This window comes from Cibotium barometz, chromosome 31 (genome assembly GCF_041138505.1).
Source record: "Cibotium barometz isolate CiBa-2024 chromosome 31, ASM4113850v1, whole genome shotgun sequence".
In the NCBI taxonomy this organism is placed as follows: Eukaryota; Viridiplantae; Streptophyta; class Polypodiopsida; order Cyatheales; family Cibotiaceae; genus Cibotium; species Cibotium barometz.
In genome coordinates, this window is record NC_141076.1 from 21,816,590 (window position 1) to 21,888,678 (window position 72,089).

Consider the following 72,089-nt stretch of genomic DNA (forward strand, 5'->3'; position numbering starts at 1 on the left):
TACGCTACTGATCCACTAAGCTTGAAGAGTTTTGTGGGGTCCCTGCCCCCTCCGTGGTGCACGTGCCAGTGTGGGGGAAGCGGCGTCGGCCTCCCGCGCGGGGCAGGGATCCATACTCGGGGCCTCGCCCACGGATGTCCGGACGAGAGGCTAGCCCGGGCGGTCCCTCCGAGACCGGGCCCAAAAGACTCCCCTCACCCAGAAGGCACGAGCGATTCCGCCATGGGAAAATCTTCTAACCGAGAATTACTCTAACGAGTCAAAGTCTTAACTAGATAAACTGATCTGACCAAACCTGAAGTCACATAGTCAGATCAAGAAGAGGCTTGCACTTGGTCCATGGAATCGTCGCTTTTTTCCTCATTTAGGAGGCACAGCCGCCACTGATCCCCTCCCACAGAACAAGATCTTCTCTCAGGATTTAAACTAATTAACGTAACTAATCGTATCTAGTTGTTTCTCAGGAATCCTCTGATCCAGCCTAACCCCATCTAGCCCATGGGTTAATGAACCACCCGACCACTGTATTGGTGGGATTCCTTTATAAAGATTTGGTTGTGTTTTTGCTCAGGTACCGAGAAAAAGAGTTCCCAGGTCCTCTAGTCGACGATTCATGCAAAAATTAAGGTAGGCATACCACGTACACACCCAATATGAAGTTACCATTTATAACAGATTCGACTGACTTTAAAATGATCCTTCAATAAAAATCATAATATTTTTTATCATCATTTTCTGAAATTCCGAGTCCATTGTATTACAATAATATCCTTTGGACTCTCCGTTGAAGACTAGCTGGCCAACCAACGAGATCCAGTATCAAAATTTGGTTCCCAAAAATCTTTCCTTTTAGTCCATCCGAAATCTTCCTCGACGTACGCATGGGTGTCCTAGCAACCACGAGCCCGTGCATCGCCTGGTCAGAACCCTCTAGGATCCTCCTTAGGTGTCCTAGCACTTCACTCAGGGACCGCTTCCTCGATCCTCGCCCGTCGTATCGAAAGCGCACCATTTTAACCATACCGAGGCTGTGGTCAAGACCTCGGCAGGCTTTGCCATGAGCGACGTCCCTTAACGACTCCCCGCCAGCTATTCCAACGAACCTCCTCTTAGAAAAACATAAGCCAAATGCTTCCTCCATCATTCTGGCGTAAAACAGTCCTTTGAATTAAAAAAAACAGAGGTTCTAATGCAAGTAAAATTCCAATTTGAGATTGGTTCCAAAAACCTTTTTTTCATAATTCCGAGTTTCATAATGAGGATCCTTGATCTCTCATCAGGGTAATCTACCCATCGTTCCATCTGATTGTCCAACTAGATTCTTGGTGAGTTCGGTCAAGAAAAAATAGTTTAGTTCCGGTAGTCTATTCTTTGTGATTAGAACTGGAATTGGTCACGAAGTTTTTACTTGATTCAAATCGAGAGATGGACAAGTAGGTTTACTGTCCATCCCTCTCGTAGTCTAACCAACTTCATTCGGTTTAGTTCTACAAGGATTCCCTTCAGATAAACATCTAGATTTGGGTAGATATCCACTTAGTGATTTTACCAATTAAAATATCCAAAGATATTTCTTCTATCACATAATTTCTCAACCTTAATTCATTAGGTAGAATTATGGTGAAAATTCATCTTTTGACACTAAAATTTAATTCAAATCCATCTTTTCTTAATTATCATAAAATTCTTCTTTTTAACTAAATATCATACCTTTTTTTTAATAAACTTGAAATCCCTCTTTTTCTCATTTTAATGAGTGCAATCTAATTATCATGGGAATTCCTCTTTTATTTACCATAAATTAAATCTATTTAAAGTTCTTCTTAAAAATTACATAAAAATATCCATTAATTCCATTAAGCTAGAAATTCCACTTTTCTCATTTAAATATTTGAATTCCAATATGGTGGGAATTCCTTTTTCATCATTTAAACTTATCTATGCAAAAAGATAAATTTAACTAAATTTTCTCTTAAATTTTAAATAAAAATCTCCATTAATTCCTTTACACTAAGAATTATACTTTTCTCATTTAAATATTTGAATTCCAATATAGTGGGAATTCCTCTTTCATCATTTAAACTTATCTATGCAAAAAGATAAATTTAACTAAAACTCTTCTTTAATTTTTAAATAAAATATACATTATTTTAGCATCCCAAATTTTCTCTTACTTCATTGGAATGCATGGATTTCCATTGTCATGGGGATTACTCTTTTAACATAAAAATGGATTACTAAAAATTTCTCTTTTTTTTTAATTAACTATTTATGCATAAACATAAAAATTAATTTTTCCATGATTATAATGAGAATCATTCAATTAATCTAGGATGATTAATCCTAGAATATGGTAGGAAGTCCTCTTTTCATATTATGAATGAAAATGATTTATGTGTTAAATTTTCAGAAATTTTGCCATAGCTCCACTCCTATTACTGATAATTCTCAATAATTTTGAAAACATAAAGTTTAGTAATATCATATGATAGAATAACCATTAATTGGATCAATATCCAATTATGGACTTGTTTCCTAATTTTTCCATGAATTAAATAGCATAAAAGCATTAATAAAAAGTCACTTATTTGGCCTCAATTTGACAAGCATAGAAATTTCTTTTAGATTAGAGAATTGTTTCATGAGAAGCTTCATTTGAATATAGAATAGGTCATAGGAACAACCATTCTTTGGGGAAGAGAGAGAAATGCTTTAAAAAAACATTATAATTTAAGCATAAATGAAAATTTATGTGTTTTATCACTACAATTCATTAAAGAACTTCAATTGTTTTAAAAAGCCATTCAATTGAATGCTTCTCAAGCTTGAGTGAGAAGAGAGAAACATTTGGAGATTTTTTTTTAAAAAAAGACCATAAACCACACTTTATCTCCTAGGTTGCTTGATTCTTTAATCAAAGTAGAGGCCCCCAACCAATCAATTGGTTTGGTATGTTGATGAAGACTCCAAGGAAGATTGAAGAGAGAGAGAAGCTCCAATCTCTTCAATTTGTAGAGGATTTTTAGAGGATAATAGAAAATAAGCTTATCTTAGAGTAATACCGCATAGTTTAGTTCACAGATGAGAATACAAAAGAATGAGGGTCTATTTATAGGTGAGGGAGGCCACTAACTGAGTCCAACTGAGTTCTAGAATTTTCCAGCTTCAGTTTGGCTGAATTTGGACAAGATTTGGACCAGTTTGACTCCCTTTTTGATTGGGTTTGACTCCCTTTTTGATTGGGTTTGATCCAGGAGAGAGGAGAGATAAAAATATCCTATTATTTTTTAGGCTAAAACTCATCCACACATGTGAAATAGGCGCCTCCTTGAAGGGCCCCCTTCCCTTACCAATGTGTCAAAAATGAATAATTACTCCAAAATATCTCTTTTTTTATTAATACTTCATAATTTTTAACTAATAAATCTAGTACTTAGTCAACTTTTCATCTTATGTGGGCATTTACTCATTTTTGGGTATTTTCTTTTATTCTTTGGATTTATCTTATCCCAACACTTGGATTAATCTTATTGGTCCATAGGAACCTTAATCCAAAATTTTCAAAAAATCTTGACCCTTAGGCTAAGGTCTTCTGAATCATTTTTAATTAATTCTAATTGCACCTTGGAAAATCTGTTTTGATTTTCTATTTCAGGGAAATATTTTTTTGATATTTATAGAATTTATTTATCCAAAAATATCCCAATATTGATTTACCACTCTAGAAATTTTTATCTCACTAGGCCAAACAAGGAAAAATAATATTTTCTTGTATTCAGAAACAGAATGATTATAAGGGATTGAAGTAGAAGCTTATTTGTTACTCAGGCTGAGGAGGAATGATACAAGTTTTCCTTGCTTTTGACCTCTTCTGATAAGCTTGTAGTTGTGTTGAGGATCTCTGATTAGGCATTTCTAACCTTCAAATTCCACTCCATGGCTCCAACTAAGAGTAAGTTCTTGTGGGGTGAGTGAAGGCACCAAGAGGACATCTCCAAGCTACTTCCTTTTCCCTCTATTTAGCTCAAGGAAAACTTCTCCTTTACCTATGAGTGATAGAATTAGAAGTGATCTAAATCAAACCATCGTGAGTAGAATCCAATTTAGAAAAGTATTTAGCATGAGAAGTAATGTGGGAGCTTTTCCCACTATCAATCCACCATGGTTACTACTTGCTACCATGGTCTACATGATTGGCCTTTGTGATCTCTTCAATAGAGAAAAAAGTGTTGGCAATTGTGAGGCTTTGAGAGTTTCCATCTTTAGCATAGCTGATTGATTTCCCCTTCAGATCAACTTACTTTTTCCTACAATCTTTCTCAAAATGTCCATATTTTTTATAGTAATAACATTGAATGGAGTTAAGGGAAGTTATTCCTCTTCCTCTACCTCTAGAGGAATAGCCACCTCGACTATTAGAAGAATAAGTACCTTCATGAGTTTCTTGATCATTGTTGTTGTTTTTGGACTGGTAGATGTTATGTCTTCCTTGTCATCTTTTATTATTTGATCTTCCCCTACCTCTTATTATGAAGAGGGCTTTGTCATTGTTACTTTTGAAGTGTTGCTAATACCATGGATGTTATTCATAGCTGCTTGCCTTAAAACCTTGTCCCTAAGGATCTGCTCCATTTCGTCTAGTGAGGGCTTTTCCCTCATAATAATGAGACCTTGAACAAGACCTTTATAACTTACCTTCAGTCCATGGATGATTATTATAGCAAGCATGTTGTCAGACATCTTATCTCCCACATCTATCAGTCCTGATGCAGATGCAAGGGTTGAATCTAGTGATTTGCACTTGGCCAACCCTATTAGGGTTAACTCCTCGATGTGAGGCCGCTAGGGGCTCACTCTACACTCTCTTTGTGTCACCCAAAGAGAGATCCAAGCAAGCTAGGTATAGGAGCAGGAGGGAAGGAGCTATGGAGATCTCAACCTCTACCTCATGCCAGTCGTATGCAAACAAGATGAGGTGGAGAGCAATGAAAAGGGAGTGAAGGAGAGAAGGGAGAGCAACACCATTCCTATTCACATACACCAAACAATCATAAGCATGCCAGCATCACAAGCAAGCAAACTACCGGAAGCTCAAGAAAGAGTGAGACAGAGAAAGCAAAACTCAATTGAGACAAATGGGATTGTCTCTTTTCATATTCCATAAAATGTCTTATATACATGAGCTCACTTTTTACAATGGTCGGCCACCCAATTACAAATGGGGGCCTAAAATAGTCTTCCTACTTAAACTAGCTCTATGTACATCAATTTCTTTGACCGGCATTACACAAGTCATAAGCTCGGTCATCCCTTGTCTCATTTACAATTGGCGCTTAGCGCGGTTACAAAAAAGATGGACTACAAGGGTAATGTGGTAGCCATGTGAAAGGTCATGTTAACCAAAGTGGTTAACATACACCCCTCCCGATTGCAGGTCCACCGTCCCCGGAGCTAGTTTAAAAAAATCTATCTGTAGTAGATAGAGTATGTGCGGACAAAGTCCCATCTCAAAGTAGGGGCGGGAGGGTCTCGATGGAAGATGCAGTGTATCTCATCTAGTTCAATAATATAAACCATGTTAATTCAATTTTGAACTAGTTCATTCAATTGTCTATGCTGGTCATTGTGTCGCATTTCCTCCTATCCTCCTAATTTTGACATGGTATCAGAGCCTCGTTTACTCCATTATGTAGAGTCTAGTCGCCACCTAGCCTCTGAGATCAAGCACACCAGCATCTACATCAACTTTAGGCACACATTGCCTCAGATCTGTGTTGCCTTAGATTTGGTTGTTTTGCTCCACGTTGGTGCTGCACAAACTACTCAGTCAGTCTTCTACATCCTGGCATTCAGCATTCTACACTTGGTTGTAGATTCAACATCAACCACCTTCATCTCCAGGCTTAGATTTGTAAAATTTACGTCCTCTTCCGACGTGCTAAAGCCACATCATCGTTTGACCTATTGATGCCACATCATCGTTTGACCTATTGATGCCACATCATCTTGTGATATGCTAAAGCCATGTCATCATCTGACTTGCTAATGCCATGTCATCTTCTGATTTGCTAATTTCAACATGTTGAAGCCATGTCATCTTTTGACCTGTTGATGCCACATCCTCTTTCAATTGTCGGAGTTAGCTTTCTAAAATAGTTAACTGAATCCACTGTCTAGAAAATAGCTACTATCGGAGCTAGCTATCTAAACTAGCTACTATTAGAGCTAGTTGTCTTAATCAGTTGTGCCAGAATTAGCTTCCTAAATCGGCTGTGATGATGGAATCAGTTATCTACATTAACTGTCAGCCATGTGAGTTGACCTGCTAACTGACAAGCCATCAACTTGCTATTGACAAGCCGTTGACCTACTTACTGCTGTTAGAGATGTGGATCTGTTTTGGCTAACATAATTGACTTGTTGCTGTGCTGATAGTCACCACCTGTTGGCACATAACTTTCCACATTCCAGAGTTGGCATTTAACATTTGGCTAGGTTTACTCATTTGGCTAGGTTTACTCATTTGGCCACATTTACTATAGTCAGAAAAAGCTTTTGGAGTTAGCTCCAATTGTCAGAATCCGAAGGCAGAATCAGTTCTATTCTACTGACTCAATGGCACCTAGCCTGAGCATCCTACACTTGAAAGGACATGAAAACCTTAATAGTACAAACTATGCAACTTGGAAGCTGAAGATGGATTCACTATTATTCTTCCAAGACTGTTGGGAGATGGTTTCTATGGAGAGACCAACTAATCTAACTGTTGAAGCTCTAGCAAAATGGGACAAGAAGGCCATGTTTGTTGTCCCCATGATAAAGCTGAGTGTGAAGGATGAAATATTAGCCATTTGAGGGAGGTACTAACTCCCAAAGAAGCTAGGGACAACTTGAAGAAGGTGCATGAATCTAAAAGCACTTCAAGGCAAATTGCCTTAAGAGCTGAACTCACAAATGAGATAAGGAAGCCCAATGAGACTGCTACAGACGTCATCACAACAGGCGGCTGAAAGATTGTTAACCACTCTGGTTAACATGACCTTTCGCATGGCTACCACATTACCCTTGTAATTCATCTTTTTTGTAACCACGCTAAGCGCCAATTGTAAATGAGATAAGGGATGACCGAGCTTACGATTTGTGTATTGCGCCGGTCATAAGGAATTGATGTACATAGAGCTAGATAAAGTAGGAAGACTAGTTTTGGGCCCCCATTTGTAGTCGGCCATTGTAAAAAGTGAGCTCATGTATATAAGACATTTTATGGAATATGAAAAGAGACAATCCCATTTGTCTCAATTGAGTTTTGCTTTCTCTGTCTCACTCTCTCTTGACCTTATGGCAGTTTGCTTGCTTGTGATGCTGGCATGCTTAGGATTGTTGGTGTATGTGAATAGAAATGGTGTTGCTCTCCCTTCTCTCCTTCACTCCCTTCTCATTGCTCTCCACCTTGTCTTGTTTGCATATGACTGGCATGAGGTAGAGGTTGAGCTCTCCATAGCTCCTTCCCTCTTTCTCCTACCTAGATTGCTTGGATCTTGCTTTGGGTGACACAAAGAGAGTGTAGAGTGAGCCCCTAGTGGCCTCACATCGAGGAGTTAACCCTAATAGGGTTGACCAAGTGCAAATCACTAGATTTGACCTTTGTATGCACTCTCTTCTTCTTCTTTCTTATTCTTGTGAGGTAGCATGTTAAACTATTAACATCTTTGGTGCTGTTAACGGGGATTGGCATTTGGCTTAGGGTCCTCTACTTAATTCATTAGCTAGAGCTTAATTTTTCTCAGTTGGGATGCAAACCCATCGGTTGGTTGATTAACATTGTTCATTTTGTGTTTTGTCAGAGATTACGCAAAGGTTGGATCGTTGGTTGAGAATTGGAGCATTCAAGTCTTCACCGAGAGCGGTGAAGAAGCAAGTGCCTGCCCTTATTTGCCCTCAACATTCAAGCAATTTTTAATTTTTGTGTTTTTCATCATATTTGCACTTTTGTTTAATCATTCAATTAGTCTCAGTCCATTAGCTTAAACTATGCATTTTAGTTATCAATAAGTAGCTAGAGACTAGCTCTAGCTCCTTGTAAAAACAAAAACATCAAAAGACCCTGGGAAGGTGCCTGAATCAGTTGAATGGAGAGGTTTCCATGCAAAATTCCATTCTGTCGCCAAAAGCATCTTTGAGAGTCGATCGGTGTCAATCTTTCCAATTTTTGGGATCCCCACCCCAAAGGAGGATATGATTGCATAGCAGTAGCAGGTGTTCTCTTGGAAGCAGGAGCACATTCCTTCGTCTCCCTCTCCACAGGATCCTCTCCCCCACCCCCCCATCCTCCCTCCTCACCTCATTCCTCGATATATACCAAAACCCCCCTCCCCCCCCCCCCCCTCTTCCCCTTTCAATGCTACCCTCCTTTGATCCCCCTCTACCCTTGCCCTTAGCCTCTTCCCCATCCTACCCTTTGGAGCCTTCGTTGCCCCCCACCCAACCAGCTATGACATCTCCCAAGCACTCCCACCGACCATAAGCAACCCTTGACCCTGGGAGGAACGACCAGGCGGGCTCTATCCGTCGTTGATTGATTCATCACTTCTAGGAGCCTGTAGCGATGACAGTCGTTGCCTCCATGACAATCCTCACACCAGAGTCTATAGGTGGCCCTCCTCGAGTCATGGGACTGCCAAAGGATGAGAAATTCTTCAAATGTCCACCAATGATGCCGACACTTATGTAGTGGACTTTTGCTCCTCTCCGAGCATGTGTTATTTTTCACCGATCCCAGACCGGCCACTCTGGAGAGTGGCAAAGTGATCCTCTCCTTCCCCCTGAGGGTAGCAACAGAGCGCGAGTAGAGTCCGGAGTCTATCTACTCCACTATTCATGGATAAAAGAAACCTCAAAACTGTGTGTGCACGTAGAAACGAAAAATGAAACCTAAAGAGGAAGCTAAAATCCTTGCTAAAGAGGAAGCTAAAGAGGAAGCTAAAATCCTTGCTTTTCTTCTTCCTCCTCAAGCTTTTTAGGTGCTTTTTCAAGATTTTGTGTGCTTTTCGGATTCTAGAATCCAGGGTCTCCCCACAACTTGGATTTTGAAATCCAAATCACATAACACTAACACACTAGTAAACCAAAATAGGATTCCAGAATCCAAAAACTCCAAACATCTTCTCACAAATTTTGTTGCTTGAAGCCTAGTGACCTCTCGATGGGATTTTATAATCTTATTTATCTCTCAACCTACTTACTTAAATACGCAAATGGGATTCTGGAATCCCAAAACTCCAAACACTTCAAAACATAAGAGTCATTGATGTAAAATTTGAGTGAAAAAACTAGAATTTGGAAACTAGTAGACTAAAATTTGGAATCTAGAATCCCATATCTAGATTTTGGAATCCTAATCCTGGATTCCAGAATCCTAATCTTGGATTTTAAAGTTCCAAAATTACCCAACACACTCAATGACGTCAAAAACAAACTTTTTTGTAAAGCTTTTTAAAAATTTAAGTCTCTAACCTGGCAAATGGATTCTAGAATCCAAACTAAGAACTCACACCTCTATTTTTTTTAAAGCTCTATTTTATTTATTTATATATAAAATATTAAATCCATCTAATTTTAATAAGTATTTTCTACTTTAAAAACATCAAAATTTATAAAATGTACATTTTCTTCCTATTTTCAGTTGAAACTTTTTTGTGAGGAGATGAAAATATTTTAATTTAAGAAATAGTCAGTTTTTCAAATGCGTTACAACTGAAATCTAGTTGTGCCTATAACAACTTTAATAATCCTTACAAAAGATTAATTTTAACAAACTAAAGCAAACATTAAAATTTTTAAAATAATTAATTGTACCAATGCAGCCAATTGCTGAGAAAAGGAAATGTGTGTTGCCATATATATAGGCGGTGATGTGTGTGAACATACTTAGGACATTCGAGGCATTTTTTCCCTCTTTAGGAGGTTTTTTCCCCTGGCTTGTATATACGCCCATCATTCTAGGGCTAACTTATCTTTTGTACATTGACACAATCTAATACATTGTGTGTTGTGTGCATTCTTGCTTCTTCTTCTCCAAGCTTTGTGTGCTTTCCTGCAACCCTAATTCCAACGATATCAGAGCAGGCATCAGCTCCTAGGGCTACGCTGCTGGCACCCTCCGACTCATGTTCTCCGATTGAGGTGAGCTTTCACGAGCACTTGCAAGTCCCTATACTCTGCTAATAAGCCCATACGGCTTGGCATTCTCAGAAATCGCATTTGAGGTCGTTTCGGGCTCTGTTTTTGCATTGCAAGTTCTGCACAAGTGTTTTCGTCATTTTTTGTAGAAATTTTGACAATGCAGCTTTTTGCAAAACAAGCATACGTATTCTATTATGGACCATGCTACATAGCACGAGTTGTTCTCTGTTCAGTCTTTACAGGTAGCTTTTGCATCAGTTTCAGTCAGTGGCCATGGTTGATAACAGCAATGATGTATTTCGCATGTTGTCTGTGCTGATGACAAATTAGATGGAGATAGCAACTACCCACTTTGGGCATACATGATGCAGCATGTTTTGGTTACAAAAGGAGTGTGGAACATTGTGCAGGGTATGGATGTACGTCCAGGTTCTGTGGATGTAGGATCTGTTGAGGATGTTGCAGGTTCTAGCAGCTCTGCTGTTGCTGCTGTTTTACCCACTGCTGAACAAGCTCGTTGGGATGGTAAAGATGCGCAGGCTCATGCCTTGATTGCACTTTCTGTCAAACGTAACATCACCCCACATATTCGTTCAGCTAAAACAACAAAACCTGCTTGGGATATTCTAGCTAGTTTGTATGCAGGTCGTAAAACGAGGCAAAAATCTCTTACCTACGTAAAGAGCTAGAATCAAAGATTATGCAAGAAGATGATGACATGAATGTTTTTCTTGCTGAGATTAAGGATCTCAAGGAACAGTCGATTTCTGCAGGTGAGATTATTCCTAATCATTCTCTTGTGCAGACTGTTCTTGATGCTTTACCTGAGTTATATCAGACTTTTGCTTCCACGTGGAGACTTGTCACTGAGGAGAGACCTGATATTGTCAAGTATGATACTTTAGTCAACAAGATACTTTCATCCAGGCAAAACAGGGCTAGGCAGCATGCAGTTAATCAGGCATTTATTGCTGCCCAGCAGAGGAGGAGAAGTGGTAAGACAGCCCCTTCCACTGTTTCTTCTCCTATTAGTAGGTCTCCAACTTCTTGTTCTTCCACAGGTAGCAACAATAAGTCTGAGAAGGCTCTTGATAAAGGCAAGAAAAAGATCAGATGCAACTATTGTTGTAAGGCAACTGATCATGTCATTAAGAATTGCCCTAAGCTAAAGGCTAAAGAGGCAAAGAAGAAAGAGTCAAATGCAGCCACAATAGCGGATTCTTCTACAAATGCAGATTCTATAAATGTTGTGCAAGATACAAAATGGGTATTTAGCATGTATTGCCAGTAACCCATCTGTATATGATGCATGTTTGGCAGTTTCTGTTGACTCTAATGTTTGGTATTTTGACAGTGGTGCTACAAAGCACATTACCTCGCATCGTGATATGTTCACTTGTCTTGAGGCTGTCCCTAATGGGAATACTGTCACATGTGCCAATAATGCTTCTTACCCAGTGAAGGGCATTGGTAAAATTATGCTTACTGCTGCAAATGGAAGTGCTTTTACACTTTTAGATGCTTTGTATGTGCCAGGGATAAAGAATAATCTATTGTCTGTCTCTGCGCTTGCTAGACTTGGACTTGTAGTCAAATTTATGGATGACAAATGTACTGTTCATGATTTGACTTTTGGTGATACGATTATTGTATCTGGCACCTTGTTTCGTGGGCTGTATAGGCTCAATTATTATGACAAGTGTGTGGAAGATTCAGGAAATGCAGTTTCTGATGAAAAGGCAGTTTCAGATGCAAAATTATGGCATGCTCGTTTTGGTCCTCTGAACTTTGCTAGTTTGCTGCGTTTGCAGAAATTTGATATGGTTGCTTCATTGCCTCCTCTTGAGGCACCATACATTGAAACATGTTTGTGAAGGTTGTATTTTGGGCAAAATGCAGCATTCTGCATTTCCAAAGGATGGTCCTGTGCGGGCCACTCGCAAATTGCAACTTGTACATAGTGATGTATGTGGGCCTATGCAAACTCCGTCATTTGGTAAACAATTGTACTTCGTGACTTTCATTGATGATTACTCAAGGCATGCATGGGTATATCCATTGAAGGCAAAGTTCGAAGTGTTTTTGTGCTTCAAACAGTTTATGCTTATGGTTGAAAATGTATCCAATTGTACTATGGGCAACCTCCGTTCTGATCGAGGGGGGAAGTACATGTCTAAAGAGTTTGATGCATTGCTGGCTAGTCGTGGGGTGGGATAAAACACCAATGTACAGTGCCGTATACCCCTCAGCAAAATGGTGTTGCTGAGAGAAAAAACACGTCACTTATGGAGATGGCACGATGTATGGTCAAGAGCCAAGCTTTGACACATGCGTTTTGGCTTGAGGCTGTCATGTGTGCTGCATATGTACTCAACAGGTGTCCCACTAAGGCCTTGCAATCTATTACTCCATATGAAGCCTGGCATGGCAAGAAGCCTTCTATTGGTCACTTGCGTGTCTTTGGCTGCTTGGCCTATGCTTTAGTGCCTGTGCAACAACGTAGAAAATTAGATGATAAGGCTGTCAAATGCATTTTTATTGGTTACAGTGCTGAGAGCAAGGGTTACAGATTGTATCATCCGCAGTCAAAGCATATCTTAATTAGTCGAGATATTGTTTTTATGGAAGATGCTGTGCAGCCTTTGTTATCATGTACCAAAGAGATAGGTGTGAGCTCACGGGATGTATTTGATACATTGTTGCCTCTATTTACAGGTGGGAATTCAAATGTAAGTCCTAATGAGGCAAATATTCAGCCTATGCAGATTTCAAACGACATCATAGATCAGCCTATTTCTGATGCAGATTTACAGGATGTAATTTCTGAGGATAGGGCTGAAAATGAGCAGGCTAGAGGTATGCCTAAATGGCTGGTGCAAACCTTGCGTGATAGTAAAATTGATGCACCTATGTCTAGTCGTACTCGTTCACGTTTTCAGCATGCCTCTTATGCATTAGATTGTTATGCTTTGGCTGTGTCTAGTATGTGTGAAGAGGAAGAACCTCTTTCATTTGATGAGGCACAAAAATCAGAAAATTGGTTGTGCAAAGTGAATATGATGCTATAATGAAGAATGGTACATGGTCTTTGTGTGATTTGCCTATTGGTAAAAAGGCCATTGGATGTATGTGGGTTTTTAAGTTGAAACGAAAGCCAGATGGCAGTGTTGATCGCTATAAGGCTAGACTTGTTGCAAAGGGTTATGCTCAAGAAAAGGGCATTGATTTTGATGAGACCTTTGCTCCCACTTGTCGTATGACTACCATTCGTAGCATTTGTGCATTGGCAGTTTATAATGGTTGGAATGTACATCAGTTGGACATAAAGACTGCGTTCTTGAATGGAGATTTGTATGAGGAGGTGTATGTATTGCAGCCTCGTGGTTTTGTTTAAAGAGGGCAGGAAAACAAGGTGTGCACGTTGAAAAAGGCTTTATATGGTTTAAAGCAAGCTCCACGAGCTTGGTATGAAAAGATAAATGCATATTTGACTGCACATGGTTTTCAGAATAGTCCAACAGAAAGCACTTTGTATGTTAAACATGTGGATGATGTACATTTAATCATTGCTCTCTATGTCGATGACATGCTGCTCACAGGACTAAATGAGAGTCATATTGCTGATTTTAAGGGTGATTTGAATGCCTCTTTTGAGATGTCAGATTTGGGGCATTTGCATCATTATTTGGGAATACAATTTAAGCAGTGTGATGGAGGTATTGCTTTGTGCCAAACAAAGTATATTGAGACATTGTTGCGGAGATTTGGCCTTGAAGACTGCAAGCCTATTGCTACTCCAATGGAGACAGGTTTGAAGTTGAGTCTTCATGATGCTAGAGATCACTTTGATGTCACACTCTATCAGACAGCTGTTGGTTGCCTCATTTATGTATGCATTATGAGGCCGGACATTCAGTTTGCAGTCTCACAGGTGAGCAGGTTTATGCATAGCCCAGGGTCTCAGCATTGGAAGGCAGTTAAATGCATCTTTCACTACTTGAGTGACACCATACATCTTGGGTTGTTTTATCCCAAGGGGGGATCGTTGTCGCCAGATTTGCATGCTTTTTCAGACTCAGATTGGGCTGGTTGCTATGACACAAGAGTGTCCACAAGTGGTTTTTGTTTCATGCTCGGTAGCTCATGCATATCTTGGTTGAGCAAGAAGCAACCTACTGTAGCCACTTCTAGTTGTTGTGAAGCTGAGTACAGGGCAGCTTTCACAGTTACGGTTGAGTGTGTGTGGCTCAGACAGCTTATGGGCTGACTTGGGTGTGTTGGACAAGAGTCTGCCACCTCTATCTTCACCCACTGACAGTCAGAGCGCATTGGCAGTTGCGAGAAACCCAGTTTTTCATGCTCGCACAAAGCACATTGAGGTGCATTATCACTATGTCAGGGAGAGACTCTCAACAGGAGAGATCAAGCTTGGCCTATGTGCCAACACAGGACAACCTCGCTGATCTTTTCACAAACGCGCTTCCTCATGAGAAGTTCGAACTTTCCGCAAAGCCTTGGGCTTGCTCCCCTTTGTGGATTGATCTACTTCGGGCATGGCACTCCTCTATACATGAGTGCCAGCTCTCGTTCACACCATCACTCCCAGGGGAGATTTGTTGCCATATATATAGGCAGTGATGTGTGTGAACATACTTAGGACCGTCGGGGCACTTTTTCCCTCTTTAGGAGGTTTTTTCCCCCGACTTGTATATACGCCCATCATTCTAGGGCTAACTTATCTTTTGTACATTGACACAATCTAATACACTGTGTGTTGTGTGCATTCTTGCTTCTTCTTCTCCAAGATTTGTGTGCTTTCCTGCAACCCTAATTCCAACAATGTGAAGCTAACCTTAAAAGGGAAAATCTACACAAAATTGCCCGAAATATGGATGGTAGCACAAAACTAGCAAACGAGTGCTCAAGAGCTCCAAACTCCACTTGTGAGTGTGGATAATGGACCACCCCTCTCCCTTTTAAATCCCTCAATTTTATTTAAATTATTTTTTATAATTAATGTTTAAATTCTTTAAAATAATTTAAGAAGACATTTCTCAAAAAATGGGTTACCTCCCTTTTCACAAGGTCTAACCTTACCATTTTTTCTAAAACAATTTTGTAAAATGGAGATCCTAAGTAGTCCAAGCCAATCACAACCTTTTTCTTTTTCATTTTCTCAATCAACCTCCTTGGGTATGGATTTTGAAGCTGTTGACCAAATTCCAAGGTCTAGAAGGATTTCTTTTGATGTGCCTAATCAAGATCATACACAACCAAACAACACAATGTAATCATAATGAGCAGAGCCCTTAGCACTAGAGGAGCTAGAAATTTGTGAGGTGCAAGGAAAGAACGGTTATTATGAAGGATACCCATTCACACAACATGTTGGGAATATTGTTGTGCTAGGAATTGTTTGAGAAATTTGGTTTTCAAACAATTCAACAAGAGCGACAAAACTTCTTCAACATGAAGAGAAGGCAACAAAATATTTTCTTAAGGCCTTGTGTGAGAACCTCCACCTCTTCTACTCCAATTTATGTAGTTTTAGATTTTACAGTGTGTAGAGCAAGTTTTCTTAAAGTATTCTGCATTTACAATCAAAGAGTTCAAAGTGTCATCTCAACTACAATCAAAGAGTTAAAAGTGTCATCTCAACTACAATACTTGAGGGTTTTCCTTTGGCTTTCAATACTCATGAAACACCACAACTTTGTTTTCTAAGGCAATGGCTAGAAAACTTTGTATTGTTTAATGGGGGGAAGTGCTCCCAAGCTCTAGTTTCACTCATTTGCTAGATAATTTTACCAAAATAGAAGTGTATAATCTTTGTGTGGAGTCAATGAGGGATAGAGTGAACCGTACTCTTTCACTTCCCTCATTCCTCAAGATATGGAGACAATATTTTTGGCATGTGAAAATTCCCAAGAAGAGCAGGATGGGTATTTGTCAAATTTATGTAGATTTGAAAGCAAAGTGGGATACATAAAAGAGTGCATAAGAAAAGGTAAGTTTAAATAATTAAATTTGGAGCTTTATCTTGTGTTATAATGAATCATGGTTTTCAAGCTGATTAAACCTTCAAATATTTATTATAGTGCCCATTCTACAAGCTTTCAAGATTCATAGAGAACAACAAAGCATCAGAAATTCACAAAATATAGAAAAAAATGCTTAGAGAAAAAGGAGAAATACTTGGGCTTGGTCATTAATGAAATGGATCAAAAGAAAACCATGTTGTCTCACTTCATACGTTCACCTAAAAAATTGAAGGAGGAAAATTTTATCTAACTTCACGTGGTTGGAGCATTAGTCTTCAATGGCATCATGTCATCTAAAGTCTTCATAAATTTTCCTAACATTCACAATGATCCAAACTTGACAGTTACAATTATTCAAAAGATCATTGGAGAGTGGCCTAGTGATCTACCATCTATTCTCTACTTACAACTAGATAACACTAGTAAATAGAGTAAAAATCAAGTGTTGCTTGCATACTTGAACATGTTAGTGCATAAGAAGATTTTCAAAAAGATTAAGCTTAGGTTCTTGTGTTGAGAAATGTGGTGCCATGGAGCACAGGGAAGGTAGGGAGCAAGTCACATGAGCAAGAAAAGAAGCATGCACATTAAAAAGGGAAGAAGAAAAGACTAAGGGTCCTAGATCAAAGGTTGATTTGTATGGTCATTTGTAAAAGGTGAAGTCAAAGATAAAAAAGGTAGCACATGGGAAACACAAGGGGGCACATAACATGTGAGCACTTATGAACACATGGTTGGCACACTAGGGTGCACATATCTTGTGATTTGGGAGCTCCATAAGAGCTATATAATGATGTTTTTAGATCAAGCTAATGCAATGAGATTATGTGATTTTGAGAACTTTCTTTAAGTACTTATCTCTTTATTAGCATCCTTACTAGTGTTTTTACTCCTTGTTAATTATCTAGCCATGGAGATTATTAATTTTTACCCTTATTAGTGTTTTTACTCCTTGTTAATTATCTAGCCATGGAGATTATTAATCTATAGCCTTGGCACTAGATCCATGAATTTCATCATGGTATCAGAGCAATGGTCATGCTTAGGCATTAGGAGGTTATTAGTATCTTAATTAGGGAGTGAGTAGGGTTTGGAAATCATATCTTCATTCCTCCTTCTGTTTGAGTGATTTTTTTTTATTTTTTATTTTTTTTGTTAAGAAAGAAACTATTACCTCAGAAGCTATAACAAACAGGAAGAAGAGGTTCCCTTGTGCATAACAATTGATAGAATTCACCACAGCACGCAACAAGCAATAGTTTGGTTGCAAAGTAAAGAGAAGCCAAAAGGTGGCTAAAGAAAACGCAGCACAGAGAGAAGAAGTTGGTTGTAGTAGGCAGAGTAGTAGCTAATAACCCGCATGTAGCATATGTCAATAGCAAGAGAAGCATCGCATCAAGAGCATGAGAACCATCATAGAAGAGCAGTGGAAGAAGAAGCGGCGACCAGTGCGAGCAGAACAACTTTGGTCGACATCGTCAATCTCAGCCAGGGAGTAGTAAAATATATATATATATATATATATCTTTTGTATGGGCTAAAAATGCTTATTCTCTCTTAAGTGTGTGTTCACACCAAAGGTGTTTTTCAACCATAATTGGCCTATTCACATGGGTTTATAAAAAATCACCACCATGTGCTTCCACATTTGGATCTTCATTAACAACGAGATTGTTGACTGTCTAATAGAAGCTAGAGACTGGCCGGCGAACATACGCCGAGTAATGCACAGATGACAGTGCACATGCACGCTCATTGTAATCATATGTATGCTATTGTAACATAATGTTCTTGTAAATAGAAAGGCCAACAGTGGGATAAGAAAGAGGGTCCTTCCAAGATGGTAAAGTAGGAAGCAATTAGGGGTACGAGATAATATATAGTGATAGAGAGAATAGTAGCAGATATAGAGTTTTCAACAGAGTAGCATTGTACTAGTAAAAGGAGCATAGTAATACAAAGTGTCTAAACATTATTCATTGTGTATTGTCTAAGTGAGAGAGTGAGAGAGTGAACTCATGTGTTTCTATGTGTGCATTCTCTATTCAGTTTGTGAGCTTGTGAGTTCTAAACCCATTGGGCCTAGGCATTGACATATTTGCTTTCAACTAATAAGTGACTCTCTTGCCCATCAGATTGACCCCCTACGCGTTGGCGATCCTGCTGGCTTCACTCTCACCATTTTTCTCACTCAAACAACATTCTAGCGCAACACTCCACAAGGGGAGAGGAACTTCTTGTAGAAGTAATAGCAAGGTAGCTTATTGCCCACTCAATGTATAATTAACTACAGAGGAGCCTTGCTAGGCTTGGCGAGCACTCCCCATCTTCCCAAAATTAATTAGCACCAAATGGCTAACCAAGGAGGAAACAACAAGCACCCCACCTACAAGGGGAAGAAGGTTGAATACCCCGACACACATCATGAAATTCGAGGCTGTGAAAAGTGAATCACATGCACCAATGGTCCAGATGAAAGAAATTAGGAATAGTTCTAGGCCACATTCAGAGATATACCACCTAAATGGATATCCCAATATGACCTAGACCACTTCCACACCTTTCATGCATTGAAAGAGGCATTCCTCAGAAGATTTAGGACTACCAAAACTACCTCTGAACTACAAGACAAACTAAGAAGTCTAAAATAGAAGACACTGCTAGTGGAAGACTATGCAGCCAAGTTTTTTACTCTACATGCAAGGCTCTCTCTAGTAGATAGTCCATTAGGAGTCGTTCTTGTGAATTGGTTCCTGCATGGTCTCAACAAAAAACTGACACCGATGGTGGCAGCCACCAACATCGACCATGAAGGGTTTGACACAAGCTCGTGGAAGCAACTAAACAAGTAAAACAAAACATGGGCTTGGAAAAGAGATCCAACAAAAAGAAAAGCAAGAAGTATGACTCTTCAAATATAGTGACTCTTGAAGCAAGTCAGAATCTGAGTCAGACGCGCTGAGAGGAGACCAGGCACAACAAGAAGAGCAAACGCAAGGGCAAGAAGGACAAGATGGACTTCCTAGCCAAGAAGGTTGTGAAGAAGCTCGCTATGGGATATGGAAAGACCTCTATCTCATCTAACTACCAACAAGCAGGTGTCTTATGCCCGATCTGTAAGAATGAGGGACATCTGAAAGAGGAATGAAAGATGTAGCCAACCTGTGTGCTAAACCTTCACACACCTAACATCCAACTGTAGATATAGTATTAGGAACTAGGTAGGCATAACTGTCAATGTAGCAACAACAGCAGCACCCATGGCTGTTGCACCAGCACCTTACAAACTTTACTATGGCCAAGGGAAAGGTAGAGGAAGAGGTGGTGCTGGGCAGTCAAAAGGGTTCCAATGTTGTTACTGTCAGAAGCCTAGCCACAAGTGGAATGACTATTAGCTATTTCAGAAGCACCAATAAGAGCTGCATGAAAAATCAAGATGGGTGGATGCTACAGCACCATTCATCAATTTGATTGAAATCAAAGAGCTGGAAAATGTATAGCTCACCAAATCCCAAAAGGGGAAAGAGAAGCTAGCTGTGTTAAATGAACCATTCAGTCTCATAAGGAAACCAATATGAAATGGAAAAAGAAAAAACAAGTTAGACACTCTATGACAAAGGAAGTGCAAGAAGCACAAAAGAGAAGTTGGAAGAAAACCCTCCAGATTGAAAAGGGTCAAAGGGGAACATAGGAAATCCTAGAGGAGGCAAAAGAACAATAGCTACAAGAAGGTAAGCCTCGCACAAGAAGTCAGACAAAAAAGTGTCGCGAGAGGATAATCCCCACATGATGGCCATGATGGCAAAACAAGGGAAGCTATGGGAAGGTAAGCCTCGTAAGGTACAAGGATCTAACAAAGTGAAGGGGCAAGACAAGCCCAGTCAATCAGTAGAAGGAAGTGTGCTCAAAAATCCACAGAATGGCACGGGGATGGAAAAGTCCACAAAAAGAGTTAAATTAGCAACAAGAAGCAACAATGAGGTGAAATCCTCAAGCACCACATAAAAGAGACAGCAGCAAACAACAAAAGAAGTTCCTCAAAGCAACAATAGGCCACAGGAAAAGGTAGGACAATATGACATATGGGAGGATATGAAAGGTTTAAAACTAGAAATATCTCTTGATTAACTCCTATCCTTAGTACCCAACAACTAGGAGAAAATTACTGAGCAATCTGCTAGGTTCCAAGGAAGAGGATAGTTGCTTGTCTGATTTCTCTAGGAGTGAGTCGGAAGCCGACTGCAAGTCGAAACAATAGAAATACCAGTAATGGATACTGATGTAGCTCACATAACAATAATGTTAAAAGGGAAGCATATCCAAGGAGTAATACTAGATGGAGGCTCATGAGTCAATATATTGTTAGAATCCACTGCAATAGAGCTTGGCCTCACAAAATATGACCATGCCCCATTTGTTGTGAAGATGGTAGATCAATGTAGAGTCCGATCCCTAGGATTAGTCCGAGGGGAACAGATTCATATTGAATGAGGATCATATACAATGCTACTAGAAAGACCTTGGCTAAGGCAAGGTAAGATCAAGCATGTTTGTCTCACACGGATTAAACCACAATCAGAAAGGGGGAAAAGAAAGTAAAAATCTCCACAAACCCCAAGAGAAAACTAAACCCCTCTGTCAGACCACTGTATGTAGAAGGATTAAACATGCTGGACGGGATTGAAGAGGATGATGAGGAAAGAATCCTCAGAGAAAATCCAAATATCATATCCTTGTTCCAGCTAGATAGAAAAGATTGTATCCAAGTACTTAGTAGAGGTACTAAACGTGCAACCTATGGAGGAAACTTTGACGAAAGCCATAGCAGACACCGAAGGAATGTCAAAGGAGTGGACAAATGAAGATGAATCCTTAGAGAATGCAAAAGAAGACATGTTAGCCAAAGGGCTAAAAGAATGGATGGAGGCAATGCACTACAAAGACAGGCAGCAATAGCAACAATCATCAGAGTATAAGAGGAGGAGCTCATGGAGATCAATTTGGGGATAGAGGAGCAACCGAAGATGGTAAAAATCAGCGCAAAGCTGGAGGAAGAAACGAAAAATGAACTTCAAGAACTGCTGACCCAATATAAAGATGTCTTTGCCGAGAGCTATGCAAACATGCCTGGCATTGACCCAAGCTTCTACCAGTACAAGATAAACGTGAAGGAAGATGCAACTCCAATTAGGCAGCAAAGGTATGAATGAATCCCAACTACACCAAGCAAGTCAAGGAGGAGATTGACAAATTGTTGGTAGTGGGATTCATCCACCCAATTGAGAAAGCAACTTGGTTGAGCCCAATAGTGATCCTGCTAAAGAAGAATGGGTAGCTAAGAGTCTATGTAGATTACATGAAGCTAACTGCTACCATACCATATCCATTTCCATTGCCTTTCACAGAATCAATGGTGGATGTTGTAGCCGACCATAAGATGCATTCCTTCCTGGATGGATTTAATGGAGAATGGCACCTGAGGACATGGAGAAGATTGCATTCATTATGGAATGGGGAGCATTTGCGTCAAATGTCATGACCTTTGGACTTCGGAATGCACTGGGGAGTAAGAGGCATGGTACTTATGTATAATGTTAAGAACACCATACAAAAACTCAATTATAGAAACCAAGGTCCAGTCGAGCTACTAAAATTGCTTCTCAAGGTGCCATAAAGATAGAAACTCCAAATGGGGCTAAGACGATATTTCAATGGTAGTAAGCTTAGACACTATCGTGGAGACCTCTCACCCAGGACATGCTCTATCAAATTCAAAAGAAAAAGGAGGAGAAATGAGAGGTTAATAGCAAAAAATGGAGGGTGTTCCTTGAGGCAAATGATTAATAAAAAAAAGGACCAAAGAGGTCATATTCCCCCTAAGCATACCAATCTTTGTACATGCAACCGATCTTCACAAAGATGTAACTAAGATAGAAATAATAGTAGAACCTGCTCACCTTGAGCTAGATTTCCCCTAGAAAGACCACCTAATTGTGTGGCTAGACATGGTTGACACCGATGCTAGTCTCACAATATCTTGTCTTGGGAGACATGGACCTTGTTAGGCCATCCACTCCTTGGACCATCCATAGTAATTCTATGAGATCATCAGTTGTTTTTAAGTGGATTTTTTCATTCTAGACTTGCATCTTGTAAGTTTTATGTGACCCTAATAGGTACAATAAGGGAATGCATCAAGGGACAAATTACGGCTACCATTGATTGCGTATTTAGTTGGCGAAAAAGAACTAAGATGCTTGAGCTCCCCCACAAAATGGTTTCTGTACCCTTGGTATGAACAAGGACACATAATTGTGTACCCTTGGTGTGAATGAGGACATCATGAACCCTTCAGTATTCAAGCCTTGCCATCTAACCACACACCATCATTTTAGGTAACCCTTAACACACAACACTCTTCTTGCCTTGATGCGTTAACCAACCCCTCCAATCCTAGTGGAGATCCAAAACCTCACTGATAGGGATGAAGAGCATTCCCCATGCATCAACCTCAAAAGTCCCTCAGGGAGGTCACTAAGAAGGAGTGGGTACCCAAGAGTACCTTGGCTAGGCAAGGCAAGCTCGATGCCAAAGCCAAGTCCCAAGCAGTTCACCATTTAGTTTGAAGTCTACCTACTATGAGTAAAGGTATTGAACTCTCAACACCATTGGATTCTAGTCAAGATACTAGGCTCAAGGCTTCTATAAGGGAAACGCTTTTGTTTGGGTCCCTTGTAGAAGATTAAGGCTTTATGAGCCAAACACTTCTGTTTGGGTCCCAAAAACCTTGTTGGCAAGCCAACCGCACCACAACCCCCAAGTTAAAAAAATCTAAGTGACAAACCTAGTGCCCCCCACTAATACCACACTAGCATGCAACACTTCAATGGATCACAACAAAGCTTTTGGAAGCTCAAGGCTTCTACGAAGGGAACTCCTACATTTGGGTTTCAAGCTCAAATAAAACCATGCCCTAGGTCTCTACAAACACACCCTCAAACGTCAAATCTAAGTGAATGTGTAGACTCAAAGCCATACTCGTAATGCTAATCCCAAAGTAGTGTGGCTACACCCTTGACTCACGTGCCGACACAACCAACGAAGTAGTTGGAAGAACTCGTGGATATTTCACCCAGTCCATGTGTGGTTGCACCCTCATTAATCCAAAATAAGGAGGAGCCACCCATGGTGCCAAACCCTCGAGAGAGCCACACACACACACTTGCTTGGCACCCCCAAGCATTCCCTAGGCTCAAAAGGATCAGCATGGTACCACAACACCCCCATGTGCCACACCATAACATCGATTCACTAGCTAGAAGGCCAAAGTTTAAATGAGCTAATAACATAGAGTCCAAGCTTTTTGTCATGGATGGACAAGCGGTTCACTACCCTTAGTTTTCTCACTAAGGCCAACAATGGAGGAACCTTCAACTACCCATGTTGCCTCTTTCATAACCATAACAACGAAAATCGCTACCTTAAGTGGCCCCAATCCTCATTTCCTAATCCCTTCAGGAGGAAAGATCCTATCGGCTCTACAAGTGATATATTTGAGCCATAGGACTTATTTGCACATGACTCACATTAGGGAGAGGTAATTGGAGCCTGAGTAAAAGATGCCCACTAAGAATGTCACCAAGTGACCCATGAGCAAGCTCCCCCCACCCTCCACAAATCCATCAGCTATTCCTACATCATCCTAACCTCTACCACACCCACTTTGGTTGGCCTTCCCCACCACCAAGACTGTCCCATGTCCACGTGGCTCCACAAAACTCTTAAGGATGCCATAGATTAGTCTCTTGTAGAGACCATCTTATCCCACACAACCTAACCCTTAATGAACTTCTAGCTCTCCCAAGAACTTCAAAAATCGACACTCACCAGTATGTTGATGGATCTCTTATTGCCTCCATCAAGGGGCATAAAGAGCTCTCCCTTCATCATCCCTTTGGTGTGGTAAGGAGATTTCTAGTGTGACAACAGAGTGAGGATGCGACGGATGAGTTAGCACACCCACAATGGAAAGTTGCATTTACTACTCGAAGGCTAGACCCAATGAAACATGCTTTAGCAAGGCTAAGGTAAGCTCTTGACTTGAACATAAATGGCGTCGATGTTGGGGACTAGTCTAGGGGGTGTAGTTTTGTTTATTCGTCCATTCCAAGCTATTGGGATCACCCAATAATATTTCCCGATGTTGATTAGAATTTAGGGGGTCACACTCTTAAAAACATACAATTTTAGAGCCATTAGATGTATTTGTTTGTTATGCTTGATTTTAATTTGGAGTTTATTTAAGGCATTCTATGTTTATCTATTGGTAGGGCAAAATCCTTTTTTTTTGGTGATTTGCATGAAATTGGAGCCCAAGAGGCTTAGGTTTCATTGCTTTGAGCCAAGAATTAGCTTAGAAATTATGATTAGAATCCCAAAACATGAGCATTGCTCCATTAGGTTGATTTAGAGTAGGATTATTAATTTTTGCTCATGCATTTCATAATTTTATTCATATATTGTTGGAAGAATTGGTAAATTAGAAGCATGCTAAACCACTTAATTTGTTGTATCACAACTATCAACTAGGATTAGAATCATTAATCATACCTCATCAAGTTAAATAAATCGCAAAAACCACATAACCAACCAACTCTCGGGTAGGGAACCTGAGCTCACAATCTCACATAAAACGACGCGAGTCTAGACATGTGGGCCTATAGATGTGAGCTTGGACTTGTGAGCTTGGACATGTGAGCTTAGACATGTGAGTCTAGAGGTAGGTATGCCTAATGTAGTATGGACCAAATAGTCCTGTCATAAAGACTCATATGGACACACCTTTGGAAGGTTTTCTTGTCATACAATTTGTACTACTAGCTATACAAATTCTAAGGAAAATTCTTATCCTTTGTAATTATCAAGGAATTAAGTAAACTTATTATCCTAATAATTACATACCAACCTTGTCATATGTCATTTATAATTATTAAGGAATTAAGTACACTTATTAACCCAATAATTGCACCAACCTTATCATATTCCCAATTTCTATATTTATGTGCCCTAGCTCAATTCATTTCATAAGGGAAGCACGCGAGTTAAGTTCATACAAAAAAAGACACGAGCCTATAGATGTGAGTCTAGAGACATGAACCTACATATGTTAATAACTTGGACACGTGAGCTTGCATATGTAAACCTAGATACCTCAACCTAGACATGCAAACTTGTAGATGTAAGCCTAGAGATATGAGCCTAGAGATGTGAACATGGACACGTGAGCTTATAAATATGAGCCTAGACTCGTGAACCTACATACAACATCGAGTCATGAAAAATATTCACTAAATTGCGCAAATGTGCACTCAAGCCTGTTAATGGCTTGCTTTTTTTTTAATGAGAGAAAAAAGCATAAATTGGTCTAGAAAAATTTATTGAAGCACTAAATTTTTTATTTTTTTGAGCATATTTCATCACAGTAAATCAACAAAACTATAAAAAATGACCAACTTTATGCAAGAAAAACAACTTTCTATTCCATGTTAATAAAAATACAAGAAAAGCTTTAGTACACGAACAAATCATATTCTCTTCCTTAGAACTAAAAGAGATCTTTTACCTTTGCTTTAAAATCTCAATGGTTTTTTGACACAAGTGACCAATTTTTTTCAAATCAAATCCATACACAAGGATTTCTACATCTTATAGATTGAATGTGTCCACACGTCGATGACTACCACTTTTCATTCCCTTGTTTCTTTTTTTTCAACATCTGTGGATCATACTTTCCTTTGAGTGGATCTTCTCCTGTTGTTCAGTACCAATGCACTTCCACAGCACCCAAAACATTGCACTCCTGATGATGAAAAACTTTTGTGACTTTTGCTTCATAGAGTAGTCACCCCCCTCTGTCTTTCGTGGAGGAGTAGCCACTCTCTCTCCCTCTCTCTCTCTCTCTCTCTCTCTCTCTCTCTCTCTCTCTCTCGTAATAGAAGATATATTACCAAAATCACTTTACAAATGGCCGCATGGCCGTCATGTGATGTACTAGCTTTCTCTCACTAATTACTCCGAACCACAGGTGTAGCTCATGTTGAAAGAACGGTAGAGGGGGAGGAGACACACACACAGGAGCAAACCCTGATGTATATTGCAAACCCTAACCATAGAGGGAAGCCATCTCCCTTCTCACACAATGCATAATGCCATAATCCACAATACACACAACACACTATGAGTTGTGTACACACACACTACTAACCCTAGCTAATGTCCACACACTATGACCAGCTGGACACGCGGTCATTTATGTCTCACACATGTTCCTACCTAACATGCCATCACATAGCATAGCTGGCTCACACTGACATCGAGCTTGAATCTCAACAGCCCCTCTCAAGCTCATGATGTACTGCCGATGAAGATGTAGATGAGCGTGGGATATCAAGACTCTCAACACTCCCCCTCAAGCTCATCCCATGTACTCCCAACATAGTACGGAAGTACTCAAACTTCTCCCTGCTAAGGGGCTTTGTAAAGATGTCCATCAGTCTTCACATACTGTAGATCAACTGTTCCATCCAGCACCTTCTCTCTGACAAAGTGATAATGGACCTCTATGTGTTTGGTCCTCGCATGAAATACTGGATTCTTTGCCAACTATATACTACTCATGTTGTCACAATGAATGACAACTTTGCCATCAATAGGCTCACACAAATCTGTCAAGAGATTCTTTAACCAAACTGCCTCACAAGTAGCAATGGCTGCACCTCTGTATTCAGCCTCTGTACTAGATAAAGCAACTGTAGGTTGCTTCTTGCTTCTCCAACTCACCACAGCACTTCCAAGTGTAAAAGCATATCCACTAGTAGACCTCCTGTCATATGAGCTACCTGCCCAATCAGCATCTGTGTAGCCATGTATATCCAAGCTTTTACCACTCTCATAAAGTAGACCATAATGTGCAGTGGTCTTCACATATCTCATAATGCGTCTCATTGCATCCAAATGAGGCTTTCTGGGGCTCTGCATAAACTGGCTTACTAGCCCCACAGCATAACTCAAATCCGGGCGTGTGATAGTCATGTATATGAGACTACCAACCATCTTTCTGTACATAGATGGATCATCCAACTCATCACCATAATCAGCCCGCAACTTCACATTCTGCTCCAAATGCATCAAATCTTCACCTCCTTTTCTCTGTTTTGTGAGAGCTCAAAAACCAGAGTTTTTCACTCAATCAAATGCATGTAAATTGCTCCAAAATCACAGTAGGGCTTGCATAGGAGTTGCCAATACATCTCTCCTTGTCAGATACATGTTTGTTTTGTCAAATTTACATGTATTTCCACCATACATCAGTGCTTCCAAGCTTTAATGGAAAGCTTCCAAAAACCAGAAATTTGCTTTGCTTTGAGTTGCTCTAAATTGCTTTGTTTTTGCCTGTATCACCTGCAATCCGCTCAAGGATGTTTAGAAGACCTTACCCGGTAGGCCAAGCTCTCAGATCTGATAGTAGTTGGTGTGCTCCAAGCTTCACAGCTCCAATGGCAAGCTTCACAGCTTCTCTTCACAGCTTCTTCTCCCTCTTCTCTCACTCACTCATAAACCCTAATAAACAGCACAAGGCTCTGATACCATGTTGAAAGAACGGTAGAGGGGAAGGAGACACACACACAAGAGAAAACCCTAATGTATATTGCAAACCCTAACCATAGAGGGAAGCCATCTCCCTTCTCACACAATGCATAATGCCATAATCCATAATACACACGACACACTATGAGTTGTGTACACACACACTACTAACCCTAGCTAATGTCCACACACTATGACCAGCTGGACACGTGGTCATTTATGTCTCACACATTTTCCTACCTAACATGCCAGCACATAGCATAGCTGGCTCACACTGACATCGAGCTTAAATCTCAACAGCTCGGAGTACCCTCATCCAATATATAGCCGTGTCATTCTCCACCAAATGAGCTGACCGCAAAGGAAGAGACTTGCCCACAATAGTAGCCCTTTTATACGACCTATGTGAGCTATAATACCAACTTTTGCATTAAAAATGAAGGCATTCCTAGTTAACCAGATCTGCCACCACAAACCTGTCCACCTAAAAAAATGAGATAAAACTGAATGTTTTGGGTTATCTGGCCCATTTGGAATCTTTCAAAAAATCCAGTCTTTAACCTTTACGGGCCTATCTGTCAATGGAGTCCATATGTGAGAAATGAAATCCCACATCTTCTTTGCCACCACCAGACATGAAATGAAAAGATGCAAGCATGTTTCCAAGCACGTAGTACAAAACACACAATTACCAGAAGCAATCCTTCGCTTTCACAAACTGGTCCCCCAATGGTAGGTCTCCAACTGGCATGCGCCATAGGAACACCTTCCCTTGATATGGAATCTTAGACCACTAGCCCTGTAAGATTACTTCCTTCCACTAGGCCCTACTCTTCCTGATGTTGCATACCCTATTAGCCTTCTCAGTGATCCAGTGCTTATCTTCTACCATCATATGGTACACTTGATTTGTTGTATGCTGGTGGACAATGTCCTAAGGCTTTCTAAATGCCCAATCTAACCAAGGTTGCTGATCCTCCAACTGAGGAATATCACCAAATGGTGTAAGTGCTGCCCTCACCTTCTCCCATAACTGTACATATCCACGTGGAACTCGAAAAGATTGATAGATTTAGACAATAAGCGGCCTCTACATGGTGACAAAACAAAGTATCCAAAATTCTCACTAGTCCCAATCGAGCCATTCTATTGAATTTTGGTTGCTCAACAAGTTTGTCAGGCCACTTAAGAAGTCGTGAAGTAGGCAACACCTCACCTGCATAGAATTCAACTGCAATCGCTAATCTGAAGGCTTCCATTTAGTGTGCGCCAACAACTCCTTCCATGAGATCATCAAATGAGAAAGGAGAGGTGAAGCCACCACTCAAACAACCAGTTGGGAACCATTCACTACATCCCACCATGTACCATCAATCTTGGTATTACCATGCACAAGTGCAACCTCCTTCTGTGAACCTTAGCCATTACTACCCATGGCTCTTGAGATACACACATATATTGCAATAAAGGCCATCTCCTAGCGACCATATGTAATCTGACATCTAGTAGGGCTGCCCCTCCACTCCTCTTCGGAGTAGTAGCATGTTCCCAAGAAATCCATATCTGCCCTGGCTTATTTATTGGTCTTTATCGAATTGGTGGTTGTATCTGATGCAAAGCTTTGCCCGTCCATGGCAATAAAGGCAAGAAAAAAGATATCATGCTAATCATAATGGATTGTGCCACCCTGAGCCAAACATGCATAGGCCAACCCTGAGATTTCCAATACACAAACTTATCATTTATCCTTGTAGAAATCCATGCCAACAAAGCTTGTGAATCAACATCAACTTCAATTGGATAACCTAAGTGGTGTGTAATGCCTCCCCTTTGTATGACCTGCCCCATACCATCCCAAACCAAGCAAATCGCTCTTGGTATAGCTTATTAGAGCAGATTTTTGCATATTAATGCATAACCTTGAAGTAAGACCAAAAGTATCCCAAACAGCCATAGCCTTCTGAACATTATCTCTTTGAGCCTTAAGGAACATGAACGAATCATTTGCCAATGCCTGGCCGACCATCTGCTCTCCACTTGGAAGTGTAAGCCCTACAATTTCATCGTCCTCCACTAGCTTATCCAGTCAAGATAAGATTGGATGTGTAACAATTGCAAACAAGAGAGGGCTAAGAGGGCATCCTTGCCTGACCAATCTTGTCAAATGAATGGGCTAAATCACCACACCATTAATCATGAGCCTAGCTATTGCATGTTGGCTAATAGTATAAATCAAAGAAGACATGCAAGGGCCAAATCCCATAGCCTACATAAGTTGTGAAAGAAAAGACCAACTAACGTGATTATAAGCCTTTTCAATATATCCAGTTGAATCATAACCACCTCTTGCCTCAAAGCCCTTGCATAATCAATTCCAATTTGTACATTTAGTATATTATGCAAAATATTCTGACTTTAATAAATCCATATTCCCTTGGATGAATCAAAGTAGGAAGAAAACACTCCAACCTGTTGGCATGCTTGGCACAACATATCTCTATACTCTGCCATAGAGCGCCAGGGTACAATATGTACCAAGTGTCCATCTAGAAATAACGGGACTTTCTACATAACCAAATCTTTGAGCTTCTTTGGATGAGAATAGGACCTCATAGAATCCTCTGGGACCGTTAAAGATCTTCTCCACAAAATTACCATCTAATAAATCATGTAACCTATCTGTAATCATGTTGAAGAATGGAATTCATCCAGTAAAAAAGAAAATTGCAGCTTGTTATGAAAGGATTCCACTTGTGCCACAACCCGCCATGTTTCCACTCAGGCATCCACCACTTCCTCTATTGGAACCTTGGTAGCCCTAACATGATTTGCCATCACATATGGCTGCAAAATCTGATTAGCTTGTGCAACTTGAAAGTCAAAAGCCACCTTATGGTTCTCTTCTTGAGGTGCATCAACAAGCAAGGTATCCTGAAGCATCCGACCAGCCTCCTTCTCTCCATATTCACTGCCGATCAATCTCTGCCTTTTAGCCTGATCTTCAGACTGCGGCTCTGGCCCTCCACCCTCAAACTTCTCTGCATCTTCTGTTGAGACATGTGCCTCTACAAAATCCATATCTATGGTTCCTTGATTCATTTCAATTGCTCAACATCGAAAATTAATTCTTCCACTAGAAGAAGGAGAAGAGTTACGTTTCAGCCCTGCAAACAAAGAGGAGAAGATCCATTGTCGAGATGGAAAATTTGTCTGCACGAGTGGCTCTGAAAGGGGAATAAAACCTAGCACAGCTCATGGAACTGCTTCAAGCTCACCCACAGAGAAATTAGGGCTAACACAAACACTGTGCAGGCTGAAAATCTGTGCGCGACTGCGATTGCCACTGGCTGGATGGAAAATCTGTCTGCACGAATGGCTCCGAAAGGAGGCTAAAATCTCAACACGGCTAGTAGAACCGCTTCAAGCTCACCCACAGAGAAATTAGGGCAAACACAAACACTGAGCAGATTGAAAATTTGCGCGTGACCGCGAACGCCTCTCTCTCTCTCTCTCTATTGCTCTCTCTCTCTCTCATATGGGTCACATGCTCCATAGTGCTCTCTCCCATATGTGTCACATGCTCCATAACGCTCTCTGCCCCCATGCATGCCCATGCAAGAGAAGTTGCTGCCATCATGTGCACTTTCGATAATGCTATGCACTAGCCCTCTCTCAATTACGCTACACACTCACTATCATACTGTGATCCTTTGTCGCATCACACGTGTCGAGTGTGTGTACATCTCTGTATTAAAGATAAATAAAAGAAAAGAAACCTCCACACTCGTCCGTGTTATTGTAGGGAGGTTTACGTTAGCTTCCGCATGTCTGTTGATGGCTTTGGACATTCTTAGCCTGCCGGACGATGCCGTCATGTGCGTGCTCTCCCGGCTTCATCACCGGGACCTCCTCAACGTGGGGTCTACGTGCGCTTCGCTCCGGCGATCCGCCCTCTCCGATTGCCTGTGGATGCTCTTCTGCCGTCCATGGGAAAATCAGCTGGATCTGAAGCGTTGGCGCGCCGGCGTGGATTCTGGACTGGCCCTGTTTCGGCTCCTCTGCTCCCTCGGTAAGCTCGTTGGACATTGGACTGCTCCAGAGCTGGCACCCAGAGGTGGCCTCCTTTACGTGACTTGGGTACACATCTATCTCTCCGCTCTGAAGTGTCATGCTTTATGCAATTTCATATATCATTTCGTCCCACACGCTAGTTTTGATCACCAATGCTCATCAAATCCACTGTGAGATAAATTTTCTTCAGGTACATGGGCATAGTTGCTCAGGACTTGGTATTAACATTAGCTCTGTCAGAGAAATGGTGTTTTTTTATTCTATAGTTTGTATAAGTAAGGAAGATGTTGCAAGAGCCAAGGATGCATTAGCGTACGGACATTAGGAAAATGATTATCCAAGTTAGTACATTGTTCCAAGGGCCTGGCTTGGGCCGAACCATATGCAATTAAGGCATCATTTCCGGGTTAGTAAGCGTACCAGTTTGCTTGAGAGATTATTGGTGTTCTGAGTTTTTTAGACTCAGAGTTCTTTCCAGTTGGTCGCTAAGAGCACTGAAAGCCAAGGTACGGCCATTGTCAACAAGTTAAACATTGAAGCACGATGATCCTAGCCTTCAATCGGTAATGTGTGTCCACTTTTTGACCCTTGTAGACTTGGGACTTGCAGCAAGATTTGTATGCAGTGCTTCCTTGCGAATGGTTACCTCTACTTCATCCCTGAGGCCCATGCACACTCTTAGTGTAGTTGATTATGGTGGTTGCATCCAGAGTTTCGTGAAGAAGGATTTATGCTAATCAATAGCACAAACCTCTGCTTAATTGCTGATTTTTTTTTGTGAAGCTTCAATCATGCCTTTTTGCCTTTGTGGGGTTCCATAGATTGGGCCATGTAGCTAGGACCGGGAGTTCTTTCCGAGAAGGATAATGTGGGCCAGGTGCTAAGACTTGCACCTCTGGGTCATGGCTGTCACTGCCACAAAGGTTTCTATGTCCTCTTGGACTCCATAGATCCCCAAAGACAGTAGCGGGAGCTTGTACCAGCTTAGCACCTTGGCATATGCTGCAGCAAGTCTATAGAGAGGGAACGATTACTCCGCTGGCGGAGACCATTCGTTTCATCTTGACAGACTTTCTCCACACCCCTTGGAGCTGGTGGGAGCATCTACAAGGTGACTCAGAGACTTTGCAGCAGCGTTCAGCAGCCTTCCTGCGCACTTGGAGCTTGATGATGCCAATGGGAGTTATGGGCGCCTCTGTGTTGCCTTCTGTATGTAATTTCAGTATATAAACATATCAATCTCTCGTTTTCTTTTCTTTTGTGTCTTGGGATGGGCGGATTGAAGAGATGTGCACAATCAAAATGCGACCATTGAGAGACAATTCGAAGCACATTCTGTATGGCTAAGATGGTGATTGCATTAAGAATACAGCTCTTTGAAATTTGAATGCCAGTCCATTTATTCTTGTATCCATTCTGTGTGACACTGGCAGGGGCATTTGTCAGTGGTTGCGTATCGAATCTCGGTGCTGCAAACAGGTAGTTTTCTTGTGTTTCTTACCAATATATTATGATATATGTTAGTGGAAAGATTGCTGACGAACTTTTTCAGAGGAGCTGAAGATGCAGCACTTGTTTGATGTGATTGGTTTGCGGGATGGGTCTACAAAGGCCAAGATCTTTACATCAGTTTCAAAACCGACTGGTTCAATTGAATTATGTCTTCCGGGGGCTCTAGTTTGGTCATCTCAAGACGAGTTTGAGCTCTATTTGGAGCTAGCAGAATACTTTGAAGCTCCAATGTTACATGACGTGGTAAGATGGAAATTATCATGGGTCATGTTTTTGTCAAGAAATTCATTTCCATCTCGATCTGCATTACTTCTCTCTGAGAGCCTTTGTCTGTTTTGACAGGAAAAGTCAGAGGCTTCTTCTCATGCAACAAAGAATGATAGAAGTATGGCATTATTGCAATACCAAGTGAGAAGTATACAAGATGCTTTCAACCATGTAGAAAATTGTGTCACTAGAAGTCAAGAGCGTGATGATGCAGGCCTAATACCATCAGAAGCACAAAGAAGAACAATGATAACACTCGTAGAAAGCTTTCTCAATGCCAGTTTTGCACTTGATTGCGAATACCAGTTGGGTGAGGAGGTATGCAGTACTTGGACCTTTTTACAATGAGCCTTGCAGGTGAAAATATGTCTTAAATGTTCTCGCTGCTGTCTGCTCAATTAGTTTTCAGCTTTCATCACAGAGATGACCCCCTTCAAGTTTTTACACATGAGGAAGACAGAAAGGGGATCCATCTGAGCCCTTGACAAGAAGGGTTCAGAGATCCAAGCATGCAAGAAAGCTGCCCTCCAGATGTGCAAGAAAGCTGTCCTCTGTTCATGCATGGCCCTGGAGCTGCCATAGAGGTATTTCCATTGGCCATAGAGGCATGGTGCCTGTCAAACCTGCTAGGCCCCAGGGTTATGTGTACATACATACATACATACATACATACATCCATAATACATACATACATACAAAATACATACATACACATTCAAAGAAGGTGTGGCTCCTTGAGTAGCCTCTTCTTTCACTAGTTGAGGACATTCTTGCTTCATGTGGTCTTTGTGAGGGCAAAAAGATGAAAAGACCAGATGTGCGAGAGATCAAAGCAAATCAACACAACATGAAATGGATGAATGAGTGTATGTACAATGGTGAAGTAATCCTGTACAAGAGGTCCTCTGATGTGAGGTGACTCTGAGTAGTAGACCGGCGAGGAAGCAACGATGAGGTCGGAACTAAAGCATGGTCGGTGACGAAGGCTTCCGTGGAGGACAGTGGTGGTACTCTGTGAAGATGTCGATGTTAAAGGAAGGGGCTCGGACGGTGATGAAGGCTCACGTTGGAGAGAGTGGTGGCACTCTGTGAGGTGAGGCTCGAGTTGGTGGATGTGGTGGCACTCCGAGGTAGTAGATGTCTGTAGTGGGCAGTAGAAACGTAGTGGTGCAGGCTCTGGTGACAAGGGTGCTGCTGTACTTGATGGATGCAGACTCTGATGACGAGGGTGTTGTTGTACCTGAGGGGTGTAGGGCTGGGTGACTGCCAGAGAATGTTGTTTGTGTTGTGTGAATGTTGAATTATGAAACGATTGCTTATATACGTGGTTGGGCTGCTGGTCGGCCCAGAGAAGGCTGTCGGCTAGCAGTAGGACAAAAAAAACCAAAATAAAAACCCCTTTTTGGGCTGGGTAAAATACCATTTTCATACACCCCCCCTCATGTCAAAAGGGGACCATGAGAGAAGATGAGATGAAGACAAAGGATACCAGGGTTCCGCACTGGCACATTGGCAGCAGAAGGCATGTATCCCCCTCTGGAAGCAAAGTTTGATAAGTTTCGAGAGGAAGGGCGTGATGTCCAAGGTGTAGAGGGTGAGTAGGTGTAGACAGGCTGACCGTCTCCCAATGTAAGACCTCGAACGGGGCTCTCCAATGAGTAAGAAGTCCCATCCTCTGTGTGGTCCAGATCTGAGTAAGGAGAATCAATTTTTGGTGAGAAAGGTTGGTCCTCCGGAACCGCGGGTAGACGATCCATGTTGTGTTCTCTCGAGGTCTTCAATCCCTTTGCTCACGATAGCTCTAATACCATGTGAGGGCAAAAAGACGAAAAGACCAGATGTGCAAGAGATTAGAGCAAATCAACACAGCATGAAATGGATGAATGAATGTATGTATAATGGTGAAGTAATCCTGTACAAGAGGCCCTTTGATGACTCTAAGTAGTAGACCGGCAAGGAAGCAACAATGAGGTCGGAGTTGAAGGATGGTCGATGATGAAGGCTCGCGTCGAGGACAGTGGTGGCACTCCGTGAAGATGTCGATGTTAAAGGAAGGGGCTCGGTTGGTGACGAAGGCTCGTGCTGGGGACAACGGTGGCACTCCGTGAGGTGGTCGGTGTCGAAGGCTCACGTCAGTGGATGCGGTGGCACTCCGAGGTAGTAGATGTCTGTAGTGGGCAGCAGAAACGTAGTGGTGTAGGCTCTGGTGACAAGGGTGCTATTGTACCTGATGGATGCAGACTCTGATGACGAGGGTGCTATTGTACCTGAGGGGTGCAGGGCTGGGCAGCGGCCAGAGGACTGCACAGGAGCAGAAAACGCAAAAGTTGAAGATGATGAAACGTAGGAGGTTTCCGGGCTGCTGATGCTGTGTGCAGAGCCGACAACAACAGACTGATGTGTGGGCAGAAACGCTACTGCTTGCAGAATGCTGGAGCCGACGGCAGCACAGCTGCAGAGGAACGATGATCATCCAGGCTGCTGCAGAGGTAGCACCGGCAGCAGCGATTGATTTATGTTGTTTATGTGTTGTGTGTATGTTGAATTATGAAACGATTGCTTATATACGTGGTTGAGCTGTTGGTCGGCCCAGAGAAAACTGTTGGCCAGCAGCAAAACAAAAAATACCAAAATAAAAACCCCTTTTTGGGCTGGGTAAATACCATTTTCACACAATCTTTGCTGCCACAATGGAAGCATTTACCTTGCTCCCAATATTCTTTAAGTTGGATTTTTTTTTTCAACTAGCCTTTGGCCCAAGATCCTCCCATAGTTACCAAATTTCACAGTCCGTAGACAGCCGCGCGTAGGCGCTTATTTATCCACCCGTAGGCAATGCCGCTGAGGAAGCACCAAGGGGGTTTTGAACCTAGGACCTCTTTGTCCTAGGCAAACACCTTCACCACTTGAGCTATTACCTCATTGGCTTCTTTAAGTTGTTTTTGACTCATTATTCTTACCCCACAGCTTCTTTGGTTCTTTCTCTCCTCCTTTAGTTGGCTGTCCAGCCTTGGACTGCTCTTGTCAAACACTTGCTTCTTTGGTTCTTTCTCTCCTCCTTTAGCTGGCTGTCCACTCTTGCTTTCTAGGGGTGCCCTTAGTATGAAAATTTTCAGCTATCATAGCTGACTCCATCATATGCCGCAAAGTACTATTAGGATAGAGTTTAAGGCTCATCCTAACAATGGGTTGTAAACTGGACTAAAACTTCCACATCTTTTCTTCATTAGAGATCTTCATAAAAGGACTTACCTTAAGCAAAACAGCCCAGAATTCTACTGAATTCTTGGCTTGGGTATTTATACCCCCTTCTGGTCTTGGTCGGCCAGCAGATTTTTCCTCCATGACTTGGTAAAATAGCATTTAGGTTGGTCGTTTTTACACTGTGATGGCTGGCCTGTTTGTGCTGCTGTCCAGCCACTTGCGTGGGGCTGTCTTAGCTTGCGCAGGCTGGTTGGCTGCCCATGGGTTAGCCCACAGTTTGGTCTAGCGTTGAGGTTGTTCGACTGGGCTGCCCAGGACTGCAATGCTTGCCGACAGGCTGGCTGCCTTGCTGTCTAGGCCAACCTGGGGCTGGCGGACAGCATGCTGGCCCAAACTTGGGCCTCTTTGCCCTCTTTAGGGTGGCCTAAAAGACCTACCCCATGCAGAGTACAAGGAGTTTTCCCTCCTTTTCTGGGGGAGCCAAAAGGGCTGCCTCCTCTTCTATATTCAACCTAAATGCATCTACAGACGTCCGGTACCCGGTCACAAATCAGATACATAGATCATTTGACATCTTTCCAGAGGGAGACTCATGGTACAGACTGGCACTGCTTCTTGTGCAGGACAATACCTTGGATGCGTAGAGTGGAATCTTGGCTGACTCGTCCCGGACTGGGCTCACATGGGACCAGTTTCCACTCCAAGTCCCTCACCTTATTGTTCAGATATGTTTACGTGGCATCCAAGTGCAAGATGCATGTGACATCCCCTTCTGCTTAACTTGATGGAAGCTACATAGCCTCCAAAAAGTCCGTCAAAAAAGCTGGATAGTCTTCAAAGAACTCTTTGTCAAGCCATACTGCTTCGTGGGTCCCTCGGTCGTGAAACTTCGTGAGGAACTGTCTTTGTGTGCGGCTTAAGGATCTGTTCTAGAACCATTACTTTAGCCTCATTAACTATATGTGGTTCTGCTTTGTCTCACACTTTTGAAGGGATTGGACCTGCATATGGTTTTAGCCAACTGACATGGAACACATCATGCATAGTTAAACTCGGAGGTAGCTTCAACTTCATTGAAACCTTGTTAATCTTTCTCTGGATGGGAAAAGGTCCGAAAAGCTCCAACTTTGGGCATTGCTTGCCCACCTGTTTCAGTCTTTGCTTCGTGATCCGAAGATAAACCCAATCTCCTTCCGAGAACTTCACATCCCTTCAGTCTTTGTTGGCTTGTCGAGTGTAGGGCTCTTGCGCTTTAGCCAACCTGTCTTTCACGAACTCCAAAATGAGCGGAAAGTTCGGGATTCTTGGCTCACACTTAATAGTCACTGGGGCTTTGGACACATTTCGGCTAATCTTGAAAGTGTGCATGTTCCAATCGATATCTGGTTGGAACTTGTGAAACCATTGAATTCCCAGAATTATTTCTGCTCCTTCAAGAGGGGCAACCATAAAATCGCGCATAAACTCTATGCCTTGAATGACTAACTTAGCACTCTGAGCTTCAAACTTGATGCTCGTCGTCATGCATGTGCTAAAACCCTGTACTTTCTTGTCCACCAAAGTCAAGACAAAACGGGCTCGCCGAGCGGCTTGTTCCGTGACCACATCTTCCATGTTGTCGTTGTCAAACAAGACAACGACACTCATGTCACCTGTGTAGCCAAAGGTCTTGAGCAATTCGTTGCGCTTGTACTCCTGGTCATGGGTGTCCTGTTGCTTATCTTTGAGCTCTCGACTAACGATTACATCAACCGAATCACTGGGATCCGAAGAACTAGGGAAAACTACTGGGGTCTGTGTGGGAGCTAGGCTCACCACGGAAGCCGTGGAGGTTGGGGTGGTTGTCTATGGATTGGTAGTCTTCTTAGGGCACTCCCTAGAAGTGTGACCTTTTGTATGACAAAAGAAACACCTACCCTCCTTGTACTGAGCTGTCTCCTTAGCACTCAATTTGCCACCGGTCTTGCTTGCCCGAGCTTTCAGGTTTGGAGTAAGCTTGGGTGCATTGGTCGAGTTTTTGGAGCTAGAGGCTTCCGTGCTTTGCCCCAGGGAAAACCCCTTCGGGTTTTGGCCTTTTTCCCTCGAGGCAGTTGCCTTGGGAGTGGCAGGCTGGGAAGTCTTGGGCTTTCTGCCATTGTGCTTCATTTCAGCACTATGCGTAAGTGAGAGTGCATCCTCGAAGGTGGATGGCCTAAACATATGCACCTCCCACTAGATTTGTGTGTCAAGGCCATAAAGGAACTGCCCTTTCTTGTCCTTGTCAGATAAGCCCAACTGCAAACATAAGTTTGAAATTTTATTGGCAAACTGAAGGACCGGTTGTGCGTTTTGATGCGCTCCCCTAAACTCATATTCGAGTCGCTCAAGGTAATGAGGTGGTAGAAACCGCCGCTTAATGTTGAGGACAAACTCGTCCCAAACATAAGCCGCCATACCTAATTTGGTGTGGGCATGAGCCCATTGGGTCTACCAAGAAATGACCTCACCTTCCAAGTACCAACTATCCAAGATTACTATGTTAGTATCACTTTTTCTAATTGTGGCAAAATAAGCTTCAAACTGATGCAACCGGGAATAGAGAGTTGTGGGATCGAGTTTACTATTATACTTACTAAAGTTCATTTTCTCGGGAAAATGACCGGAGGAAGCCACTGGTGTCATTCTTGCGTCCAAAGCCACAAGGTATCTTTCATGTTCCATGCGTCGCTTGGCGTCTTCTTGTGGTGCAGCATGGGATGCTGCCGCACTGTCTTCCATGTGTCGACGAATCTCTAGTGCTCGCATTTGCAACTCGAGCGTCGAACTCGGCTGCGGTCGTAACCCTTCAAAAGGGCCATTTTGTAGAGGATCTGGGATCTAGGAAACGGAAGGAGAGAGAGGGGAGATGGAAAAAGAGGGATTGCAGAATGGGTGCGCTCTTCCAGGGCCAAGATCTGCACCTTCTGCTCTTCCAATTTGGTACCGTGTTTTGTGATTGCTCGCATCATCTACTGGAACATCTCTTGTACACTTATGTTTGCCGCCCTCAAAGGAGTGCTTAGTGGATGGTTAGATTGCGCTCCAGAAAGGAAGTGCATTTTCCTGCTATGGCGAGCCACGACAACCTCGGGAACAAAGTGCACCATACGTGTGGGAGACTTCTGGAGGTTGAAAACAAACCGTCCTTCTAGTCACACCGAAAGGGGTGGTCCACCGGAGTCTAGAAACCAACCACACAACTACAAGCGATCAATTTTTTTTTTCTGTTTTTTCTGGCTGAATCTTCACACTTGAAGAATGCTGTGATACCAGTGTAACATGCGGAAGCTTTGTGGTCGAATCGGTAACTTCAATGCTCAGAATTCAGCAATCATTCACGACAAATATAATGCACAAAACTGTAGAAGATGTGCAGAATATATATATGTGTGTGTGTGTGTGTGTAGAGAGAGAGAGAGAGAGAGAGAGAGAGAGAGAGAGAGAGAGAGAGAGAGGAAGAAGAGGACACAATATTGGGTCCCAAATACCCTCTGTAGGGCCCCCATCACGAATGGTGTATTTGCTTTATTAGAATGATGCAAATGAGAAAATAAAGACTGAATCTTGACCTGCAATGTTCACCTTGGGTGGAGGACTCCCCTTGGCTGTCCTAGCCCTTGGAACACAGCAACCCTTCGTGAACAGTGAGATGTACTGAATTCTTGGCTTGGGTATTTATACCCCCTTCTAGTCCTAACAGATATTTCCTCCATGACTTGGTAAAATAGCATTTATTGCCCTTTAGCTTGGTCGTTTTCACAGTGTGATGGCTGGCCGATTTGCGCTGCTGTCCAGCCACCTGTGTGGGGCTGTCTCAACCTGCGCAGGCTGCCCAGCCAGGCTGGCTGGCTGCCCATGGGCTAGCCCACAGTCTGGCCTAGCCTTTGAGGTTGGCTGACTGGGCTGCCCAGGCTTGCAATGCTGGCCGACAGGCTGGCCAAGCCCTAAGGCTAGCCGCCTTGTTGTGTCCGGGCCGCCACCCTGGGGCTGGCCGACAGCAGGCTGGCCCAAACTTGGCCCTCTTTAGGGTGGCCTAAAAGACCTACCCCATGCAAAGTACAAGGAGTTTTCCCTCCTTTTGTGGGGGAGCGAAAAGGGCTGCCCCCTCTTCTATATGCAACCTAAATGCATCTATAGACATGTGGCACCTGGTCGCAAACCAGATCCACAGATCATTTGACATCATTCCAGAGGGAGACTCAGAGTACGGATTGGCACTGTTTCATGTGTAGGACAATGCACACCTGACCTTGGATGCGTAGAGTGGAACCCTCGCTAACTCGTCCTGGCCTGGGTTCACATGGGACCAGTTTGCACTCCAAGTCCTGCACTTTCTTGTTCAGATATGTCTACGTGGCATCCAAGTTCGGAATGCACGTGACATCCAAGTGCGGGATGCACGTGACACTCATAAAACTGGGATTTGAAATATTCCCAAGTCTTAGCATCTCTCCTCTCAAGTACCTTAGCCAGACACCAATTGCTAGTTGTATCTTTTAAATACACACCCACATGACGAAGCTCAGATTTTTCTGTAAAACTCTCATTCACAAATGCAATTTCAAACTTTCTAATAAAAGATAAAGCTTTATTGATATCCCGTTTACCATTATATGATTCAAACTTGATATCCTTATCCCCAACCTTGAAAGTCTTCAATTTCTTTGAGGTTTTTCCAAGGCACGGTTGCATAGAAACGCGTTTCGTACAGGTTCGAAACGTACGAAACGTTTTGTCTTGTACGAAACACGTTTTTTTCATCATGCATATTTTAAAAACCTAAAAAACAAATCGTTTCGTATGGCGCACTTTCGTTCACGTTTCCCAGTGGTGGCCGACTGTGACTTTTCGCCGATTTGTGTGCCAACCTGCCATCGCTGTGTCAGCCCGCCTGCTCCTTGGTGTCCTTGGGACTTGTGGAGGTCTTCCAAAGGGGTAATGTCATGTTTTGCTTTATGTTGGTTTTCTCTGCACAACTCACAAAGCAGCACACTTTTTTCTCTTCCATGAATATTTATGGCATATCTTCCACGGTCCACCCTTGCTCTATTGAGGCCTAACTTCTAAGGTTATCTACCTTCTCTTCCCCTTGCTCTATTGTTGGCCAAGATGACAGTTAAAATCATGAATCATATAATGAGATTAGTTTATGTTCTGTGTCGCACTTGCAGGGCCAACAATCTGCATTTATCCCCGCCTTGTAGGATGCCTCGAACAGGTGATTCTCTCTGGAACAATGTCACCTTCGAGTCTAAAAGTGGCTCGGGCTCCGAAAAGTGGAAATGCAACTTTTGTGCTGATAAGCACCATGGTAGTGTCACCAGGCTGAAGGCACATTTGTCACAAACAAAGGGTTTTGGCATTGGGCCATGTAAGCATGTGCCACAAGAAATCTATGATAGCCTCAAGGCCATGCAGCTAGGTATTCCCCTTGAGGATATCCCCAATCTGGGAGAGCTTGAAGCACGTCAAAGTGTCTCCAAGAGGACTTGTAGTATCAGAGAGGAAGATACCAGTGGTGAGGTTGCAGGTGGTTCTAGCTCGGCACCTCGAGCCAAAAGAACTAGTCTTCCAGTGTTCAAGAAAGGACATGTACAGGCAGGGATGCAAAAGATGCAATAGACTCTCCTTAGCACAATTGGAGAGGCTTGTCTTTTGTCATTGCAATCTCCAATTGCTAGAACAAAAGGGTCATCCCATTGAGCCTCGCCAAGTGAATCCAGATAAGATTGATATCATGAAGTGCAAGGAGATTCCCGACATTCCTCAAGAGGAGAGAGACATCTATTCTATGCTCTATGAGGAGATCATGGCTCCGGCTCGCACTACACGATCTTCTCGAGAGGCTAGTACTAGTGGTGCACTTGCACCTCTAGAGGATGATGCATTTGAGGACTCGGCTACCGGCAGTGACCTTGAGAGTGAGGCTGCAGAGGCAGAAGATGCAGATGAGGATGAGCATGAGGATGCAGATGGGGATGCAGATAGTAGCTAGCAGCTGCCATTATCATTTTATTTGGACATGTTATTTAGTTTGAACTTTGGACATGTTATTTATTTTGATCTTGGATTTTGAGTCATGACTCATCACCCACGTGGTGATCCTTTTGATTTCTGTTTAGTCTTCAGTGATCACCCACGTGATTTGTGATATCATCATATCTTACATGTTCTTTGTTTTTATTGAAATGAATTCAATGTGGTCTCTTATAAGTTATGTCAACAGTTTTTTATTTTGTATATTTCAAGTTAAAAATATACATGCTTTTTCTATTTTGTATGAAACCTTTTTGTACCCGTTTCTTACCTTTTATGAAACGTTTCAAAACGTATGAAACCCGTTTCATACCTGCCGTTTCAGAAACGCCTGGCAACACTGTTCCAAGGGGAGAAGGAGAACGGGCTTTGGCTTTAACATGGCTTTTAGAATGGTGATGTGAATGGCTTCTATGAGTAGAAGAATTGTGAGTGGGTGAGGGAATGATTTTGAGTACGGGTGTGAGCATGAGAATGAGAATGGTTGTGAGTGGAAGAATTGCGACTTGATGAGGAAGAATGATTTCGGGTACGGGTATGGGCATGAGACCGAGAAGAACCTTCCTTAGATGCATGAGGAGTTCGCTCGTTGAGCCTCTTTTTGAAAGATTCTAGAGCATGCTGAATTTTGCAATGGCCAAGATAGACTTCAATTCAGCCACTTCCTCCTTTAGTAGCTGAATTTCAGCTCCACTTTGGGATGGGGGAGTGCCCATTTTGACTGTTCCATCAATATCCAACTGCTTCAAATTGCTTTGGGTTTGCCCTTCTCACAGCAGAGCAAGGTAACACAACCCAAAATAATGCCAAAATGCTGTCCGTGGGCTCTCCAGAATCGTGAGAAAGAGAAAGAAGCCTTGCTTTGATACCACTGTCACAAGACGGAAGTGTGCTTACACTAATTAAAGACTGAATTCTTCATCAGCATGGTTAAGGTACCATATACATAGCCATGAATCAAGAAACACATCTCTGATATAACATAGCATGGCATCCACATGAAAACTCTTCACAAAACTGCAATGATGACACAACATTAGGGACGAGAGGATGGGCTGAACGGGTAGTGGTCCAGCCATGCACCACCGTTTCTTCCAAAAACTTTTAATGAAAACAAATCAATCAATCAGCTAGCTTGCAAGTAGCCTAGCTACCACAAGCAACAAGGTGCCCAGCACCGCTCAAAGATTGCCCAGCAATCCCAAGATCCAACTATCCAATAGTTGATTACCACCTTAGGCAAGTGCCCAGCACTTCCCAAGAGTTTCCCTGCTTGATTCTTCACAGAAAACACCAGCAGCAGGTACAAGACTTGTTTTTCTTCATCTCCGGGCTTCGATAGTACCCTTCTCTTGTGGTTTAATGCCAAAAAGAGGCACAAATCAGGTTCAGCAGCAGTTTGGCAACAATAGAGAGCTCCGAGGCATAGCAAATGTGTAGAGAAATGGCTGGAACTGCTGTTCGTACAGCTCTAATGCAGCTTTGGGCTGTGGAGAAGGGCTGAAAACAAATCGTACAGCAGCAGCTATGCCAGGAGGGGGTTGAAAACAAGTTGCAGTAGCTATGCCAGGAGGGGGCTGAAAACACCTCGCCTAGCTGAGAGAAGTGCCAAGAGAGGGTTGAAGTGGGGTGCCCAGCTCTAGGCATCCAGTAGGCGTGAGGAAAGATGGAATGAATGAGTTTCTCTTGGCTGGTAGGTGCCCTTTTATAGACTTGGGTGGGGTAGATAGCTTTACATGCTAGTGGATGAGAACATGCAAAAAGGTGAGGTTGCATGAGATTGCATTGCTTGCATGGTTGCATGGGCTTGCATGTAGCATGCATGCAGGTAGGTAGGCTTGCATGTGACATGCATGCATGAAGGTAGCTTTGCATGTTGCATGCATGTAGGTAGCTTTGCATGTAGCATGCATGCATGTAGATAACTTTGCATGTAGCATGCATGCACGTCATGTGCGAGACATGTGCAGGGCTGATCTCTGAGCTAGTCCTAAAGGGAAATAGATAAAAAGAACCAGATAAGAACTAGATTTTGGAGCATGTGGTGCTTGAGTGGGCAGGGGAAGGACTTGTGGAGGACACTAGAGGACTGTCAGCTGAGCGCTGGAAGGAGACACTTGTCGGCTACAGTATCTTTGAGGAATTTGTGTCCAAGACTTGGCTGACCAGCAGTCGACGAGTCCACTAGGACTTCCCAAAGCCTATAAAAGGCACTAGTTGCTCATCGTTTAGACTATTCAGCATGTATTGGGCTTGGTCATTAGACTAGGTTTTACATTAGGTTACACACCTTTTCATGAAGGCAGCCTATGGCTGCAAGATTTGTATGTACCTTTTTGTACTATAGAATATACTGAACACTCAACTCTCTCTCTCTCTTCTTTATCTTCTGTATGCGTTTTGCATCAGCATGTTCCAAGATGGTGTTTAGGGTTGAAAGAAGACTCCTAGAGCTTCCGCATATAACGCTGGTATCAAAGCATCAGGCTTAGCAAGACTAAACACTGATTCAGTCTCAGATGAAGGTGCACAGGTATGAGGCCCAAGGCAAGGAACACAAGACATGGAAGAATTCCCAAGAGGTTGGTTGGTGGTGTTCCACAAAACCCAAAGGAATGGCAGTCCTATGAGTCGGGTGTCACTTGGGACACACCACGAAAGGCTTTCAGGCAACGGTTCCAGAGGAGGTTGATCCTCCAAGGGGTGGAGTGAGAGTGCCAGACTCAATACTTAGGAAAGACAACCAGAGACAGTGTTCAGGGATAGGGAAAGAATGGAGAGAGGACAGGATGGAACAAATGCATAGATCTTAATCAGAGTTAAGAGTGGATTTGGGGACCGGGCCGGGTTTTCAGTGAAAAGGTTGCTAGAGAGGAAGGATGACAAGGTGACTCCGATGGGATGATGACAGTCATCCAAGAACAGAAGTTGGAGTCCCGTCATCAAGTTTAGTAGAGGGGGGATGTCATGTGCAAGACATGTGCATGGCTGATCTCAGAGCTAGTCCTGAAGGGCAACAGATAAAAGAACCAGATAAGAATCGGATTTTGGAGCATGTGGTGCTTGAGTGGGCAGGTAAGGACTCGTGGAGGACACCAGAGGATTGTTGGCCAGCATTGGACGGAGAGACTTGTCGGCCCCAATATATTTGGGGAATTTGTGTCCAGGACTTGGCCGACCAGCAGTCGGCCAGTCTACTAGGACTTCCTGAAGCCTATAAAAGGCACTAGTTGCTCATCGTTTAGACTATTCAGTCTAGCATTGGGCTGGATCATTAGACTAGGTTTTAGATTAGGTTACACGCCTTTTCATGAAGGCAGTGTATGGTTGCAAGATTTGTATGTACCTTTTTGTACTATAGATAGAATATACTGAATACTCAGCTCTCTCTCTCTCTCTCTCTCTCTCTTCTCTCTCTTCTCTATGCATTTTGCATCAGTATGTTCTAGGATGGTATTTAGGGCTGAAAGAAGACTCCCAAAGCTTCCGCATGTAACAATGCATGTAGGTAGCTTTGTATGTTGCATGCAAGCATGTAGATAAGCATGCACATGCATGAGCAAAGAGTGGACAGCCGTGAAAGTAGAGAGTGGATAGTCCCTCCTCTAATCTCCACGAGTTCTTTTGATGGCTCATATGCTTTAGTGAAAGAAGGCAACCAGCTCCATGAAAGGTGCCCGGCCTCATTTTAATGAGTGTGAATGCCTAGACTCATTATTAATGAATGTGAACATCTTTGGTTATAATTCTTCATTGGCTTTCAAATACCTATTTCTTTTGCACAAGTACACACACTATAGATGAAGAGAAGAGAGTTTGTGCAGCACATTGGCCCACAGGTGCAATCCAAGCGTTTGTCTAGGCATAGAAAACAATATACACAAATTAAAATAAACCATGCACACAATGTATGCATCTTAATACATATTTTGGAAGAAACCCCATGTATTCACATGTACTTGATATCCTTACAAACTATGGCATTTGGCTCTCCAAGATCCATCAAATGCCCATAGCCGCTTTCACATGCACCTTTGTGGCCACGGTCTCCAACATGCAACTGGCACTCACTCATGTGGCCATGTTCACATGCTCCTTCATGACCAGGGTCTTTAAGATGCAACTCGCAATCACTAGGGAAGCATATGGCCAAGACATGCCATGGTTGCATGCGGTGTTGTACACCCATGTCCATGCATGTAAAAAGATTAGTGATATAATCCCGAAAAACTAGGAGGCAGTTACAGACTAGGCTAAGTGGCTAGGCTGAATAGTTTCGTCTCCTTGGTGATGGCGTGGAGTCGGGGTTGACTAGTTTTCCTTGGGGCTAAAATCATCCTTGGAGAGCTACTATGTGCATCTTTGTGCTGGGAACAGGCTGCCCACCTTCTTGGTGCTGAATTGCTCATCATTTGAGTTCTTGGAGCGCGTGGAAGCTGTACAGATTGAACCTGTACTGCTGCAGCTACTCCTCTTGGTGTAGAAGACAAGGGAAACTTGATTCCCTTGGGTGCATCCTTGCTGCTGAACGTGAGACTGGGCTTGACGTAAAAGATCCATGTAGGAGTCTACGGGAGAGTGGGTCTTGCTTGAGATCCACATGGGCTCGTTGTGAAGCTAGACTCTCCCCTTGCAGAGTGGCTTGGGTGCTGGATGCTTTTTGCCCTAGCCTTGGGCTAAGGTTTGGAACTTTTGTTTGATTTGTTTTCATGGTCCCTTCTAGCCCTAGTGTGCATGTCTCTTTCCATTTCATATGGTATGTTAAGTTTTCTACTGTCTATAAGATTTGTTAATGTGAACATAGTAAGCCGAGTTAATTTGTCCCGGGCTCGTTACAAGTTCCATTACTCCAAGTCAACCTGTAATCATGCTTGGGAATGGCTCCCTCGATCCACAATCACCAAGAGGGGTCTGCAGCTATTACTAGGAGATAAGGGTCGGTGTATCAAGTGAGGCTGTGAAAGCCAATCCTAGAGGTACGCTATATAGGGGTTTTAAGGTCCTTCTTGTTGGCCTCCTCTCTTGAGAGAGTCAGGTGGTGATCGTGATGTGTCAAGGTCACTAGGAAAGACCCCAACGGGGTTGTGGCTGGGATGGCTAAGTTGTCAGTGATGATAAGTTCTCAGCTGCCCTGCAAATGCGTGGCATGCTGATGCTGCAAGCTGGAAGTGCTACTCCCTGTCTGCCTGTCATCCGTGACTGTCACGTTTTTTGGCTTCAGCCTTCATTCGGCATCGGAGTGTCGCCCCTGGTTCCTTGCCTGCTGGAGCAGCCGCTTCACCTACCCCGCCCAAGGCCGCCCTGAAATGCCCATATTCAAATGCAGACCTCCAGCTCTTGTTATCTTCGTACAGGCCATCATGTTGGTCTGCAAGCTCGTTGTTGAGGCCAGATTTAGAATCTCTTGCAAGTTGCTCTCACTGGGTACATGCCAGCAGATTTCCAATAACTGGTTCTTGGAAAACTGGTACATCTGGAATGAGTTTGACATGGTGGTTTTGACGGAGTGAGTCCTGTGGTCAAGCTCCATCAGAGTATGCAACAGACCCGTACTTGGCTTGATGGGGACATGGGTTCTCACCAGATTTCGACCCGTTGGCTGTTTACGATCGGTTTCCCGGTGACAGTTTTTTTTCTAGGCCTTCCCAAGGAGCCCCACGGGCTTCTCCAAAGATTGGACACCCGTTGGGTTAGGTTCTTGAGACCCGCTGATTCATGCAAGATGATGGTTAGCTGAGAAGTGAATGTAGGGAGTGGAACATAGGGATCAAGTTTACAAAGTTGGCGGTAGATGTTAACCTGTTATATGTCATTTATGTTGTGATGAAATTGAACCTGTGTGTAGTGGGAGGTGGTTAACTGGGAGGCAGAGTGGGGAAAGTGCGAGAGAGAGTGAAAAAGAGGTAAGTGTCATTGGCACCAAGTTGGGTGGGTAGGAGAGTGAAGTCATGGATATGAGATGCCAAGGCCAAGGATCCGATTAGGTAATTAGCTGTGCTAGACCGTCCGCCATGTGGGGGTCTCTGGAGTGGGTGTGACATGCGGAAGCCTTGACTAACTTGATCCAGACCTAAGCCTACTGATTAAGAACACTAATGCAAAAGCAACGATTAGACAGAGGAGAGAGAGATGAACTGTCTTCAGTCTATTGGTATGATACAAAAAGATGTCTTTGACTGTGACCTTTGGCCTTCCAAAATGGACTGATTTCTGACCTGCCTATTGAAGTGCCCCCAGCTGGGGATCAGATGCTCTATGAATGAACTTGGATTTTCTATTTATAGGATCTTAGGCTGCCCCTGCCCCTACCCGATTGCTGTTGGCCAGCAGAGGACAAGCTTATTTAATGCTGCCGACTTTGTCTGCATGGTGTAGTATGTCCTGACTGACTGGGGACACAGAGCATGGGCCTGCCAGTGACCTGAATCTAACTTAAACTTACTGCCAAAGCATAGACTGGCCATGTCCACGTGACAGGAGGGCCTATCTGGTCATATGATGAGCCCATGGGTTAATTCCGTCTCTAGGAGGCTTTTGCCAGAAGTGATACTCTGCCCCAGATCCTATGATACTCAATCCTCCTATAACTATAGGTTCTACCTCTTGTAGAAAGTCTCCAAGTAGAGGAGGTGCACCTGATAACTCTCCGTCCAAGCATTAAAATCTCCTAGCAAGAGAATGTCCCCTAGCCTAGAGTACTCCCGTGAGATCATAAAGGGGCAGGTATGCCAATTGCCCACTGGGCTGTGCATATCTGGATGTCTCTGTCTTGTGGGCTATAGCAAGCTGCAATATGCACTAATTATCCCTTGGCAGGCCCTCCTCATCCGCATGTAATGGCCCTCCTCATTTCTCTTGACCACTGTGTAGGAATCTTGCAAAGGTGGCCTGAACAGAGCAGCAATTCCACCTAACTGTGGCACTCCTCCACATGCTCTAGTTTCTCCTTTGTGTACTGACTTCCACTCGTATTCAGATACCTGTGGCAATTCTTTCTCGGTGTCTTTGTGTAGAAGATGATCTCTCTCCCCATGAATGTCTCTCCAATGCCAGTGTCTGACTATAATGTGCCATTACAATTCAAGGTGGCTATCCTCAATACTGATGTGGTCTCATAGACCCTGCGCCCCTAGTTGGGGAGGTGTTTCGTAATAATCACATGGCCATCTTAGTAGATTTCATTTCCCGGCTTTCTGCGCCTCCATCGCCTGTATCATCCTGGCTTTCCTTTGCTCCACCTGTAGTTAGTAGATTTCATTTCCCGGCTTTCTGCGCCTCCATTGCCTGTATCATCCTGGCTTTCCTTTGCTCCACCTGTAGTGGTGTGAGGTCAGCACTGGTGTAGATATTCATGTCCCTTGGAGGTTGTGTGTGTGTGTGTGTGTGTGAAAGAGAGGTGTGTAGTGTGTGTGTGTGACCTGCTCGCTCTGCGTACCGCTTGTGTGAGAGAGAACCTGTTCGCTTCTGGCCTGCGACCTGCTCGCTTCTCACCTGCGTACTGCTTGCCTTCTCGTGTGTGTCCCCTGATTTCAACGTGCGACCTGATTGCCTCCTCATCTACGACTTGCGACCTGCTCTCTGCATCTTCCATCTTGTTCCTTGCGACCCGTTTTTTCGCTTCCTGTGCTTTGTGTCTGCTTATTGTAACCAGTCGATTTCTGCCTTTTGTTTCTCCTCTCTGTACATCACCTTCTCAGTGTGTGTGTGTGTGTGTGTGAGAGAGAGAGAGAGAGAGAGAGAGAGAGAGAGAGAGAGAGAGAGAGAACATCATGGCTTCTCCTACAAAATATTATGCTCATAAAAAACAAAAGCAGGCTGTGGGGCAGGATGACCCTGTGCATGAGACGCCCGAGGCTAGGCTGATCTATGAGGTAATGCATGAAGGATTTCAGGATACACGCAAGAATTGGAAAGATCCTGTTCCTATGGTGGGGCTTGCAGTGGATGTGGATGAAATCATAGATTCCATTTGAGAATATGCGAAGCATGCTGTGATTATCTTTTTTCCGGGCAGGATGCCTGTTGCTGCTGATGTCGGGAATTGGTTAACACGGACATTGGGTGGTTGTTTTGTTCGCAGTCCACTATGTGGCGAGAGGTTTCTTTGAGGTCATTATGGTGGACGAGCACCATAAGCAAACGCTTTTAGAGCACTCCCCTCTCTTCTATGGACAACAGATGGTTCATGTATTGCCTTGTTCCCCCACCAGAGACTATCAGGCTTTGATTAAGCATCGCTGTCCTGTTTGGGTAGAAGTGGTGGACTTCCCCCAATGTTTGGCCTCCTTGTTACCTAAAATTGCAGCATCTCTAGGAAAGGTTGTATGCCCTCCTAGACCAAATGGCAACTCAAATCGATTCTGTATTTTATGGGACACAAATCAGCCCACTCCGGAATCTTATGCTGTTACCATAAATAACGTTTCCATGGCGAGTGCATTTTTCAGACTCAAATGGGGTCTTTTTGCAGGCGCATGCTTTGAGTGCAAAAAGTTTGGACATATGGCATCTCAATGCCCTCTGGTCCTCCATAAGATGCCACCTGATGCCTTGCCCATCCCAATGCAAAATAAGGACACTCCTGGTCCTTCAGGGGTTAAAAACAAAAGTATAAAGACTCCTGTTATGCCTCAAGAAAAAGGCAAAGTGCCAGTCTCTTCTAATATGAATGTAGCTGTGGCTAATCCCTCTACTTCTTCACCAAAAGGAAAAGAAAAGACACTTCAAGAAACTTTTCAGCCACCACGCAGGACAATTATCCCCAAGCATCCTTTGCCTTCTAGAACTTGGAATGGAGCCTTCTCTAGTGGGCATACCCCAGAAGAAAATTCTGGAATTGGCATCACCCGGGCTACTGTAACTGCAGGTCGTACTCTGTTTCTCGAAGAAGAGGCTGCTAGCTTGCTAGCCACCCGTCTCATAGATATTCCTCCTCTTGATCGGGGTGCAGACCCTATGGAGGAAATGCAAGCTTGAGCTACTTTTTTTGTTCATACTGTACATACACTATAAATATGATGTCATATATCACAGTTTTGACTCTCAATGTACAGGGTTTGTGTGACCCTAAAAAGTGGAAGATGGTTTGGGCATATTTGAAGCGTTTGCAGCCAGATATCGTTGCTCTTCTCAGGAACACAATCAACATCACTACGTTGGACAGCAAGGCCATTATGCTGGTTATGATATTTTTTATGCAAGCCATCATGCCATTTCGGGTGTGCTTTTTCTTGTGAAACATCATTTGCAGCTAGTCATGGCATTTAATGACCTCCAAGGCAGATGGATGGTTATGCAGTGCTTTATTCAGGGTGAAATCTTTGAATTTGCATCAATATATGCACCTGAATCCTCTCAGGCTAGAGGACAGATATGGCAACAAATGAAACTGTACCCTTGGAGACAGAAAGCATTCATATGTGGAGATTTCAATAATGCCCCTCAACCTGGTGATAATACATCCGGTCGTACACATATGCTTGCTACTGAGAGGTCTTCGTAGGCAGATTTTGTAGCAACGCTTAATCTGATTGATCTTTGGAAAGAATCTCAGCCTCTGATGCCTGGGTATACCTTCCAATATAATGCACAATCCACTTACAAAGCTCGCTTGGATCGATGGTATCAGCTTGATCCGTTTCATTATGATACTCTCACAACCAAATTGTGGGTGGATTATACATTTACATATTCAGATCATGTACCCTTATGGCTCAGAGTTCATCTGCATGACATGCCCGATGACAGATTGCCACTTCGAAGGTTGCTTATCATCAATAATAGTTACTTGGAGCATGATGCATTCAAAGCACTGATACTTGAGGCCTGTCAGCCACTCTTTTCTCAATCTTTCATTGACTTGGATTATGCATGGACAGCTTTTATTGCTCGCATGCAATCAGTCATCCGTGATTATGGTAAACAGTATCTGAAAGGTTGGAGACAGACTGTTGCTTATGCTAAGCAAACATGCAAATCGTTAATCGAGCTTAGTCATCTTCGCTCCCTAACTTTGGCTGAAGCCACTTCTTTATGTCAAGCTCGACACTGTATTCAGGTAAATGATCATCGAAAGCTTGTCAAATGGGAGATACGGGCACAACAACAGGCGCTTTTGGACAAAGGCTGCTCTTCCAAAGAATTTTTCAAGAGTTTACATTCCAGAAAACAAGCTGCATCTATATGTCGCACTTTAATTTCAGATGACACGTGGACCTCCACCCGAGCACAATTGGCTGCGACTTGTGTTGCCCATTTCTCCTCTCAATTTGGTGAGGACGATTCTCACGCCATGGAAGTGTATGATGCACGTCATCGGTTATTACAGCATGTATCCCCCAATATTTCTGCTACTCAGGCGCAACAACTAGAAACAAAATTCTCTGAACAAGAACTGTCTGATGCAATCAGGTCTTGTGGCCGATGGAAAGCTCCAGGATGGGATGGCCTTACAGTTGAATTTTTTCTTGCATATTGGGACACCCTCAAATTACCTTTGCTGCGTATGGTAAACATTGCCTGGGAGACAAGGCAAATGCCAGCTTCCTGGAAAAAAGGATTAGTGAAGCTGCTGCCTAAAAAACACTTATGTCAGTCTTTGGCAGATTGGAGACCAATTACCCTTATGCCGGTGATATACAAGATTATCAGTAAAATGGTTGTCGATCGCATTAAGGGTTGCTTGAATGATGGACTCCATTCTGCACAGTATGGATTTATTCCTCGCAGGCACATTACAGATAACATTGCAAATGCTTATATTGGCATTGAATATGCCAAATACACGCAGCAGGATGTCTTATTATTGCAAGTGGATATTGCTAAGGCCTTTGATACTATTAAATGGGGGTTCATTCAAGAAACCATGCGTGCTCTGGGATTTGGAGAAAAAATGCAGAATATCATTTACTGGCTTTATGCTGATAGCCAGGCGGCTTGTATATTGTCAGGAGATCTCTCAGAATCATGGACTTTGCATCGTTCAGTTAGGTAGGGATGCTCTTTAAGTGCTCTTTTGTATGCTATAGCGACGCATCCCATGCTTCTTTATATAGATCATTTGGTTGATACTGGCAGTCTTCATGGATTGGACATTCAGAATAGACGTCAGTTGGTTGCTCAGGCATATGCTGACGATTCTTTTTTTCTTTCTCGCAATACACATTAGGATCTCTCTACTTTGATGCAGGCTCTTTCTTTGTTTGCACTTGCGGCTGGCCTACAAATCAATTTTCAGAAATCTAAATTGTTGCCTCTGCATTCAAAACAGTGGCATAATTTGCTATGGCCAGGGGAAATAGTTCACTCCACTCATTTGATTCGGCATTTGGGATATCCTTTGGGATGGACAGTCACTCGCCGTCAACAAACAGATTGGGTCTTGGCAAAGCTCAAGAAAAAGTTGGAATACTGGAAACTTGCAACATGGCCATTGCATGTTCGTTTACGGATTCTCCAATCCATCTTGGTTGCCTATATCCAGTTCTACCTTCCTCTCATCAAGTTTTCTCAGGGGGAGCTGAAATTATTTATGTCCACCATCTTGGAGATATTCTGGAGGTCAAAGCAGGGGAAAAAGAGTGTACGTTTGCTTTCGGCAAATCGTTTGTGTACCCCTAAAATGCATGGAGGCTTGAATATCCTTAATTTACAGGTGCATATTCTTGCCCACAGAGGTAAACTGATGCTTCAATTTCTGGAAGGCACTCAGCCTTGGACAGCGATGATCCGTCATTTGTTACTTCATCTGACGACTTTGGCTTTTGGCCATTGGCAACCTACTCATTGGGATTTTATTCTTGGTTACATTACTAGCAAAATCAAGGGCTGTCCTCTCATTTCTAGCTTACTTGCTGATTGGAAGCTTGTCCTTTCAAATTTAAAATGGAATGGTCGTGGCTCCTTACAAGGCAACTCTCTCCGCGCTGAGAGCATCCACTGGTCCAAAGCATTTTCAGTTCCCCTGGCGATGCAAGAACACCGGCGTTCATATTTTCTCCACTCAAAGGGTGTTACCTCTGTGGGAGATGTCATCCATCCTGATGGCTCCCCTCTTTCTTTTCCACAGGCTGCTGCACATTATGGCTTGGGACCTCATTATCGTCGTCTTTGGCGTGATATAATTCAGATGCTTCAGCCTTTTTTGTCGATTCCACTGTTGGAAATTCGAGATTGCCTGCAAGATTGGACTATCTCCTCTTTTGATTCTTCATGCCATCCCTTGAGGCTATCTGATATTACAGTTGCTGGTCTGTATAAACATTTGTTGCCATTGCCTTGGGTTTCTGAACGGGCAAATCTCTTCTGGCATATGCATCGGTCAGCTTGGTGGTGGAAAAGATGATTGCGATCTCTTTGGCAGTCGAAGCTTCCTCTTCGACAACAGCTCTTTTTGTGGTGCGTTCTTTTGGCTGTTATTCCCTCAGGACAGTTTCTGGCACGCAGACATATATCCTCATCCACTTGCCATAGATGCTCTGCTTCCAGGGAGACAGTCATTCATATTTTTTGGAGCTGTCCATCTTCTCGTCAGTTTTTTCTTCCTCTCATCCAGCTTCTGCGGGCTAGATTTCCAAATATGATATTTGGAAAGTTTTTCTGGCTATTTGGTCTTCATTTGCCCAGACCAGAGTTCACTCTTTTCTTCTCATGGGTGCGCTACTGGGCTTTATGGACACTATGGAAAGTTCGCAACCATGGAGTTTTCGGTGATGCGGTTTTTTCTGCATTTTCTTTTTTTCGGTACTCCCTGCATCAATCTTTCTTCGATTGCATGCAGGTTGACCAAAAAGAACATGATGTATATTTGTCTTATATTGACATCTTCAGTTGATGTACTTTGGGACTATCTACTTTGGATAGTCATCTTGTAAATCTAATATACTTATGATTCCACAAAAAAAAAAAAGTGTGTGTGAAAGAGAGAGAGAGAGAGAGAGAGAGAGAGAGAGAGAGAGAGAGAGAGAGAGATCGATCTGAAAGGAGGCTAAAGCAGGATGCAGAGTGTGTTCTCGATGGCAACTGTGAAGGGCGAGGCATCACCTCGAGAAGACGCCTCACACGATCTTCGTATAAGAGGCTGATTGTTGAAACTATTCTTGAATCGGATCTAGTGGGGCTGTGGACTGGGCTTTATGGTCCACATGGGGTCGAGATCATCAATGTCTCTTACACAACTGAGGAGATAGTTGCTACTAAAGTTCTGGGTGTGCTTTCATCCCTTTCGACGTGTGTGTGTGTGCGCGCTGGGTGTAGTGTGTGGTGTGCCTGTAGTGATCGCTGTTGTACTAATACTAGTAACCATTGTGTGTGTAGGTGATCCAAATGTTCCTTGTGGGCAAGTGACATTCAAAGCCAAGCGCTCGACCGAAAGCACACATGTTCATGATAGGTTGCAAACATTAGTGAATCTTCAAGTGTTTTCAGAGGATCGGCCTTTCACAATCATGAAGTTGTAAGCCACACAATTCAGATTTGCCAAGAATTTTTTGGTTTTTTTAAATTTAAAAACTAGCCCTTTTGGCTCGTAATCTTTTCTTCACCATGGACATTTTGGCAGATATTATGGGTATGGCCGCATTGCAGACAACGGGTTTCGGAATCCTGAATGGATTCCTGGGCTGCTGCTTGTTGATCAACAAGGTGATATAGCCTTTATGTGGGAGAATAACTTTGTCATACCTTTTCAGAAGCTCCATCTTTCATCCTTGCACCAAAAGGAAAAGGAATCCAGAGCATCTTCCGAGTAAGAGTGTCCAATGGGTAGGTCTGAAACTGATGAGCATTATCTAACGTGATGATACGTGTAGACGTGTCGCTCCTGATTACAGCAAGCAAGGTTGAGCTCACGACCTCCGTGTTGGGACTTCGACCCCCTTAACGACACTCAACCTCCTTAACCACACTCAACCCACTACACAACTCTGATGAAGATGAGAATCAAAAATCAAATTGTATGATATTTCTTAAGTCACAAATTGTATGAAACTATAATTGATTTCCTGAAATCAATCTTGGTGCAATAAACTGTAAGTGAGAGGAAATCAATATTGGTGCAATTTCATACAACACCAAGATGCAGGCCAAAGTTTCACTCTAGTAAACAGGAATTGTTAGCATCAAGCAATTTAGTTAAGGTGGATACATAAATGAAATTGAATCATATTTCTTGCCACAACCGGAATGAACTCTAGTAATTTAAGTGCCCTAATTTTACTGTGGCATGCAAGCATTCTTTGACTTGTGGGAAAATAACAACCAAATTGGGTGACTTTCCAAAATGTTTTTGGTGTTCTTACATTGCATCTAGTTTGTATGCGGTTTTCTTTCACATACAGAGTGTCCAAATGAGTTCCCCTGAAATTCAGTTGTCTCGCATTAAACACAAATGGAAACATTGAGGAGTTTTTCTTTGGATTAAACTTATTCCAGAGTCACAGCAGGTAATAATTGGCTGTTGATCCATCACAAAAAGAAAGCAATGGGCTGCATAGATATTATAGAGGTGTTGGATATTTCAAAATAAAAACAAAATTCGGTGTTAAACAAAATTCTTAGGTGATTATCATGGGTGGTACCATCAAATAAAAGGTTTAATCTATTAAAAACCAAAGATGAGGACAATCTTTCCAGGCAACAAGCACGATAGCGAGCAAGGGAGGTAAAGGAGGCCTAGTGGAATAAAGTGATGAGCTAAATAAAGTATTAAAGGTGAAAGATCCCTCTTATAAATACTCCTTGATAACTTGTGTATGTAATAAGAGTTGCTAGGCATGATCAAGTCAACCACACCAAAAAGATTTTCTTACATGTATAAAGAGTGATTGGTTTGTAAACCTACTCCTTGATAACTTTGTGTATGTAATAAGAGTTGCTAGGCATGATCAAATCAACCACACCAAAAAGATTTTCTTACATGTATAAAGAGTGATTGGTTTGTAAACCTTCGAACCCACTTGAGCCTTGAGTTTTCATGTTTTATTATTCCAAGATTAAGGTGCTTCTTTAAACCATAGATACATGTCTCTTTAACTTTGAAACATAATTTACTTGGCTTTTTATCTTTTTCTCTCTTTGGTTGTTGCATGTAGATTTCTTCGTCATAGTGATGATCAAAGAAAGCATTTCAAACATCACAATGGCACATTTAAACCCTTGATTTGCCAAAGGCAAAATGATTTTGATTCTATAACATATATTTATGTTATATGAGTAACCTTGCCTTGTTTCTTCTAATTGAACTACCATCGTTCTACTTCAGCTTGTAGATCTCCTTGTATGTTATAGCTATTCTTATGCCTTGTTCTTATATACAAAGCTTGCATCTCCTCACCCATTGCTTGTTTCCAATTTGCACCTTGTGTTAATTTATGCTCACACTAAATGGGATTTTTTTGAATCAATGATGAGGGTATAGTATATGTAGTAATGCCAACAGTACCTCTGTTGATGTACTTGAGGCTTCTACATCTTGGGTTGGTTGGTTGTCATGCACCACCAACAAGCTGGTTAAAATAAACATGATCAAGTTCTCTTTGGGTCTAATTGATAAGCCAAAACTAGATGTCAGTTCACTTGGGTCACATTAAACCCAGCTTACATATGGTGATTACAATAGAACGTCTGGAGGGTGACAGAGACTGGATGATTGATGAAAATAGCATTAGTTTTCGTGAATTGTACAATCTTATTGCATTTTTGTGAATCGGGTCAATTCCTCTTTCAACTTTTGATTAGAAGAGGATGATAATGAATGTTGAATCTGAATCTATTCACTTTGGCTTCTCCATGTCCATCTACAACTATAATGAGGTCATGAAAAAACTATGCCTTTTTCCATGAGTAGGTCCAACCTTTCTTGGCCATGTATACTAGCACCATCATTGAGCAAGATCAATACATGAAGAAGCATTGGAAGAGCTTTGCAATCTTGGAAGGAGGTGGCTACTTGGAGTGAAGGTGATGGACGGATCTCTCTTTGATAAATACGAGAGTTAGATATATACATATATATACATATATATACATATATAACTCTCTAACTCTTTCTATGTGGATTTCAACTTAGTGTCATAAGTTGACTGTAGCATCTCAAATAGGTTGGAAGGGAGAAGGTTAAAAGTTTTAGTCTTATCTTCAAATGCAAGGATGGTTGAGAGAGAGAGAGAGAGAGAGAGAGAGAGAGAGAGAGAGAGAGAGTGATCAACTTTGGTGCATGAATGGGGAAGATTGTTAACAAAATGAAGAAATTCGCTCATGTACTTTATAAGTTTTTTCTTACTATGCCACTCGGGAGGAGTAAGTGACCCAAGGGTGCCCATTTTCTCATTATAAGATTTTTATATAAATTTGGTCTTATTTGTTTGTTTTTTCATACAAGCTTGACATGCAAGATGTGTGAGCATCCTCTACATTCATACAACATGTTAAAGATATAATGCCAGTATGAAAAATACATCTTTGACATACTTAAGCCAAATATTGTGAATATATTCTTAGCCATTATAGGCTAACCAAATCAGTTAACATAGCCCCCTTCCCTAGTCCTTTCGACTGTGTAGAACATGTGCTCCCGTGTGGGAGGTGGAGTTGTCATGCTCTTGACTGGAAAGACTACACTTGTAGATGTTTCTTCCTTGGTTTGTTGTCCCTCCATAAGTGGTGGGGCTAGGGACGTTGATCATGCAAAAAAGAAGATAGTGTGATTGGGGGTTACTAGAATTCTAATAAGCGATTACTCATGGGTTAATCTTACACAGTGATTGCATTACACCTTCTTGTTAGTAATAAGAGATTACTCATGGGTTAATCTTAAACAGTGATTGCATTACACCTTCTTGTTAGTACTTGTTTTATATGAGAATTTTTTTCCTGCTCTTTCTTATTTCTTTTCTTTTATTTTATTTTTGTATTTTATGTTTGTGCGTTTTTATACTTTTCTAAGGCTTGTAAGTATTGTAGATTTTAATTTTTTAAGCACTCAATAATCAATTATCGAGGTTTAGTAGAGGAAAAACCATTATGCAATCTTAATGTTAGTAAAATATGGGTGAAAAGTTAGAAAAGTAAGTGTTCAGTGGTGGTGTGCTGTGGTGGGGGGCTGTTCAAAAGGAATAAGAACACAACCATAAGAATAAAATTAGATACTATTATTCCTCACGTGGTGTTGTATTATTGATTGATGCACTAATTTTTGTGGATATTTCCTTTATGCTCATTGCCTGTAGTTATTAATAATGCTCCATTGCTAGCATTTCTTTTAGCTTTCTTATTTGACAGACCATGTAGTGTTTGTTGGACTCGAGATCAATGTAGCAACACACACATAGATGCAAAATATTACCCCCCTTAGCATAGAATAAGCCAAGGGATTGAGTGCTCTATAAGTATCTGAATGCTCGCTTGGTAGATTGCCAATGCTTACTTCCAGGACTGTGCATAAGTGTGCTCAAGTGGAAGACCCCAAATTGAATGTTTGGCATCGTATTAAATAGATAGATGAGGCACACAACAACCTGCTAATAAAGTGATGCATCAAATGGTTCACCTATGCCCTGGAGACTAAGCCTAGCACCCGTCTCTGCTCATGTAGCAACAAGCTTACTATCTTCAAGACAAAACTGTGTAAGCAACCTCCTCTGTATTATGTACTTTGACTGTAACATCACAATACTATCATCACACTATATAAACTGTATGGCTAAATAATAATGCAACGAGCTCAAATCTGTCATCTCAAATGACACATGTAATTTATCCTTGAAGGCTGAAATCTTCTCCTCTTAGGGCTTGTGAGCAATACATCATCAATGTATAAAAGGATGACCAAAAACCAATCTTTACTCTTCTTTAGATAGAGGATACTCTCAGTTCAACTGTTGCAAAAACCATTTGCAACCAAGTATGCATTTATCTTCTTATACCATGCTTTGAGAGCCTACTTAAGGCCATATAAAGCTTTTCTTAACTTGCATACTTTAGATTCCTATCCTTTCCCAACAAAACTGTGAGGGTGAAGCGTGAGATACATAAACCCCCTCATGCAAGTCACCATTTGAGAAGGTAGTCTTGATATCTAACTTATGTACATTCCAACCATGATGCACCCAATACAATAATACAATCATACAAGACGTGGGTTCAAAGGTCTCATATTACTCTATACTCTTCTCTTGAGAAAAAACCTTTACAAAATAAGTCTTGCCTTGTAGCCACTACCACCAGCTTTACGCTTTAGCTTATAAACTCACTTCATTACCAACAATGACCTTTTTACCATAACACAAATTTGCTAAATATCAAGTATCATTTTTGAGGATTGAGTCGTAATCATCTTGCATGGCCTATATCCAATGATCATTTTCTTGTGCTTCCTCGAACCATTTTGGCATACTCTTGGTGATGCCTATATGGCTGCCCTTTCCTCATCAACTGCATCATCCATAATTGCCTCATCAATAGGCTGATCTATGCTCAAATTTGAGTTGGTTTTCAGCTAGTATGGGCTGATTTGCAGCACCTTTTCGAGCATTCATTTGCTCCACATATGGCTGCCCAACATTGTACAAAGGTGGGAGTGTATTGAAGATGCCTTGTGAGCAGACATTTCGATGTTTTTTTTACATAAAAGCATGGCTGAACTAAGTTCTCAACAAAGACAACATCTCTCCTCACCAAAATTCACTTTGTGGACCGGATCGTAGAGTCTATACCCTTTGCTTTTTGAGCTGTATCCCACAAAAATACATTTTACTGCCTTATCATCTAGCTTATTGCGTTGTTTTGCTTAGGTAGCATAAGAGTATAAGTAAGATAACTAAAAACATGCAAATACCATTCCAGACTTTATAAGGGATTATTGTCTACAAGGCATTGGTGGAGGATCTGGTTAGCAAGTGGCACACATAATTGGCTCTAACTAAAAAACATGAGGCAAGTCTTGGCCTTTATGCCAGCGTGCCATCTCCATGTGTTCTTCCTCTCGACCACACCATTTTGCTAAGGTGTATAAGGCACTGTGCACAGATGAAGAACTTATGGCTCAAGCTCTAGATGATTCATGATCACTGATGAGACAGATGGAAATAGAATCTAAGTGGCAAGTTGAGTTGTACCCTTTGAGATTTGTGGATTCCTCCATGAATAAAGATAATCGTTGGAGCATTCATTAATGATGCAAAACCTGTTATAGCAGAGATTCTTGAGTAAGATCCTTGTGAAATCCTAGGATGTTTTTTTATTCCATTGTGCAAGCAAGTAGATGCTTATGTTTAGCCTTGTTTGGAAATAGGTTCTTATGTCTAATTATTATGCATTGAGGCAATTCATTGATAACCCACATGTTGGCTTAGAGTTATAGAAGGCTTTATTTTGGGTTAGTTTCATAAATTTGATGAAGAAATCAAGGTCTATTCCTATTATACTAGCTAGGGTGTAATACCATTATGAAAAATGTTATAACTTGGTGATTGGGTAAGGGGGGTTGACCTCTTACTCAATCACATGAGATGATGGAAGAAATCAAGGTCTATTCCTATTATACTAGCTAGGGTGTGGATACCATTATGAAAAATGTTATAACTTGGTGATTGGGTAAGGGGGGTTGACCTCTTACTCAATTACATGAGATGCTAGAAGACATCAAGGTCTATTCCTATTACACTAGCCAGGGTGTAGATACCATTATGAAAAATGTGATAACTTGGTGATTGGGTAAGGGCGGTTGACCCCTTAGTCACATGAGATGATGGAAGAAATCGAATTGTTGTGATTGATGTAATTGGTTGAGTCTACCTTGATAGCTTTTACTCGTGGTGTCATTTTGACGTGATGAGGCTTTTGGATGAAGAAGGTCCTTGTGTCCTAGACTTTTTACAATGACAGTTCTCACATTAGCATAAAGATTTCCAAGTATCCAAATACAAAGACTATGTCTATGTCTACATGGCTTTAGCTTCATACCTTTTTTTGGTAGAAACCCTAGATATACTTTAGGAGGAGGAAGGTCTTTCTTGATCTTTTCTTTCCAAGTGTCCAAATACAAAGACGTCTAGAAGGCTTTAGCTTGATACCTTTTTCCGGTAGACATACTTTAGGAGGAGGAAGGTCTTTCTTGCTTTTTTCTTTGGGGATGACACTTATTGTGGAAAGTGAAACAATAAGGTTGTGGTTTGAGTCCACAAAATAAGTGTGTACTTTACATTGTTGATCAATGTAATAAATTGAGTATGACTTGATAGCTTTTTCTCATGATGTTATTGAAGTGATGAGGCTTTTGGATAAAGGAGCTTCTAGACTTTTTGCAATGATGGTTCCCACATTAACATAAAGATTTCCAAGTGTCCAAATACAAATACTATTAATAGTCTATGTCTAGATGGCTTTAGCTCGATACTTTTTTGGTAGGGAACCCTGGACATACTTCAGGAGGAGGATGGTCTTTTTTGCTCTTTTCTTTGGAGATAACTTATTGTGGAAAGTGAAACAATGAGGTTGTGGTTTGAGTCCACAAAATGAGTGCGTTTAGCATTAAAGACATCCACTTGTTGCAACTGGATACATCCAATCCACCACAACCTTCAGCTCCTTGTTGTCAGCTCAAGGAGTGGTGTACAACTTGGCCCTGTGTGTACTCACCCTCTAGGGTATGTCACAAGTCTTGATACATGCTCATTAGGATGCTATTTCTATCTATTGTGTTAGACTTGTTTGAAAATAACTCTTCTCTACCCATGGGGTGAGCCTTGAAGGTCCCAAATGGAAGTGAGAGAGAGGTCATGAGCAGAGCATTTAATAAAAGGGATTAATAAATATATTAAGGGGATATACATGAATTAGGGGAAGGAGTCATGGAAAATCATATTTGTATTATGTTATTTGGTCCCTTTTAGCCCCCCCTTTACAAGGTGTAAGCATATGTTGCCACCACACATGCCAGATGTCAAGGCATGATGCCAAGTATCCCTAAGAGCTGTCACCTTTACACATCATTGCTTACATAAGATTTGAGGTTAATGTGCAAACCTGGATCTTCCTATTTTTCTTAGGTACTATGACTATTGGGGATAGCCATTCCATGTGCTCTATCTCATAAATGGATCCAACTTTGATGAGTTTCTCAATCTCGTCCTTGACTATTCTAGAGTAATTTGGATTCTTTTGGTAGGCCCTATGCCTTGATGGCACCTTCCGCAATGGGAATTATGTGCTTGACCACCTCTGGGGGGTACACCCTTCATGTTGGTATATTTCCAAGCAAATTAGCCTTCAAATTTTGCGAGGAGGTTAATGAGGTCTTTTTCTTGTTCTTCTGGAGAGATAGGTTGTTCCCAATGTATACAAGTTTGGGATCCTTGTAAGATCTTGCTAGGTTGCCCTCTTTAACCTCATCCAGTCCATCATAAGATGTTCTAGGCTTCCCTTAAGGGGTTCTTTTTGCCTTGTCAAAGTTTACAAAGCAGTCACCCACATTGTATGTTTTGAAATGCTTAGGCACCTGTCTAAGATCATCAGCACATAGGTGCTCTCTTGTAGGGCATGCTTAGATTCTTTTTCAACTTCTGCTAAGGATTTTTTTTTGCCCTTCTAGGAATCATTTGATCCTATAGGTTTGGCCATTAACTAGACCACTAGAGTCTAAGGAAGTTTGAGCTCCTTCTACCATTGGAGGCAGAAGTCTACATAGGAGTCCCCAAGCTACCGCCACTTGGTTGTCGAATATCGCTTTCAAATTCTGACGCCGCATGTTGCATTGTTGTAGCACTGAATATATATATAGAAAATGATTTCCTTGCCATGGCATATCTTGTGCCTATTCTCATTCTCGGAGGATGTCCATAGTTGCAAGAATGTGTATCCAATTTTTAGTGTCTCCGGCTCTAAAACCAGAAAAAACTTTGAGCTCTCACATTCCTCATCCAATGTTTTGTGACAGGTTTAGCACATGTTTAGCAAGGTGTTATTGTGGTGGTTATAGAATCTTCGGCAAAAGTCCACCACTCATAGGATGATTTTTCCATGTTCGTAGGTTTTCGAGGGTTTCATTCCTTTTTCAAATGTAGATGTGGTATATGTCCTAATCATGGACCATTCGGGTCTCTCTCTTATGAAGGGTCAACCCATGATGTAATCATAGGAATTAGGCCATTGAGAGAACTTTATCACCACACACGAGAGGCAGAAACTTAGGCCAAAAGTTTTAATTCTTAGGTGTCACAATAGCTCCATGGGTTTTGTGGTGGCCCCATCAATGAACTTGACTATTAGGCTAGTAGTGTCAAGTGATGGTTACCCCCACTTTTCCTAGCATTGCTTGGTAATGATGCTGACCCTTGCCCCTCCATCTAAGATGGCGATGACTTTGTTGTCCTTGTATTTTATAGGGAGGACAAAATTCATTTTCTTCACTTTTGAAGTAGTGGCCTAGCTTGTTCACTAGTACCTTTGGAAAGGCTTGTTGAGAACTACCTCTCCTTAGTAGTGTGTCCATCATCCTCTAACTCATTCCAAGAGTCTTGAATCGGTTGTTCTTCCATTCCCACTTTTTAACTTACCATCCATCTAATCTATTAAATCCTTGCATAGGCTTGGAATTCCTTGGAGTTAGGAGCCAACAAAAATTTGTACTTGGGAGGAAAGGAAGGCAATGAGCCTTGCTATGTCTCTAGGTGTTTGTCCATTATCACTCACATACCTTTCCGGGCTAGTAATGGTATAAGGAATGCGTGTAGGCCCCTTTGAGTGTGGTATTCATTAGTCACATCACCCAAGAGTTTGGAGGCCATGGCCTCAAAGATTTTGTCTTCATCCCCTAATCTGCTCTAAGTTCTTGAGACATGGTATGGATTGGTTCTCCTCCAATAGTGGGGGACTACTGAAGGTTCAACCTCCATTTGTGCTTGGCATGCTCTTACTAGTTCCTGGGCTACTTTAAGCCTTCTTTTTCCTCAATAGGATTGGGATACTCTGCCAGATTCTTAAGTAAATTGCTAGGGTTCTTTCAAGTCTTTAGTGGGTTGGGGATTCAATTCATCCTCTGAAGAGGAGGAAGACATGTTAGAAACTATGTCCTCACCTAATCCCTCTTGAAATGTCACCACACGGTCTTCCCCTTGACCTATCTTCTTGGTTCTTCATCTTTTGGTCCTACTAGCATGTTTTGAAACTTTGTGAGCTTTGGTAGGAATCGAGACAACTTACATGCCCTTTGAGTACGAGAATCTGAAGGATGTCTAGCTTCGTGAGCTGTGGGGATCTTCTCCTATTCTGCATTTTAGTCATAACATTGAGAGGAACTGCTTGTAACAGCCCATCCCTGATACTTCAACAAATTAAGGCTCGTAATTAGTTTGTGCTCTTGGGCTGGACTTGGATTAGATGCTCTTAATGGGTAATCCTTGTACATGTCAATACCACATCCTATGCAAGGGTACTAAAGGTTGTGGGTTGGTTAGTGTGGCTGCCATAGCCTTCTTGATCAAACACTTTGCCACCCAATTGTACTAAAGGCTATGGGTTGGTCAGTGTGGCTGCCATAGCCTTCTTGATGATCGGACACTTTGCCACCCAGTGGTACTAATGGCTATGGGTTGGTCAGTGTGGCTGCCACCATAGCCTTCTTGACCGAACACTTCGCCACCCAGTGAGGTGATAACACTATAATGGCATATGGGATCCTAGGGCATTGATGTCCCTCCTCTTATTTTGACTCCTATTTCAATTGCACTACGATTATATATATAGGGTAGATAGGGTGTATATATATAGGGTAGACACTATCGCCATCTTGCACTTGTTTCCATCTTGCATTGCGACTATATATATATAGGGTAGATAGGGTAGACAGGGTATATATACATGATAAACACTATCACCATCTTGCACTCGTCACTATCTTGCATTGCGGCTATATATATAGGGTAGACATTATCGCCATCTTGAACGTAGTGCATTAGGATTTGACTTTGGGGGCTCTAAGCCTCTAGTGGTTTTAGGTAGTTAGTTTCCCCTACTATTCCCTCTTCCTCCCCCTTATTAGGGATTTTCATCGGGGTTAATTAGTTCATAGGGGGGTCACTCGTCGGGGAATGGGTGGTTGTTGTGGCAGCACCAAAGGTGGTAGGGGGTAGTTTTGAAACTCTTAGGACTCCTCTTTGGGGCACAAACTATCCTGGGTGAAGTGCATGGCAAGCATGGGTCTTGGTGGTGGAGCGGTCATCATCAAAGCCAGGTGGTGTTGGGGTGGGTGGCGGGTGGAGTTACAACTAGCGGGCTATTGCCTCTAAGGCTGACTTTTGCAGCAATGGATAGTGTCATGGTTTCCCATCCTCATGTAGTATGCACACTAGATTCCTCCTTATCTCAGTCTTAGGTGGAGGCACTCCATGCTGGTGTGGTTTGCATGGTATATTAAACACCAAACCAACTCATGTTCGGGGTATAGATGTGGTTGACCTATGTTATCTTTTCTTACCCTGACTTCCACTACTCAGTCATTTCTATGGCTAGTGCGGCCTATGGATCTTTCCCTTTAAATGCCCACCTTTGAAGATACTATGCCAAAGGACACCTTAAATGGAGTTCCTTTTAGAGATTCCTTGAAGAAGTTTATATGAAGTTATCATTAAAGTCTATGGCACTTCTACAGCATGGCTCAAAGTTTTTATGCTTTTCCGAGTACAAAGGCATTATGCAAGGTTGAATCGAGGATTCCTTCCAAGAATCTCCAAGTTAAGTATTTGTTCAGAGAACTTGTCATTATACAAGCATCATCAGCAAAGGTATCTCACTCTATTAATGTAGTCTCTGATTAATTCTTTCTCTTGCTTCTTGACATGATGACTAGGTTCCATCGGGTTCCTTGGCGGGAGTACCTAATCATCGTGAATGTAGTCTTTCAGAGAGTCAAAGTCAACCTTCTCTTCAATGATACTGGCTTCAATGATATTAAAACCATCGATCTGCCTTTCCTTCCATTGTAAGGCCAAAGACACTGACTCGAAAAAGGTTGTGCATAATGGGGTGTCTAGTCCCATTGATCTTGGACATTAATTTCATGATTTGCATGGGTTTGATAGTAGTTTGGTCTCTAGGGTTCAATCCTGTTTACTACAACTACTAGTGGTGGTGTTATTACTAGCCCCATTGCTACCCCCTCCCTATTTAGGCTACTATCCTCTAGATATCCTCAATAGTTAGGTAGGATGTAATGGTGTAGGTGGAGGTTGAGGCAGTGGGCAGTATGGGTATGGGTATGGGTATGGGTATGGGTATGGGTAGGTTGGTGGAGCCATGGTATAAGATGGGTGTTATCCTTGTCCTTTGTGAGGTAAGTTTGGGTATTGTGGAGGATAGTTGTGCAAGCCTAGTTCCTGCTATGGCACATATGCTCCTCCTAGAGTTAGTTCTAGCCTAGAGCTCCTTGCTCCAGACTGCATGGCTCCCATGGTCACGTATTGGGTAGTCTGGAGGATTGACTCCTTGGCCCTAGTGGCTTGAGCGGTTCCTATGGCCTTTGTGGTCATGTTGAACCTAAATCCCCATGCACTGCTCATACCAGGGTTTGATGTAGCGAAGCTAGAAGAAACAATGGGTCTCCAAGCTATTCCGAACACTCCAAGGTTCGTGTTATGTGAGCTAGCTGAGCCAAAAGTTACATATGTAATCACTATCTCAGCAACTATTCCAATCATGGTTCTAGGAAGAATTACTCCACTCAGTGGATTGTTAATGCTTCTTGTTTCCAAGCTAGACTAGTTAGGATCCATATCAGGAGTGGATGCCTCCATGCTTGGTCTTTCTAGCACAGACGGTCTCTCCCTTGCTCGACATTTTGATGAGTCTTCTCCCACTCTTCAATTGAGCCGCCTATGATGTTATTTCTAATTAACATCTACAAAACTTCTTTGAGTAGTTGTGGGGGAGTTAGGCACTCCAACTTCCTAGTCTATGTGCGTCTTTGAAGAGATAGGTTCCTAGGAATAGGCCTCACAAAAGCCGGCATTCTCATTGTTTCTAGGGTTGCTTGGCTCCTGTGAGGTCCTAGGGATTGTGAAGCGTGGTGCTCTTGATCTGACCTTTGAGGAACTCTCCTCTAGCATGGGATTAAGTCTGAAAATCCTACCTAGCCTCGTGTTCATGTAAGGATACAACAAGGGTCCTAGATATTATGATTGAGTGTGCATTCACGAGTTGAGAACATGTGTTCTGAGTACCATGTGCATGGTTAAGTGAGTTGGGAATGTGCATGGCCGCAGGTCCCATTTGGACTTGTGAACGCATGTTCATAGAATTGGAACGCACATGGGAAACTGAGAACATGTGTGGCCAAGTGAAATCTACGAATTTGTGAATGTGTGTTTCGAGATAGGAATGTGCATGGCCAATAAATTTAGGAATATGTATACCTAGGACTTATAAATGTACATTCATACATTAGAACATGCATTCCCACTTTGGCACGTACGCACAAAATTCTAACATGTCTACCACTTGTAGTGGTGGAAGTCACGGCCACATGATAGTTAATTTTTAATCATTTTTAACATTATATGAGCATTTATGTAAAGAATATTTTCTAACCCTTAATGAGAATATTATTCAAAATTTCCCTGTCAAACTTGCGAATGTGTGTTTAGACTTGCGAAAGTGTGTACCCAGGACCAATCAACACGTATGTAGGTAAACTAGATAGCAATTTCATGAGATTTGATCTAAAAATCCAGATTTTGCCCTTTGTTGATTCCTCCTTAATGGTGTATATTTTTGGATTTTTAATTTGATAGCATGCTTTATCTTTCCCTAACCTATCTAATGATATGGACAATGCAACCTAATATTTTTTGTACAAAGATTAATGGTGAGATTAAGTCCTATTAATGAACAAACACTCAGAAAATTACAAATGCAAGAAGGAATCAACTAAAATCAAAGGAAATTGAATTGAACATTTACTTGTATTCATGCAACTCAAGCTTGAAGATTTTCTCCATGCTCCGTTACATTGAGGTAAGAAAAATAAGCCATCAAACAACAACAAACAAGAGTTAAAACCAATGGATTTGCACTCCATCCAAGCTATGTCAATACTCCAAATGCAAGGGAGTCCTAAGCCAAGGCACTTCCCAGTAGAGTGGCACCAAAGGTGTTCACATGAGAGAACACTCAAGCCTTGCAAGATATAGAGAAGGAGAGGAGAATGCAATGGTCATACCGGTTTGCACCTCAAGCCACTTTTGGTAAAGTAACTCTCTCTTGTGGAGAGATAGGGTCCTCAACCTTGCCTCCTTTGTTGTCACCCCACAAAGGAGCTTTGCAAATGGGTGGGGAGCAAAGAGAGAGAGAGAGAGAGAGAGAGAGAGAGAGAGAGAGAGAGAGAGAGAGAGTTATGAAAAGCTAAATCTCTACTTCTCTACCATGGTGAGTAAAATCATGAGAGAGCAGACAAGAGAAGGATTTTCATTTGTATAATGCTTAGTCACCCAACCAATGTCAGAGGGCCCAATAAGCTAGCCTAGGCTAATTTTCTAGCCTAAATGTCCATCATAGGTATTACACAAGTCGTAATTAATATTCAAAACTTTTAGGTGCAGCTGCATGGCAACATCATCTCCTAACGAGAATCCCAGGCAACAAGCATTGAGGAATGCCGGAAGCAGAAACAGAGTGAGTAGAAGAAGAAGCAACAATGCAGAGGAGGCCAATTTTGCACATGATAACTATGCTTTAACAACCACACATACAATGATTTTCCTTCTTCTTGTTTGTCTCATTGTCAGATGTTGATTGGTACTTTGATATAGATGCAAGATTTTCAGTTGGTGTTAGTTCATATGATGCAAAAGAAGAGGCTAATTTGGCTTATGATGATTGTGCCTTAGTCACTACATCTCATTCCATGATGTTGTCTGCCAATCATAGATTCTGGTCATGAACCGTACTGTGATGATTATGATTTATAGCAATTGTCATGTAAGTCATCTCTAAAATTGTTGCATTTGAGGGGGGACACGTGTATTGCTATTAGTGATGCCCTTGGTCACTTATGCATTTGACCTCTCAATTGTGCTATGTCTTGGAGACATACCTTTATGCAATGATGCTTACTTTGCTAAGATTTATTACTTTCTTTCCTAGCTTCTTGCTCAAGTTGCCTCCTCTTTGCAGCTCATTTACATGGATGCTCATGGTGTGAGAATATTGCATTATCTTCAGCTTTGCTCTGCCTTGTCACCATGCATAATTCAGGGTTTCTTTATATCAATTTGTGTGGGATTACATCTCTTTTATTTTTCCATACACACCGCCACGCTTGGTGTTACTAAGATGTTGCCTTATACTCTCATAGTAATGGTTGGATGTATGCCTTGCTGCCCCACTTGATAGATTTGTTATATTAGTCCATTTCCATTGTGGTTGATTTTTACCTTGTCAGCTTGACCATTGACTAAGGTTTCTTTATTGATGTATTAGCATTCATTGGCCCTTGACAACTTATGCATTGCTGTTTGAAATTATGCCATAGCACATTGACCACAGTGCTTACATCTTCATGCCATTATTTGGCACGGGTGCTAAATCCGTTGAGCTTCCTTTGGCTCTAAATTAGCCTTCCGCCTCCTAACAGTCAACTCAGCAGCCCAACTTTCCCATATTTCTCTAGAATAGCCACACTTTGATCATGATGCCATGGGTGATGCACTAATTGAAGAGGATGCAACTATTCATGACTCATGGAGAGTTCTCTACTGACAGCAAGCTGACTACACTTATGTCAGGTCATCGGACACGCACTACCTCTTGACATGCATCTCATTCTGTTGATACAATCTTTGTTGCTTCCACATTAAATGAGGAGACACTTTCTCCTTTTAATGCATTCGAGGATAATAACTGGGATGATTTGCTCGTGACTGGCCCTAATGAGGGGCAAATTGCAACTTTCATTGCACTGACTTATAGCATGCATTTAATGTTACAAACATGGGGCTTTTGCATTACGATTTGGGTATCCAGTTTATCAAGAGGGCGTTATGTTATCTCAAAGAAGCTTTTGATTTTACCACTTCTTAGTGAGCTGTGAGATGCCTTCTATATCTATGCACTACCTATCTTGAC

At 42.1% G+C, this 72,089-nt stretch overlaps 1 protein-coding gene across 4 annotated transcripts; it reads left to right on the forward strand.

Annotated features, from left to right (window-relative positions):
* Positions 1–31,655: 31,655 nt before the first annotated feature.
* LOC147620617 (uncharacterized) lies at positions 31,656–57,150 on the forward strand. Of its 4 annotated transcripts, none has more exons than XM_086824861.1 (8): positions 31,662–32,006; positions 33,374–33,419; positions 33,493–33,695; positions 33,795–33,837; positions 33,934–34,037; positions 55,972–56,182; positions 56,292–56,430; positions 56,536–57,150. In XM_086824861.1, the coding sequence occupies exons 1-8, from the start codon at positions 31,704–31,706 to the stop codon at positions 56,723–56,725; spliced, it is 1,239 nt and encodes a 412-aa protein (XP_086680987.1). In that variant the 5' UTR covers positions 31,662–31,703; the 3' UTR covers positions 56,726–57,150. The 4 variants fall into 4 exon arrangements, with proteins under 4 accessions (XP_086680986.1, XP_086680987.1, XP_086680989.1 ...); XM_086824863.1 differs by having other exon boundaries at positions 33,619–33,695; XM_086824860.1 differs by having other exon boundaries at positions 31,656–32,006; positions 33,795–34,037.
* The last annotated feature ends 14,939 nt before the right edge of the window (positions 57,151–72,089 follow it).

Coding starts and splice junctions, on each gene's coding strand:
- LOC147620617 (XM_086824860.1), top strand. CDS start 31,704: ATGGCTTTGGACATTCTTAGCCTGCCGGACGATGCCGTCATGTGCGTG. Junction 33,420..33,492: donor AATCTCGGTGCTGCAAACAG/GTAGTTTTCTTG, acceptor GAACTTTTTCAG/AGGAGCTGAAGATGCAGCAC. Junction 56,183..56,291: donor AGTTGCTACTAAAGTTCTGG/GTGTGCTTTCAT, acceptor TTGTGTGTGTAG/GTGATCCAAATGTTCCTTGT.